Raw genomic sequence first — 72,089 nt, forward strand, 5'->3', positions numbered from 1 at the left:
TTGAGGACATTCGTAATCTTTTTTTTTTTCTTCTTCTTCTGTATGCTAGGGAAATCTCTCTCTATATATCTTTCAGACGATAACACAGTAATTTCAAGAATAACTATAAAACCAAAATAAAACAGCAAAGTGTGGCTAATGTGTAAACCTGTACCTTTCTCACCCTTGTGACAGAAAAATCTTTCACAGAAGAAACTTATTTTCAAATGTTGTTTAAATAGATGCCACAGAGTGGCAGAGTCTTTTGTTTTTGTGGGGGAAACATTTCTTATTCCTTTCTGTCTTTTTTTTTTTTTTTCAGCCTGGGTGTATGTTAAATTTTGCTTTTCTCACTTCCGGATTCTCTTTCGAGTTTGAATTGTATTTTTATCATCCTTTCATACCTTTCAGGTTCTAGAAACCACGCTGCCTCACTGGATTTCAAGCTGAGTAGTTGTAGTTCACGTATGCGTACTTCTTGTCTTCTGAAGTTTTGTTTCAAGTCAAAGAATAAGTAACTCAAAGGAGGGTTTGCTTTTTAAAGAAAATTGATCTTAGCCTGTTTTTAACTACAGGTTCTCGTTTTCGTTTAAATCTTTATTCATGACTCACTGAAATGCTTCTTTTACTACTAACTACTTTCTGCATAACCAGGCTTTCTGTCATCAATCATATTGTCTGTTCAGTCAGGAGGGGAAATGTAAAGAATAGTAATGCAGTAGCACTGATGTGCATTTTCAGAGCTTTAATAGGATAAGTGTCAGCACCAATGCACTTAAACATCATCTATTGCAGCAATACCAAAAAGTGGAGGAAGAGGACAGCCATGTTATTTGGCATTTATGTACGTATCTTATGCATGACCAACTTAGTAATTGCTCCCAAGTGAAAGCAGAAGTATATAAAGGAGAGGATTATGCAAAGTGAAGATTACTACTCTAAAAATATCACTTATTAATCTAAAATTATGAATGGAAGACTACCTTTCTGTGAGGAAGGACAGAAAGACTGATGCAGACATGAGAATTTGCTGTGTACGTTTCTAGCTGATTAACATCATTTTGAAGAGATGGAGCAGGGAAAGATTAAGTCCTTGGAGCAGCTCAATTACAACTCGTCTCTGAGATTCTCATCTCGGTTTTGGTGTTTGCTTTTATTTTTAAATATTGTTATGTCAGTAGTAGACTGGTTTCAAGCATACCCTGCCTGTACCTGCTATGTAACCTGTCATGTGTTGTGATTAGTGACTACTATTGGAGAAATTGAGACTAAATTACATCTCTCCACCAGTTTCACTGTTATGTGATTAATATCAGTTATGACTTCTGCATAGCTTGGATAACTCAGATCATTCCCCACAGATTTATCAGCATTGTACTGCCCAGTGTGACTCACTTACTGTAAATATTTCCAAAAGAATATAAAAAGGTCTAACGAGGTCATGAAAAGTAAATTGTAAAGCACTGAAAATTAGATCAGTTAGGCACTTTACAATAATTTGTGTAATGGGAAGTGCAGAAAGCTTGGGTGTTTGACCTGGGAGTGCCAGAGGCATGACCTATCAGTTTGGTTGTTAGAGCCAAGTATGGATGGAGATCAGGTGGGCAAAATATTTCCCTTATATTGCCAGAGGTACGTGTATTTTCCTCATACCGGGTTCCAGACATTAGGCAGAGTAAGGAAGATATCTGGACTCTCTGAGTAGTGATAAAGATAGATTGGTGAGTTCAGGTGCTAATTCTCCTATTTATCTTAAACACCTATTTTTGAAAGGGATGGCCTGCCTGCTGGAAGTACCCATCTCTTCAAGATGGCTGGCTTAAACTGTACAGATATCTTTTGGGTGGCCACAGCAGCAGTGAGTGACATTGTGACGAATGGGAAGTTTAAACAGTGGAAAGACAAGGAGAGATAACACCAACCACAGTGTGATTCATTACAGCCAAATGGAAAAAAGATTTTGTAACATTCTCTAATCTTTTTTGAAAACACTCTGTTAAATGTTATGCACTGCTACTCTTTTTCAGTGTGTGCTTTTCAAATAGGAGATTACCTGACATAATTGGTTTATGATAGCTCCAATGTTATGGTATGAGGGATATTCTCAATTCCAGGTGCTTTTTAGTGGTGTGTTGGCCTGAGGAAGCGCACAGGTGTCTGTGAAGGGTAGTGAGAGGCAATCTGTTAAGAGGGACTAAAACGTAGGAAGCACAGAAACTATCCAGGCAAATTTGAGAATGTCACTTGGTGGCTAGGTTACTGCCAAGGAGAAAACACATATGAAAGACTGTAAGAAACTTTCTGAGAAGCTGACAAGTGGGCAGACACATCTGAGCACCGTGAAGAAAGAAGGGAAGACAGTGCTGATGAGTAGTCCCACTTGAATCCCACTTGAGTCTTTCATGGCACTAAAACCAACAAAAAATGTCATGATACCACCAAGTATCACAGTTCAGTTAAGCAGATTTGGAATTAATTAGGTCAAAAAGGCTTCTAATGGTGGCACATTTTGAGTCACCTAACACAAATGATTACGGTATCAGACATACAAAGAGGTTATTGGAAAATGTGTCTGAATTACTTGAGTTAATAATTGCATTGTTATGAAAGCTTCATAACGTGGTGCTCTTCATGCTGTCACAGCTATTGCCTATGCACATACAACATTCTGCACAATAAAACTAATGTGCCGCTTAGAGTGACAAAGCTGAAGACTTTTTTCTTGTGACTTTACAGGAAAACCTACTTGGTAAAACAGAAGTCAAGTCAAAAGAAAGAAGCGGTTATGTGGTGGGGTTTCCAGTTGTTACAGTGACTGTGCTCAACCTAGCTACCTATCTTTTTAATGAAAGAACAGGTGTCATCAGGTGCTTGAGAGAAAGATGGCTGCATGCTGGACTAGATAAATCCAGAAATGTTACAGGCTACCTGCTGGAGAATTGCTGCAGGGCAGCAGATATTTCTTCACTACTGAAATTATTGTGGTGGTGGAGAGTTTGTTGGTAGCTTCTTCCTCATCAGCGAATCAAATTGTGCTTGTACCACTTCTGCATTACTTCCAGCTGAAGTAATTTCATGTTGTCAGAAATTAAATGTTTTAAAACATATCTGTGAGCTTCTAATTTCCAGCAATATTACCAAACTGCCTATATTTTCCTTAGACAAACTCAGCATCTGGTTGATTCAGCCAATCTTCAGCCAAAGTTGGTTGGCTGGGTTTTTTTTCTTTAGTTGTCTGAACTTGCTTCAAAGGAGACACAAAATCAGATTCTGACATACCATCATGATATTGGCAGTTTTAGAGCCAGAGGCAAGGTATGTTCCTGTTAGAGACCTAGTTCAGCCTTCTGTTTTTGATCGAGTTTAACCCTTGCAACAATGCGTTTCATTTATTGTGCCAGGTGAGCACACATCTGGGAAGCTCACAGTATGGTCAGTATCTTCCACAGCACAGACCCCACAGCACAGAAGGCCTCGAGATGGTCACTCTGCTGGTGTCACCAGCCATGTCTGACAGAACTGTGAGGACATCCTGCATTTCTCAGTCTCAGTGGGTCAATATTAACCAACAGCCTCAATAGTCTCGACATGTTTCGCACTCACCACTACTTGTTGTTCCAATACAGAGTCATCTGGGGCTGATTTAAGTCCTGTTTTGATTGGCACATGAAGAGATTACAATGTGAAACACTATCAGTCCAAAGTAAGAGGTTCACCTACAGATGGCCCCCAAACTCTTGTAAAAAAAACCACTTTGCATGTACTTTTGGAGGTGATTGTTGATGTGGGCTGCTCATATAATCTACACCAGTTCAGGATATTCAAGAATGCTGCCTGGGATGAGCAGCAGTTCCACACATCCTGAACAGCATCACTTCTTTCCCTGTAACAAGTAATCAACAGTCACTGCCATGAGTAAGTCTGTAGTCTGCTGGCCACTATACGTGAAAGCATGAAAAGAAACTAAAGCCAAAGACTGATAGGGTTGTGAAACTCCCATGCATCAATTCCTGGTGAGAATTTGCTGGTAGGCATTGGATTCCTCTGTAGCTCTCAGAAAGTTCTGAAATTGTTCTTTCTCCACAACGAAAATCAGGATTTTCTTCTTGCCAATAAAAACTGTAGCACTGTCTTGGGACTCAATGAGATAAGCTCTGTTAATACTTTGTGCCATTTACTCACTGCTGACACCAGCACGCTTACCAGGTACACCTGCTGATTGCTTCTTTCCTGATGTAGAAGGCATGAGATCCAGTCCACCCAGCTTGCATCTGTGTTTTAGATGTAGTGAAACACTCTTGCAAAATGTCTACCTTCCCAGAACAATTGGTGGGGAGAGGTATGTGTGTTGGAACACCATGGGTAAACACAACAGGTACTAGCAAAGTAACTTATTGGCATATTTTGCCTTACTTCTTTCAAGACATAGGTCTCCTTTCTGAGACGTACCAGCTTCACATGTGGAGGATCTCTACTGGGTCCTGGAATTTTGATAGACAGAAAGAAGAGCTCTAAGAATTAGAGAGGAAAAATTAAGAGCATTAGAATAGGACATGGATCGTTACTGGTCCCTTCTTCCCATTGCTGGAACAGAACGATCATGCAGCTAGAACTGCTCAGGCTTTGGTTCATACTGAGGCAGTGCTGAGTTATGCAAGGTAGAACAGTGTGATACTAGTACTGAATCAGTAATATCCTTGCTTGATAATATTAGTTTTCCTAAATATCATTTACAATCATACTACTACTGTAATGCTGATACACAACATGGGAGAGTTTGGCAAAAGAAGAGGAGAAATTGCCTACAGCTCTGATGGATGGGAACAAGTGGTATTAATCCTGTAAAAAGTCTGCACCATTAATTCCACTGAGTGTCCTGAAGATAGGTTTTATGTGCATTTCCATGATGCCCACTGGTTTATCGAAGGACATGTAGTAACATACTCCATTTAAGAGTAACGAATCACAGAGTGACAGGACATTCTCATGGTATTGTGGTGTGGCACAATTACACCTCCGTGCAGAGGTTAATGAGTTCTTTCCTCTGAAAGCTTATACAGGTTTCAAGAGGCATACCACAGAGCAACTAACACAGTTGTTTAATGATTGCAAAACTGCGTCCTTGTGTCATTGTTGGGTCTGTTTGAGATATTTCACCAGTGCTTGTTCTAAATCTGTGTAGAAAGGGTTTCTCGGGTTACCAGGTGGATTAATGGTATATTTTGACTGCTTGAAGTCTTACCATATTTTTTTAATATGCATTCACATAATTATTTTTCTGATCGGCTCGCATCCATCTCATTTAACTCTCTGAAAGTGTATTTTGTTGGTTCTGCTAGCTGCTTATAAACTCATATTCCACCGCCCTCCTTCACAGGAACAAGTGCCCAGCCATCTTCCACTGGTCAGCTGGCAGCACCTCGTGAAATGTTCCTACTGCGAGGACATTACTCACCAGAAAACAAAGGCTAGGGTTTATGCTTAGCAGCAAGCAATAGTGGATGTCCTTTTCTGGTTTTGCAGGAGGAGGAGGAGGAGCAGCTGATGATCCAACATTGCTGGATTGCAGTTTTGTGTAGATTTTATAGGTGGGAAACCCTGAGGACTCTCTTCTAACTTATAAGCTCAGCAGAAAACAGCAAGCTCTAGCTTACCTAGATATGTGCTAGAAGAGTGTTTCTAAAGTCCAAGGATTGTGGCTTTACAGCCTGGCAACTGGCAGAACCTGCACCTATTAGATGACTTTTTTTTGGTCAGACAACATCCAAGGCCCTTACCCTTCCCTGGCTCCTCACATTACTCCTGTACCGTGATGCCCCAGGCAGAGGCATCCCGGGCACATCGCTGTGCCCCACTGGGGTGGAAGTGCCTCCATGACACTTCAGCTGTAGCCTTCTCTGATGGCAGCAGCTCAGGGAAATGTTGGCATGAGGAGACAGCCGGGTGGCTGACAGCCTGTTACCTGCTGGTGGGAAAGCCAGGATGCTTTGATCAGACTCCCACTCAGTGTGGGTGTGCAGGAACAGAGGTGAGCTGAGAGCTTTTTCCCAGGAGCTCTTCTATGAGGAGCTAGCCACTGCAGAAATAGGTGTAAAGGATGTATTGCTTTCTTATTAGACTATTATTCTATCTGATCAGACAGCATCTGATTAAACAGATTTTATTCTGTCTGATAATGACAGAAGAGCATTTCTTTTTAACTTAATTCCTTTTCAAGCTCTGTGAGCAGTAGTAAAAGAATAATTCTAGAAGAAAACTAACAGAATTGGATATCGTTATACTTAATTATAGAGATATTCTGATTTGGAGTGACTTCAGAGAGCAATTCAACTTCTGCAAGTGCCATCTGTGGGTTTGGTCTGCTAAGACTCTCCTAAAAATGCCTTTCATTTTTCCCTAGCAGTTCACCTTCACCATTGCTTTGTGTTCCTGCTTATTTCAGCCACCTCTGTTTATCAGCCAGCAATGGTTGTTTTTCTTTGACCCATCAAATTTTGTTAGCTTACTCCACACATCTTTTTGAGCTGCCTCTTTTGTTTCTTTGTCTTTTTATCTATTTCTCTCTCATACTCTCTTAACTTCTTTGTAATTTTAAATAATAAATAAGCAAATCATTATGAGTTACACATGTCCTTCTTCTCCTATTCTCCCTTGCATTTTTTTGTCTTGACTTATAATGGCTTGAGTTTTGCAATTGAGCTATTTCTTTTTTTTAAAGCCCAAGATTTTGTTGTTGTTGTCTCAGTTCTGCAGACTTCTTAGAGTTCCTTTGTTTCCTCTGCATAGTTCTGATCTTGCTCTAATGCTTCACATGCAGATACTGCTGTTGTGCGATTATTTCATAAACGATTCTGATATTTATACAGTGCGTGCTGTCAGAGGAAGCCGCCATTAACACTGCTTAGATATTTCAACAAAAAGCCCCTGCTTTGGCACAAAGATTGTCTCATGAATCAGAGGGCTGTGTCTATTCCAGGTATACAATACAGGTCTTAGAACGAGGCTATTAAGGTGAGGTGGTTGCGTGGTGGGAACCTTAAACTGCAGATGTCCCTGCTGCGGGCAGACACCAGGCTTGGTGAGGTTTTTTTACCTAAATAAGCTTTAAAGCTGTTTAAAGCTTCTGGAAAGTTATTGTAATCGCAGAATAACTTTGGTTTAAGTCAGTGGTTCTCAAACCTTATACTTTCTAGCCTCCTGATGCTAGAAATTGGCTGGTAACAAGTCAAATAAGTTAAGCATTAGGGTCATCAGTAACAGACTAGCTCGAGTCTAGAAATCTGGAAAAATTACACTGAACTTTCTCGTGCTCAGTGAGTTTTCCCACCCACAAACATAAAACCAGTATTTCACTAAACAGATGAAAAGAAAACAGGCAATGAGGAGATGAACCGTGCACCATATGATACCAAACTGCTCCTTCCTTAAAGGGGAGTAAGAGCTACTTACAAAGAGCTCTTCATTCAGCTATTGCTGAGGAGCCACACACTAAAGGCATGATAAGTTGTAAGCTGTGACCATCTGTTGTCACGCAAAAAGTGTGGCATAAATTGTACAGCGATATTTTGTTCATCAGCTTATGTGTTGCCTAAAAATTTAGAAAGTTGTAATTAATCCAGTAGTAACTTTTGCTAATGTTACTCTTCTCAGGGAGCTAGAGGGTAAAATTTCAAGGGAAAAGGGAAGTTTGAGATAAAAAAGACTGGCAGCTTTCAAGAACTGTTTGTCTGAAAATGTATTTCTCCTTTGAAGTGTTCTAGGGGTTAAGAGGAAAGATTATTAGTAATTAGGAAAAGTGCCTTTTTACAGATAGAAATGTTTTTAGGGTAACTGTAGAGGGTAGCAGGAGAGCTAAAGCAGGAGAGTGCCTGGTGACTTCTGTTGCACAGGCTGTTTACTGGACAGGCTCCACCAGCCTGTGCACTGACATTTCGTGCTTTTACAGCAGAGCCAGAGGACAGTGCGAGAGACACCAGGAGCAGCAGATGACTCATCTTGGTGTTCCTCATTGTGGAAAAGCCTCTTCCTGAATTTGTTTCTTCATTTGCTGCCTCCACGATACACAGGCAGTCACCTGGTTGGGTTAAGCTTTGGGAAAGAAGGCTGGAATGACAGTGCCAGGGAGAAAATAAAGCATGGAGCTTGTGAAGATTCCCCTTTATTTCCAGCTGCTTTTGCAATTTTGGGGAGAGGAAGGTTTCTTTCCAGTGGGTAGCCTTTTTACATGAATGTGCTGGTTTTCATATTGCAAAATTTTAGAGGGGGTTTCCACAGAGAGAGGATATGAAGATGAAAGAAGAATTGGTATAGGAAGAGGTTTTATTAAAAAAGGTGGCTGAAGGATTATTTATCATATCTTTGAGTAAATGTTAGTGCCGTACTGGCAGAAGATGTGTCACTGGATTTACTTAGTGTACGATACTTCTGCCAAGCAGAGTATGAAATGAAAGCAGCATGTATTTTTATGCTATTGTTTAATATCATATAAAGGCTCTACCTTATCCTAGTGGGGTTTTATTTTCTTGTTAGATAGATTAATGCAATTTATTACCATGGAGTATTAGAACTTACATCGTGCTCTATGCAACGATAGCGTGTCTTGGGTAACGCAGATCATCCTTGCCAAGTATTCAAGAGAAATTATGAATGGAAGAATCAGCATGCGAGGCAAATGCCTTCTAGTCTGTCTACTGCAGCCTTCTTTCCTCTGAAACATTCATCATCTCCCTCCTTGCTTGCCAGGACCCAAAAGCAGGTAGCTACTTTCTTGTTAGCACAAAGGCAGAGTACTGAGAACCAGCACCACGACTTCCCTTGGCAGAGAGAAAATTACTTCATCTGGAGGCCAACTTTCCCCCTCTTCTGCTGTGTGCAAGTCTGGTGCTTCACAAGCGACATTCACCGGCTTGTAATCTTCTACATGTACCGCAGTGCTCCTGTGTGGTTTTCCATAAATGTTCATATACATCCACTTGAAGCAGAAGAGCCTCTGCAGGTGGGGATGCCATCTCAGTCCCAAGCAGGTCAGAAACTGGGACGTGAGGGGTACGCTTGATGGTCTAAAGTGGGGAGAGACAGCTAAGAAGCACAAGGAAGAAGAACAAGGCTACCAAGGAGCTGATTTCACTGTGTGCACAATGAATGTATTTGCTGAGGACTTCACATCCTTTTGGAGAGAAGTTCCTGAGACTGGTTGGGAGCACACTGGGTAGATCAAAACATGAACTCTTTCAAGAGTCCAGGTAGCAGCTGTGGAGTCTAAAGATTCAGAAATGGGATTGCTCAGTGCACCTGATTTTGAGTGGTCAGACTTTTTCTCTTTCTTCCCTTGAACTCCTGAAAGTTTGTATTCTCTATCTGCTCAACACAAGAAATCTTCTTACAACTGAGGGATAGGTGAAGCAGTTCACTGGCAGCTCCTTGCCTTGTCTGTTGTTCTGTTCATATAATGACAGGGAGTAGATGACCATAAGCAATTACACTCATCAATGGCGGCATTTAGAAATTACATTTTTTGCTATTAACTTGCCATTGCATTGTATGGTTTCGGTGATGCAGCTCTTTCATCCTGTACAGTGTCAGCATCTTCCTTCTGAGCTATGGCTCCTTTGATTTTCAGTCTGGTCACAAAATTGTCAGCTGATGAACAAAATATCTCTGTACAATTTATGTCATACCCTTTGTGTGAAAACAGATGGTCATGACTTACCATGGATTTAGTATGTGGCTCATCACCAACAGCTGAAAACAGTGTAGTAAAGAAGACGTGAAGAAATTGTGGGTTTTGCTGGCCATTTGTATCTTTGCCGGGTTTTTTTAAAATTCTTTTTTTCCTGTTTCTCTGAGTTTAGTTTTGTCTGATATTTGTTCTCTGTATAATAATCATTGCTATAAACACTGCCCTCCTGTAGCTCTTCTGCAATGTTTTCATCCATGCACTTGCAGATAAAGTAATTTTCAACACAAAACTCCTTTCATAAGTTTACCCAAATGTGGTTCTGCTCTGTATGCCAGATAGCTGCTCCGTGGCGCATGGAGGCACTCAGAACCCCAAACCAGAGTGTATATGATAAAAGGCAGGAACTGTAGTGTGTTTTTAAGTTTAGGATTGCACCAGAAAAAATGAAGAGATAGTTGTGAAAATGGCTGTTCAGAACAAGGGCACCCTGATGCATGTGAATCTTAGGCTTGGGGACTGACCCCTTTATAGCAAAGAGCCAGCCTGAAACTCAGGGCATCTGGATAGCCAGGACAAGGGATTCAGACTCAAACTGAAAATACAGGACAAAGTACAGCTTTAGCCCTGAATTCTGGGCAGAGTACATGAAGTGAACAATTTCATTATTCATGGGGACAATGTTGGTGTGTCCGTACCCCACGCACACTCTGTAAGTGTGCCATCCCCACACCATTCTCCCCGTGACCTCTTACAGATCACTTTCTTTAGTTCATATTTCTGTAACTGCAAAGGAAATGATCTTTAACTGTTGCCGACAGGAGAATGGGGATTGTAAATTGTAATGAACTTCCTGCTATGTATGGGTTGGGCAGCTTAAGCCATCTGAGGCAAATAGCGTTACTTAATCATCCTTTCTTTTTCCCCACCAAAATCTGTTAGTGCTCAGGATGCCAGTGCTTGAGTGGAGAAAAAAAAAAAAAAAAAGAGGGGGAGTGTGCCTTTGTTTCCTCCTAATGTATCTGTTCCTTCTGTTTGCTTACAGTGAGGGGTATGTCCACCTGACAGCATCATCAATATAGCCTTTACAAGCAGGCAGAAGGAACAGATGCATCAGAAGGAAATGGAGACTTTTTCCATTTATGCGTTGCTGTTCTGGATACTAGCAGATATGAATGAAAAAAAGACATGCCCGTTGTGCAGTTTGCCTATGAGTGGGCTCACATCACCCTCAGCACTGTTTAAAAGGATATCCCTGGGTTAGGTAGAAACAGGCTACTTATAAGTAACACTGTAGCTGTGACAGCAGTGAGCACACTAGTTTTTGATGGTAAGAATCCTCTTGCTCCACCTATAGCTTTCTGTTCTCAAACTAACTTAGGAAGTCAGGTGTACAAATGGGATTTTGGTTTTGTTTTGTTTGCCTGCTCTTTTTACACAGAACTTCATGCAGAGAACAACAACAGAAGATACGTTTAGCAGTTTGATATTCTTTCCTTCAGAATGTCTGGGGATTTTCCCAGTGTTCATTTGATGGCATTAAAAATGAATGGGATGACTAAATGGTTTACAATTTTACATATTCAGTTAACCTGAAAACAATTACTAATGTGTATAATTATCTCCAGAATTACTTGGATCATGCAAATGGCATTCAAACCGATCATTTTAAACTGTTTTCCAGGGGATGTGTCATTACATAATTCATAGTAAGAATAGTACCCTACAATCTGAGCTCAATATTATTGCCCTCTCAGAATTTACTTTTCAGATTATCCTCCCGGAGTGTGATATATTTCTATTTTAACCAGTTTTTAGAGTGCTTCCAGATCTCAGTGGGGGACTGGGTATTGAATACAGCTTATCTTTATCACTTTAATGTGAGTCTTAGGTGTAACAACACTGGGATCAATGCTGAATCCATTATCCTCTGAATTAAGAGGACTATACTGAAACCAGTGAGCAGTTTGACCTCATATGACTGAGCCCTAGCCAGTGAGAGAAGGTACAGAGAAAATGGTCAAGCATTAAAAAAAAGAAAAAGGAGCTTAGATTAAAATGCAGGAAAGCTATAAATCAGTGGTGAAGGCCAAGCGGCAGAGAGGAGTGTGGTTCATGGATTGGGTTAAAGAAAGTCACTGTTGGGTGGAAGCAGGAATGGGGATAAGGTACAGTCTGGATGGTACTGCAAGCACTAGAATGAAGTTCTACCTGAAGCCTTGGTGGGAAAACTGTTGCAGTTCTTAATAACTGTGAGAAAAAGCTGAAGCACAAGCACTTTCCGTACTTTCCCTCATTGCAATGGTTAATAATAAAGGTTGTTTGGCTGTGGCTGCAAGGAAGAAGCACCACGGACACAAATTTTGGCTACACCCAATTTTCTGCAATGGAGGGGCAGGGGTCTCACTGACAAGCAGTGTGTGGTGGGCTAACCCCGGCCAGCAGCTGAGCACCCACACAACTGCTCTCTCAGTCCCTCCACACCCAGCATGACGGGGCAGAGAATAGGAAGAACAGAAGCAAAATTTGTGAGTTGAGACACAGACAGTTTAATAGGTGAAGGAAAGAGAAAAAAGCAAACAACAAGCAGGAAATAATTCATCTCCCACAAGGACATCAAGGCCCAGCCAGTCCATGAACAATCACCACCAAAGAAGTCAATCCCCTCCTTTCTTCTTCTTCTACCACAGTTTGCATTGCTGAGCACAACGTCACACGGTACAGAATATCCCTTGGGCTCAGATGAGTTGTCCCTCCTGTGTCCCCTCTGAATGTCTTGCCCACCCTCAGCCTACTCACTGCAGGGCAGAGTGGGAGTGAGAGAAAGCCTTGATGCTGTGCAAGCATAAACCGGTAGTCAAAACACTGTGTGTTATTAGCACTGTTTTTAGCCACAAATCCCGAACACAGCACCGTACAGGCTGCTTTGAAGAAAGTTGACTCCCTCCCAGCCGGACCCAGTGCAGCCAGCGTGCAATCCCGTGGTACCCAAGCAAGGCAAGCAGAGCACGTCCAATGACAGCCAACAGTCAGCAGTTACCAGACAACTGCGAAGGGCAACACAGCTTCAGCATCGTGCCGGGAAGTCAAGTCAGTGGGCCAGGGTTATTTGAGCAAGGTACACAGCAAGGCACAGGTAAAAAATGTCGGGCAAAAGCCAAGGGCAAGGCCACTGAGGCGTGATTTGTTACCATAGCTGAAGACATGCATGTAATTTCCCTTTTCCTCTCCCAAACTTGCATGCCATTATGCTGGACTGCTAGATTATCAGCAGACTCACAAGCAACACCAGATGACTCTGATTTTTGCCTTGTAAGTCATCTTGGAAACAGCGGTCGGTGGGAATAGGCAGAGATACAGGACCCTTCCTTGAGTAACAGGTTTCTTATTTAGCCACAGAGTCCAGTAACCAGAAGGGAAAAACAATATGCTTGTTGCCCCACCTACAGCCTTGCCAGTTTTCCTAAAGACTTTTGTAGATCTGACTTACCCCAGCTCTTTCTGGCAGCAGAGGTGCAAATGTCTTCTCTGCAGGCCCTGGCTCTTGCCTTGTTACCCTCAAAACTCTCCTGAAGTACCAGAGCTTTATTTAAGCTTTTTCACCTTGAGGCACCCTGGTGGACCCCCTTACCAGCTAAGTATGCTGCATCCAGCCTGGAGAAGGATTTGACAAGCTGCTGGTTTGTGAGCTATTCACCCACTTTAGAGTTTGTCCCTTTGCATTTCATCTCTGCTGTATTGTATTGTACCTCCAGCTGCCATCATTGAAAATCATGGGCTGAGCAGACTGTATTGTATGAACAGGAGTGGAGTTGGTAACACTAGAGGAAGCAGTAAGGGCAGGATTTTCAGAAGACTTCAGGACTTGCTGCTGGTCCCCTAGACAACTTCCACTTTTTAAAAGAGGCAGAAAGGATCCTGGAACCACCAGGAGTTTTCAACAAAGTTTTTTAATGGAAATGTAAAGGCAAAAACATTTATTCAGAATTGACAAAGCAGGCATAAGCTCTTTCGTTCAAAGAAATGTCATCAATCTGAAGCATCACTAGCATTACTTTATAGGTGTAACTTTTTAACCCTCTCAAATCAACTTTTAACCTGTTTGAATCCAGGGATCATAGCACTTCTGTTGCAAAGATTGCCAGACTATAAATGATGGCAACTTATGGGGCTGTGAAGGAGGAAGCATACCCTTGTGTGATTCATGGGAGTCTGGGGTGGGAGAAATCTGGCCTCAAGCTATTGAGATGCAGCAAGTGACAACAAGACCTTCAGCAGAAGGGTTAGAGACCTTCTGCACTGAGAAGAACAGGCAGAATGCAATCTTGAAAAAGAGCTTTTACATAATGAAAATAAAATATAGATTCCCAGAATGGATGTGCTTCCCAAATAATATAATCTGTCTAATGGAGAAAATACATATACTCCAGCACAAGTTTGTATACACATACATGAGCATGTGGTTAACTGATTGAGCACAGTTCGGTTAGTTTGTTCTAGTTTTGCTTTGTTACATGTGCAAATGGAAAAAATATGGCACCTGATAATAAATCAACACGCAACTGAAAATGACCAGACATCAAAGGTTTTTTGAATGCTGATAAAATATTTCCCTCTCCTAGAGAGCAACTGATCCTTCAGTAAAGGACCAGATGCCTGTATTTGAATTCCAGAACCAGTTATGGGACTACAGTAACTTGAATTTCTTTGGCTATAATGGACCTAAAGGATAACAGCCACAGATCCAGTCCTGAAGGGAGAGTGACATAAAGCACAAGGTTTGAAACCTGTGGCCTGTTCCACTTTCACTCACTCTAAATGTATAATTACCACAGTTCAGTGAGCTGCTTGTGTTTTTGCAGTGAAGCAAGTAAAGGTGAAGTTGTGAGAATGATAGTGTTTTCATATAATTTAATTTAATATACACTTTGTATAAGTGAAGAAAAAAAGGATTGTGCTGAAATATGCTACTACAATATTTCATTCATACTCTGTTTCATGCCCTGAATACCTTTTATTTGCATAGAGTTCATGTCCCTGCTATCTAACATCACTAGCACAAAAATCCTCTAAAGGAATTTCTTTCTTCCCTCTCTTCCCTTCAGTATCACAATTGCCAGAAGAACTTGTTAGACCTTCAGAACGGACAACTTATTGGCCACAGTGTGTTGTTGTTACTGAGACACTTTAAGGAAAAATATAGAGAGGAATGGATACTTGTGTTGTAATTGTTAGAGAGGGACAGCTGAGGAAAATCTTAATGAAGCTTCAGGGCATGACTCTTAGGTCAAAGACTAGAGTAAGACTCATGTGTCTGCCTTCAAGAGAGAAGATAAAAAACAGTAGCTTCTGAAAGATCGATCTTACTAGCCAGATAATGGTACAGACTAGTACAGCCATGCCGAAAACTCAGCTGTCTCCCTAGCTCAGCAAAGTCCCGACGCAGTTTTATTTCTGCCAAAAGCCGGGATTGACACACTGCAGCTGGATTTCCTGGTAGTTCACAGTTCAGTGGGCTATTCCTGCTATGAAACACAACATATCCAAGCAGCACATTGTTGTTAAAGCTAAAAAAATTTCATTGTATGGGAGTAGTTTATGGTCCTTATCCAAGTGGCAGTTTTGGATGTAATATACTCTGAATACATGATGAGGCATAAAGCACACTAATGTTACCAAGATGAAGAAGAAACTCTTTGCCTGAGCCCTGAATTCCACATGGGAGTTGATGTCAGGCCAGTATTTCACAGCCAGTCTATACATCACGGACAACTGGATTACAGTAAGCACAGCACAAACTGCCACCAAAATCCCAACCAAGCAGTAGTTTATGATCACCATGGGCACCTCTTGTATCTCTTTGTGGAACTGAAAGCATTCCGAGGAGAGGTACATCCTAGAGGTGCCATAGTAGGAGAGAAAAATGGGAGTGACCACCAACGCTCCCACCAGCCAGACAGCAGCCACCCCGGTTGTAGTGTAGCACTTCCTAAACTCGAGTCGGAAGAGGCGTATTATGATGATAGCCACGTAAAACATGAACGTGGTGTACATGTGGAGGTAGATGATGGCGCTTGCTAGCTTGCAGGCAAACATCCCGAATTTCCATTCCTGTAAAATGTAATAGCTGAGGCGGAAGGGGATGCTGAGTAGCATAAAGGTGTGCAGCACCAGGAGGCTGATGATGATAACGGTCATCACAGATTGTGGTCTCCTTTGAAATAACTGGTGGGACATCATGATGACCCCAAGGGTGCCACCAGCCAGGTCAATGATGTACAGGGCTATAAGAATGGTGCGGAGCCTCTCTGAGGTGTCCAGCAGCGTCTCGTTGGAGGAATGGTTCTGCTGGGTTACACTGCTGTTAGGCATCCTCCTAAGATCCTCTTTCAAAGGTTACTGAAAGTGAAAAATGGGAATTTTAAAAACAGACATGTTTTCTTTGTTGCTTCCTTTATTGTTAACTACAGAAAGTCAGAGATTCATGTAGGGACATTTTACTGAACTCTGTTTGAAATTATGTTATCCCATGTAGTATACAACCTTATAAGTGTTGTCATACTGTATATGACAGCAATAACCCATGGCTCTCAGTGTTAAAACCACATTTTATAGAATTATGAGTGAGTTTTTAATTTACTAAACTGCATTCTAGGTGGGGTTTGTTGGGTTTTTTTTGATTATTTGCCTCTAGATTAAGCCATTTGAAATAGAGAAGGCACTGTCTGTAAATTATACAAGTTTAATCTGCACTACTGTTATAAAGCTAAAATTGAGGGTGGGAAAAATACTGAAATGTGATGAGGTTGTACCTATAATTTGTGCGTACTTTATGAAGACAGCTGAGCCATCTTTTAGAATGTTGCTGGATGGGCGCAGGACTCCCATAATGCAGCAACAGTTTCAGTTTCTAGATACGTACAACACACTGAAAACAACGATCTGCAGATGAAAATTCAATTTCTTCTTGCTTTAGCTCTAAGTCATTTTGCTACAGAATTTCACCTGAGCTACTCTACTATGAAAAGTGAAGAAAAGCTAAAAATTAATTTGGGAACGATCTTCTGAAAGATAAAATCCTATTGGCACTTGTTGAACATAGCCACATATAGCTGCATTCTTATTTAGACTTAAGGCAAAATGCGGACTGTTTGGTTGTTTGGGCTTGCATACAGATTTTGGTACAAGTATATGGGGATAGCATGCAGGGTACATGCATACTTTGCTAATGAAATCTGTCCTTACCTTACAAAGAGTTTCAAAAGAACAAAGAGCTGAAAAATGGCCTTTTAAAAAAGCAGTGTCTTCTCCTTCTGATTCCTTTGAAGTTTGAAATCAGTAAACCTGTTTTGATCGGCAATTCTTAATTCTGTTGCACTCATCTGTAAAATGATAGACTGCAACTGCAAAACATTTTCAGAGAAACTTCTTATTCATCAGACAAAGCATCTTTAGAAGGTCATTGGAGTGTTGTGTCCAAGACTGATATAAACCTTTCTGTTCACTCCCTTTTAAAATGCATGATCTTAGAAGCATTTAAATGGTTAAAATTGTATACCCACCTAATATTCCTGAGTCAGGCATGAGAAATTTGCTTTCCCAGAAACTTTGCTATAAGAAAAGTTTCACAAGCTTTAAGAAGATGACTTTCTGCTCTTGACACAAATTCCTTTTCCAATGTATATTGTTAGCATTTCAGCTTGGCTTTAAGAAGGTACAATCTTTTTGTTGTTATAAACAGCATAGTTATAGCCTAGATGCCAACATTTTATATTACTCAGAAATAGATTATGTTTTTTTTCACTATTTATAGAAGTAAAATACTTAAATTTTACCTTATAATCTCTTATTTTTGTGACTTTCCCCTTCTTTGCCATTTCACACATCCATAGAACATAGCATATATAACCAGTATGAAAAAAAGAGCCTTTGGTATTACTGTGTGACCAAAAACGGTTGAGGGTTTTCTCAGCCCCCACACAGGAAGGCACAAGCCTTTTTCTTGCTTTACTGCGATAGCGATCACATACGTTCGACATCTACTACCATCTTGTTCATGCAGTGAGAACTGCTGAAAAGCTGCTGAGCTGTCAGACCATCGCTGTGCTCGGACATGTAGGACAGACAGACCCACGCGTCAGGACTACTTCTGCCCACAATTTGGTTGGTTTTAAAGCTCGGATGGGCAGTGGTTCCCTGAGCTGTATGACTGCTGCAAGTTATTGGGCTTTGCTACTAAGCAAGTAAGAAATGCCACTGAACAAGTGACGAAATATGCAGCTGAGCAGAGGATTTTTCATTATAAATGCACTTTTGCCCTGAACTTGTTTTATGTTTAATAATTAAGCTAAGTGTGCAAGAATAACAAACCATTTAGCAGAGTTAAGAAAAGATTTCACTCTAACATGCTATTAGATCTTCAAGAATTCAGAGGACTTTACTCACTGTTTAAATATTATAAGTAAAATAAGCTTCAGACATCTTTGAAAAGTGACTTAAGTGTTCCTGCTGTTAAAAAAAGACATGCAGAGGCCAGCGACACTTGAAGATTATGTCTGAACTGCAGGCATGAATGCTGACCCCAAACCATATCATTAGTGTAAGGTAGCTCACTAAGGAAAGGAAAGCACCGAGTCAGGGTTCTTCTAGAGACATAAAAAAGCAGTTTCTTGACTAGACATTAAACAGAAAAATGTTAGCCCAGTTCTAGACCACAGTAACAGTCATCAGTACTCAAACACAAAAGGACAACACACAAGGTTTTGTGAGCAATAACATAAAAACAATATTCCAGCAGGGCTGAACTAGGATTGCTCCCGCCATCATGCAGTCATCCTCTGCTGTGGATGTGAGGATGGTTCCCTTCAAGAGGCTTCTCTCCTATTATTAAGTACAGTCATTAGGAAGAAAAAGATGTGAAGGAGTAGAAGTATTAGAAGTAAATAAATACAAAGACTCTAAAAACCAAGGGCACTAAAAGTCAGGGAGAGAAACAGAAAGAGCTGTGAGGCTGAGCAAGAACGTGGAGACAGCAGTCTGTGAGACATTCTCAGGATAAACTCTGAAAGCTTTGAGGGATCAGTTACTGTTTCATCTAGACCAGGATTCAGAACAGAAGGGATGCCCATTTTGGAGACTGCATATACTCATGGGCTTGGGGTAAGGGAAATATACAATTGCTCCAGCAGACAGAGCACTGAAGGACAACAGCTACGTGAATAATGGTACTCACCAGGTGTGATTCCAGCATCACTTAATCCCACATAAGGACAGGCTGCTGCCTGACAATGGTAGCAACAGAGTTTGGATGGCAAAATGATCAGCTCATTCTGCAGAAATGCACAGGAAGGTAGGGAACAGCCTGGGTGTCGGACACCGATGGTTTCAATGGGTTAGAGTGATCATGAAACTACATCCACAGCCTCTGGGTAAAGCAGGGAAATGCCTGCAGCCTTGTGCTCTGTCCACAGGACCTGAAGCGATCCACAAAGCTTGAACCACCAAGAAATAATGCAGAAGAGACATGGAGAAACTGCATTCCTTAAATGGCTGCTATGTGACAGTCGGCACTCCAGATAAAGCCAAATCAGGCTATGAGATCAATCGCTCTGCATACTCTATTACCTTGCTGAGACCGCTCTGAGCTATTTGGATGTAAAGAGATGCCAAAAACCCTGCAAAGGTGTTGCATAGATAATTCTTTTGTCACCCTGGGGAGGGCACCATTGGCAGACGCTGAAACAGCTGGGGGTCAGAAAAGGAACTTCTTGATTGATGTTTCATACCTCTGAGTTGCTTTGTCCTTGAAATGTTCCTTGAAAGTTGTATGTTGAAGCTGTTCCATGTGTTAACATTTCATTTTCATGTTCTATTAAAAAAAACCCAAAACACCTCACCTCAGCTCTGTGATCTAGGTCTTAAGTTTTAGGTTAGTTTCTCATTTGGGTACAAAAGGAAATTGAGTCATATCAGCCTGTTCAAATGAACTTTCAGATCTTGCTTTTGCTTCTTACTTTGTCAGCACATAGTTTGCCTTGACCAGGCAGTAAGAATAAAGGTTGAAAGAGAAATGCATATATATTCATCAGAGATCCAGGTCAAGACTAGCATCACAAATAGACTTTAAGGAAGGAAAGAACCGGGCATGTCTGGTTCAACATTGGGAGAAACAGAAGACAAAGAAGAAAGGTGAAGATTTAAATTATCAAGAAGAGAAAATGAAAGAGGAGGAGAAGCAACAGCTGAGAGAAGAAGAACAAGGCCTGTTGGGTGTTCAGACATGGGATGAATCTCCTTGGAAGTGCCACTGACTGTGCCTATGCATGGGTGTAGCAGATTTCCTTTAAGCAGGGGCTAGATCCACAGCAGAACTCTAAGTTCTTGGTTTCATTTAATTTCGGCATGATTTCCTCCGCTTTCTGTGTTACTTTGTAAGAAAATTTTATGTTTGCCAGTCGGTATAATAGCAACCAAGGTTTCACATATGAACTTGAGAGCTCCATTCTCTCTAGGAACAACCATAAAACTGTGCTACTTTGTGTTATTGAACAAGTTTTCAGTTTTAGCTACTTCCAACCTAGGGTCATAATTGCTGATAATTTTAATTATTTATTAATATTAAACCGTCTATTGCTAGTTACTTATAAGAACTGAGCTACATATAGGTCAGAGTCATAAACAACAGTAAGATAGGGAATACCTGTGTTATATTTTAGCATACTGCTTTTTCTGTGATTGCAGATGCAATCACAGTTCTTGCTCTGTCACTCCCGCTCTGTTAGACAGGAGTCACAGGTGCTGGAAAGTGAGCAAATCATAGTCCATGGTTAGTGAACTTGCAGGATAATCCCTTTAATTTGCAAATCCCACTGACCCATGCAGCATGAGGAATTTAATAACTTCAACTAGTAAATGGTCAACAAGGTTAGCAGGAGATTTGAGATTCTTGGACTTATTCTTCTACTTATTCTGTTGCAGGTTTGCTTGAGAGGTTTCTCAGGCTTTGTTTGTCAGGATGGAAGAGGCTATTTGCCTTCTCTGTTTATTAGAAACAATAACGTAGTTGCCTCAGTCATACCTATTTAATATGCCTCAAAAGTAGACATTATGGTTTATATAAGTAGAAGTAATATATCATGGGTTTCTGTGGAGGAATTTGGCAAAGTATATCAGAGGCAGGCTATGACTTGCCTTTTGAAACAAAACTGTTATTTCTTTGGTTTGGTGCAAGGAGATGAGACTTATTATTACAAGTTCAGAAGCTTGTCATTACTCTCCTGTGCTGGTACATACCAGTTTAGAGGTAAGTTAGACAATTTATGAAATAGTTATATCCTACTATTTGGTCTAGTTGCCCTCCAAAACTGGTAGAGGTTGTTGCTGCTGTACATGATTCCAGAAAATTGATAATGCTGGCTTTAAAGTGCCATTGTACTTGGGGCAGCTGCAAAGCGCCACATGTGAGTCAAGGATCTGGCACTGACAGCATAACCTTTTCCTGGTCTCAAAGACTTTCCTTTCTTCTTGAACATGCTGCCACCCATTCTCCTTGTCAAACTTAATTCCCTTTGTTTTCAGCCCCACAGCTTTTCTCAGAACTCTGTGTTTCTAGGGCTAGCCCCACACAATGCAACTTTACCCCATTTTTCATGTTCTTCTGCTTGATAGTCACAACCACAGAGCCCAAATTTTTCTTTGCTGATACTAATATGCAGAATTAACAAGCCTCTGAGGGAATTAGATCCCTGCAACAAATGTTTGCTTGACACAGAGCTGGGCAAGGCTTAATGTTTATTAAACTAAAAAGCAATTAGAAAGAAAACACATAAACCAATTAACTTATGTAGGAAAGCAGAGATCCTCACTGCACTGATAGCAGTTTTCAGTGAATTACAGGAAGCATGGAGGATGCCCAAAGCACAGAGATGGTGCTTTCAAGATGGGGTGGAGAGGTTGGTTTTGGGTTGTTTTTCCAAATTCCCATTGATCTTAAACTCCCAGAGATCTTGCAACTGTGTATTTGTGACCATCTCCTACAAAAATGAGCCTTACCTTTACTGAGGAAAGTTTCCCATTTTTCTGGAAGAAAGGTGCTGCTCATGTTCTGGATGGAGTTGCAGAGAGAGCACTAGAAGACAGGGACTAGGACTTTGAAAATAAAAAATGCTTGCATTTGTCAGGAAATTAGTTTATAATTTGATGATTCTAGAGGCATCACCCAGTTTCGTCAAACCACACATCCCAAAAAGTCCATTTACTAGAAAAACAATGACCAAAAACGATTTTGAATCAGCTTTCTAGAACCCAACCGATGAGCAAATCAGAAAAAATGGCTTAGCATTTATTTTTACTGGGAGGGTGTGGGAGGAGTGGGAATCAATATTAATAGTACGAAATCTGAGATATAAAAGAAGTTTAATATCAGTATGAAGCAGAAGACCTAGAGCATCTCCAATATATAGTGGTAATATTTCATGCGATTCTCAGTGGTGGAAACTGGACTGGTTGTCAAAGTAGAAGATTTTTTAGTTCCTATCACTAAATAGAGATTCAAATACAAAACCTATGTTGCAGGCTACCAGCCTTTTACAATTTAATTTCCTGTGGGATTTCCAAAGATGCCTAGAGATGCAAGAGTGAATTTGAAATTTGAATATTTCAGCTAGTGGATGCTACCGCAGAAGTTGCTTTCTTCAAGTCCCTGGAAGAAATGACAGGGCCAAGGTTTGGAAAAACTGCAGTGGGGCAAATCCACAAGCAGAGGAAACTCCAAAGCTGAGGCCATTTGTGCAGTGGACTAAGTCCTGTATTTACAAAAACTGACTCTCTCACCCTCAGAGTGCCTTGTCCATAGCATCGCCACCATTTGCAGAAAATACAACAGAGAAAAAAGCAGTTCTTCAACACTCAATGATAGAAGTGTCTTAGGAGGCAAAGCGTTGTGCAGACAAGAATAATCTGAAGATATTTAAAAAGAGATACTCATCATGTCCTTAAAGTATACCTCCTCTCTGCCCTGCCTTGGAAAAGGTTGTGTTGACTTCTTCAGAGATGCCAGTAGCAACGGGGAATGAACCTATGTGCTGGCCAGTCCATCACCTGTGGTAAGACCAGCAGTTCCAGCAGACCCCTACATTTCTCAGGACAGAGTTGTCATTTTATATTCTAACCACAAATATCACTGGCATCATCAGATCTGGAAACTCAATGTTTTAATGAAAGATTGCCAAAGTTACTGAAAAAACTTACTCTACTGGGGTGTCTCTCTAGGTCTCGGGTTTCTTTTGGGTCTACAGCACCCTGTTCTTCCTCTTTTCAGGAGGAGGTTGCAGACTTCTTAAATGACAACAGTGATTACCCCAGCTGCTCTGACATAAATCTAGACCAGCACTTCTGCTCCTTCTAGTGCTATAATGATAGGTAGCGACCGCAGCTTTCTTACAGAAGGCTATTTCTTTACAGGAAACAAAAAATGGCCTTTAAGAGGAAAGACATTTAAATCAGTAAAGCAGACTCTATGCTTATTTAGATCTTACCCAGCTTTGCTATTTGCTGAAATGTGAGGAACCATTACTTGAGAGCACGTCCCAAAGCAACTTGGAAAGGCTTTTTGCTCACTATGTCGGATAATATCTTTAAAGTTCTATATATTATACATATTACTAAATAATTCAGCCACATTCAGCACTTGGAAGATGAAATAACAATGTAATTTCTGCTGCCTTTTTGCTAATTGGTAAATCTCTGTGCTTCCATTATACATGCTGTTTGCAGGAATGAAATAAAATGAATGCCATGCCGTATGTCTGTTTGTACCCCATACCCTCAACACATGGCAAAGAGAATATGTACAACCAATCAAAATGCTTTCATACTAAAATGATCATGATCCTAAGTACCAACAAACTGTCTACATCAATTCATTCAACAGCTTTCACTGTTTCTTTGTTTTCTCAGTTCAAGGATTTGAGCAATTACTGTAATTGTAAGAACATTTCTACCCTAAAGCATAGATGGGCCATGAAGCTAATTAACATACTTAAAGCTAACTCTATGAAAATGACATATGTGATAGGTTCCAAATGAACTGTTTAGCAGAGTCCTGTTGGACTTATCTTTCCATTGTAACAAAAATAGATTGTAGAGCAAGAGATTGGGATGGAGGGGAACATTTAAAATGAAGTGATTATCTTAATTGCTTTTCTTTCAACCACCAGCAGTTCTCAGAAGTGAAGGATGGGAGAAGCCTTTGTTAATGAAGAAGACACAGGGAGGAAATTGTTTTTGTATGTTCAACCTGAGGTTACTTTATAAAATCTTTACTCAACTACCAATCATTTTTGACTGACTGAAACTCAAATGAGTACAAAATGTCACAAGCTTGAAACTTGAGTATTTTAATGCATCAGTTGCCAACTGAAGAGAGGCATGGAGAGGGGGAGTCAAGAGCAATGAGAAAATCCTTCTATTCCTAATATTGTCCCACTGTAGGCAATCAGTCTTGGCTTCAAAGAGGTGGGAGAGGGCTACCTTTAAAAGCAGAAGGGGATCTTTAGGTTTCAGCAATTACCTCCCTTTGGGGGTAAAGGCAGCTTGTCTTCTAGTGCTTTTACTCCACTTCCCATGGGAGCCTGCAGGGGTTACTGCGTGGCCAGTGCTCCTGAGCTCCAAGAAGATTCTTCTGTTTCTGCTTATGGCTTGAAAGTCTCTGAGCAAACATGGTGGAGCAGAGATTAAGAACCTGCTGATCTTCATCCAAAAATTCAGTAGGGGAACATCCCCGGATCCAGGAATAGCCTTAAATCCATGCAGTCCAGCACAAATATAACACTTGCTAGTGATGCACTCCTTTCCCGAAGAGCAGAGGGAAAGACCGAGGCCTGTGGATGAAGAGGACAGACTGCCAGAAGCACCATAGCTCTTGAGCCCAATGGGAGGAATAAAACCCTCCGTGATGTTTAGAGATTGAGGAGAATGTTCAGCCCCAGGGACAAGGACTAGAAAAGGGGGGTAGAAAAGTCCTTAGAATCAGATAAGACAGCTGAGAAACACTCAACAGTTTAAAAAAGGAAAAGGTGAATCAAAATAAAGTTGAATAGCAGGGCTAGGAAAATTAAGTTTGCTAAAGAAAGGAGAACTTTGCCTCTTTCATCCCCACATACAGCAGGAGCCAGGATTTGACAGTGCCCACATTGGACTGCTGCAATTCTGAAAAGGCATCTGTGGTAGTATGCATATGGAGGTTCATCCACAGGGTAAATATTCATTCTGGAAAGAATTAAAACGAGAAGCTGATGTTTCTTTAATCACAGCTGGTGGGCTACTAACGTCCTTGCAAACCTGCCTGACTAATTTCCTATTGTGCAGTGACAGTGTTGTCAGCCGGCTGTTCGTACAGACCTCAGAGGGTACAAACCTTTCTGTAGGGAGATGCAGTCTGGACTGTGAAGTAATTGAAAGGGCCTGAAGTCCTTGCTCAGCTCCCATTTTAAATACCTAGAATAGGACTAGCTCAAGCCAACTCAGGTTTTATAAATCATAATGCTTTTAGATATGTTCCCTGTATACCTTTGAGATAAATAGAAGCCAAAAAAACAGCACAGGCATTTCTCTGCCTTATCTACTATTTCTTTCTCACTTGGAGGTCCATCCCCTGTTCATATAAAAGCCTTCTGGGTGGTACTGGCCTTAGCATCCTACAGCTGCCTTCCAAGGATGACGGAGCAGGCGGCTGTTTCCCCAGGGCTATCACTGACCCATGCTGCAGATTTACGGCCCATAGTGTTTTGCTTGTAGGATAACTGCAGCCACACACACCTGCATGAGGAGATTTTCCATGATCCAAATACCACACTTATTTACCTACTCCCACCACAGGTAACATCCCTTCAGCAGCTATTTACTCACTATGAGAAATAAGCTCAGGAGGAAAATATTCTTTTCAAGAGGTCATACTTTTCCTCTAAGCAAATCCTGACCTCTTTGGAGGTTTATTTTATTCAAATCTGAGAGAGAGAAAAAGTTGCCTTAAATATGATTAATAATTTGATCTAAATTGCAGACGAAATTCAGGAAGGGAGTTTACCTACACGTTTCAAAGGTACAGAGATTGATGTGTTTCAGTTGTACATTTTCAATGTACAAAATAGCAGAAATAATTGTAGCAGAAATAATTGTAGTAGAAATAAGCATCTTTAAAACATTATGTTTATCTGTAAAGCTGAAGGCCTAATTAATCTAAAAATTCAAAGTTACATTTCTTTGCATCAGAAGATGTAAACTCTCAAAAATAAATCCAGGGATTATGTCCTCAGTTGAAAGGAGGACAGTGAAAGAGGCAATTAATGCTCTTACTTCTTATTCTTTTTCACTAAGCATGGTATTAGGCATGACTGTCAAACTGGTGTTAGCAGCATCAACCAGTTGTTACCTATGAGAAGCTAAAAATTAATTGATTTTAAAGGTTGCTTGTTAGATCCTCCTGATACTTGAAAACCCTCCTGATTAAAAAGTGAATAAATAGCAGGTTTTTCCTGTTTGAGCCTTGGGGATTTTTTTGCTTTGCATGTTCAAATTTAACAGTTTGAATAAAAATAAGGTTGTATCAAAATCCAATTTTATTTTCCAAACTAAAGCTCTTTGGTGCAATCCAAACTACCAGTTTAAGGAATTTTACAGTCTTTTAACTCCTTCTTTAAAAACGTGGCTTAAATTCTGAAGTGTGGTGGGTTCATCCTGGCTGGCAGCTAAGCCCCCACCCACTCACTTGCTCAGTTCCCCCAGAAGAAAGGGGGAGAGAATCAGAAGGGCAACAGAAGAAAACTCATGGGTCAAGACAAAGACAGTTTAATAAGTGAAGAGGAGGGGTGGAGGAGGGGAAAAAAAAATTAAGTGATGCAAAAGCAATCATCACTCACCACCAGCAGACCGATGCCCAATCAGTTTCTGAGCAATGGCTACTTTGGAAAAACTCTGCCCCTCCGAGTTTTACTGCTGACCATGATGTTATATGGTATGGAATATCCTTTCAGTGAGCTCAGGTCCGCTGTTCCAGCTGCACTCCCTCCCCATCTCTTGCCCACCCCCAGCCCACCAGCTAGAGGGGCAGACTGGAAAAGCAGAGAAGGCCTCAGTGCTGTGCAAGCACAGCTGAGCAAGAGCTAAACCACTGATGTGTTATCAGCACTGTTTTGGTCACTAATCTAAAACACAGCATGGTACAGGCTGCTATGGAGAAAATTAACTCCGTCCCCGCCAGACCCAATGCAGAAAGGAAAAATGCAATATTGAAGCAAACAGTTGAAACATTCTGAAAATGTAACAAAATACGAATATTTTCAAAAAGAAAGCTTTTGTCTGGAAAAATTAAAAATTAAAATTTTAGAAGTATGTTCAGAAAGCTTTTCTGGAATGTGGATTAATCCAGAAAACAATCTTTCTACGGTGCAATTTTCATCTGAATGAACCATACTTACTTACGTAATAAGGACTTAATATTTTTGCAAAAGCATCTGACTCTAGTGGCAAAAATCTCTCTTACTGCTTGTAGAGGAAGGCAGGGGCAGAGTGGGGTGAGTTTCAAAGGCTTTGGTCACTGGAAGATGGGGCATATCAGGTGAGCGAGGACCTCAGGTGTAAGGGTCAAACACAGCTTTGAAGGACCACTGAAGAGGGGTTGGCAGGAGTAAGTGGCAATCAGTTAGGAGCACAGCTCCTCAGTGCTGGGTCTGATATTCTTCAACATCCTCACCACGAGCTGCATAACAAGACAGAGTGTTGCATATAACACCGAATGGGAGGGAGCAGAAATATGCCAGAGGTCAGGGTTGCTATTCAGAGGGACCTCAACAGACTGGGGGAATGGGCCAGCAGGAATCTTACGAGGATATTAATAATAATTTGAGGGTGGTGCAGCTGCGGGCCAGGAGCCCAGAGAAGGCATATGGATTCTCTGTCCTTAAAGATTTTCAAAACACAGCTAGACACAGTCCTGGGCAGCCTCATCTAACTTTGAATTTAGCCATGCTTTGAGCCAAGGATAAGACTAGATGACCTCAAGACATCTCCTATGATCTATTTTTCTCCTATGATTCTGTGGTTTTAACTCATCTTAATACTGCAGAGGTCGATCTCCCTTCCACATCTTTACTTCATGTTCACAGCTTTGCGAAGGTTCAAGTTACTAAATCTGGTTACTAAATATAGTAACTAACTTGCAGCAATTATTAATGTGGAACATTTAGTAACACAAATCTAAATTAACATTTGCTCCTACACACATTCTGACCTCCAGGACAAGATTTTGTCTTTGCTATTATTTTATCAGCTCAGAGTTTTTCTGTTACAGCAAAAATACCCCTTGACATTAAAATACGTGAAACCACTTGCCCTGGTTTCAGGTGGGGTAGAGTTAACTGTCTTCCTAGTAGCTGGTACAGTGCTATGTTTTGGGTTCAGTATGCGAAGAATGTTGATAACACACTGATGTTTTCAGTTGTTGCTCAGTAGTGTTTAGACTATAGTCAAGGATTTTTCAGCTTCTCATGCCCAGCCAGTGAGAAAGCTGGAGGGCCACAAGAAGCTGGGAGGGGACACAGCCGGGGCATCTGACCCAAACTGGCCAAAGGGGTATTCCATACCGTGTGATGTCATGGCCAGTATATAAACTAGGGGGAATGGGGGTGGGGGGATCGCTGCTCAGGGACTAACGGGGCATCGATCAGCAGGTGGTGAGCAATTGCACTGTGCATCATTTGTATATTCCAATCCTTTTATTATTACTGTTGTCACTTCATTAGTATTATCATTATTAGTTTCTTCTTTTTCTATTCTATTAAACCGTTCTTATCTCAACCCACGAGTTTTACTTCTTTTCCCAACTCTCTCCCCCATCCCACTGGAGGGTGGGGGTGAGTGAGCAAGCGGCTGCATGGTGCTTAGTTGCTGGCTGGGGTTAAACCACGACACCACTTTGGTCCAACATAATCATTATTTTTTTCATTTTAACTTCACCAGTAACTGCAGTGGTTTCACACTCCTACACACTTTTGTAAAAAGTGTTGTTATGGTGATGTATTTCACATGCTGTATTTTTCCATATGCCTCTGTTACCACTTTTTTCTGTGTCCCTTGCATAGTTATCAGTATGCCCCTGAGTGACCAGTCTGGGGCATTTAACCAAGGAACAGCTGAGATTTTTTCTTGCAGATTCATTTTTGTCTCACAGATTGGCTTTACTTATTTGCCCGTGAACTAACTGCTAGCTGTCTCATTCCACTTGTCAGGTCTTTCATCTGTTCTTGTGATTTTGCTGTTTCCTGTACGTCATATTCATTGAGGTGAAAAGTTTGCTGGTGTGGTTTGCCAGCCTTGTTTATCCTCCACACCCCACTGCTGCATTACAAAGAGCTAAATCTCTCCTAAAGCACCCGAGAAGGCTTAGCCTTTCAAATTGCTTAATTGACTGAACATTAATACTGCTCCGTGGAAGAGGTATCAGCTTGGGTTTGCAGTCTGCTGTTAGTGGTGGACAGAATGAGAAATCCACTTTCACGTGTGATTATTTTTTGTTATTTTATTTGTGACTGAGTTTCCAGGTCGATTATTGTTGAGACAAAGTAAAATGCATGAAAGTGTGCAATATCCACTCAGCAGCCCTCAAAGGAGCATACTCTGAATATCAGAGCAGCGTTACAGTAAATTGCCTTTTTATTTATTACAAGATTGCATACAGAGGGGATAACAGCAGAGCTAACGAGACTGTACATATATATGGGTTACATCAGTAATGAGAAACAGCTATGCTAATTAACTCTGCTCCCTAATGAAATTACATTCATGCAGTGAAAGATATTTATAATAAAGTCAATACTAAACCAAAGTATATCAGTTTCTAATTCCTTCACTATGGCAGGGTGGCATAAACAACATCATGAACATCACAGAACAGTAATCATTGACAGAGAGGAACGGGGACTTGGTGTCGGTAGGCTGAGGTTGTTCCAGTTTCCACCAAAGAGAACCATAGCTTCCTTCCTTCACCCCTTCCTCTCCCCCAGACATGCAGATTGGTAAATTAGTGAACTGTTATTTCTCACTTTTTAAGTTAGTTTTGGAAAAATATCTTGATACATTAATTTGCACATGTAAATTCCTTAAAAGCAACGTAAGCTCAAAATGTAAGCTTAAGTAGAAGAAATAAAGCAGCATTTTTTCCCACTGAGTTCACAATTACTTTTGTGATTGAGACAGTTGTGACAAGGGCTGCTGATGCTTCCATTTTGCCCTGTAACTTTCAGTCAACTTGCTTGCTGGTCCGTCCTGGGGACAGTGACATCCTCTCCATTGTTGCCAGCTGGATGTTGACTTGGCCATGCCTTCTCATCTCAGATGGCAACCCATGTTGTTCTACCTGGCCAGCCCGGTCCGTCCATGCTCTTTCATCCTGTTGGTGAAAACAGAGGTCAGCTTTGGAGCCTGGGGTAGCTAGCAGTTGTCCACTGGCCATAGACTCTGGTGGCAAAAGGCAATGTGTCTATATGGTCTGTGTGAGTGGAGGCTTCCAATGTAGTGGGTGAATTTCATCTGACAGAGACCCAGATGCAGGCTCTGTTGCAGCATCAGCTCTAGTGGCAGTACCAGTGGGGTCCTCTGGAGCTTCATGGGCTGTGGGGACAGGTGATGCTGCAGGGGTGGTCAGCACAGAGGCCAGGACCTCCTCAGTCATTAGGCCATGGATGATATCCAATGGAAGAGAGGTTGAGGTGAGCCCACATACGGGTGGGTTAAAAGATGGCATTTTGGTCCGTGGATGAACACTGGGGGAGAGGTAGATAGCCGAGGCAAACGCAGTCAGCACAGAAAATGGATGGTTTGTTGCCTGTTGCTTGGAATGCTGACCACGGAGATAAGACAGCTGAGCAATACTGGGGAAGGACGAGCAGCAGGCTGTTGCACAGCACAGCTGTGTGCATGATTGGTGCGTGACTGCTGGATGATGACAATATGACGCATGTACAAAGTCCATGAACCAATAGACAGGGTGGCTATGGCTCATGCAGCACGCCTGGCCAGCGAGCGCATGCGTCATAGGCTCCCTGTGTTACAATCAAGGTGTGTTTTGGCACCCGCTGGCCACGTGTGCCAAAACCCATTCCTCTGCAAATGTATAAAAACCAGGATTTTTCTGAAGAGCATCAGGCTGGTGTATGGCAAGGCCACTGTTGCCTCTGTGGGGACACCCATGTAAAGCTGGCACCTACCAATTGCTGGGCTGAGCTTGTGGTGCAAGATGGCACAAGAATGTATGGATGGTCCATCTTCCTCACAGTCCTCGGGTCAGTATGTTAACTTGCTTTACAAAATACCCTTAGTATAACGCACATCTGTAATTAATAAATGCTTGCTTTTTCCCCTTACAGTCAGTGTGTGTGTGTTTGCCTTCTTGGGAATCCTCCAAACCACCCTAAAACACACAGTTTATTCCCAAGTGGTGAGCTGAATTCTTACAACTGCACAAAGCATATTCCCATAGACCAGTCCCACGAATTATTGTCTGCCATCTATTCCATGAGCATCTCCTTAATATTGTTGTTCAGATGCTCTGCTAGTTCTTGGCTTTGAGAATGTCCTGGTTTTCCATGAACCAAGCTGAGCTGAGGTCACAAATACTTTAGTTCTTGCATGACTGGAGTAATGAATTGTGTTCCATCATGACCCTGCAATACAACAGGGGCTCCAAAAGTGAGAAAGATGTCAAGAAGCTGTAGAGTCATCTCAGCTGCTTTTTTTGACATAAGTGGACAGAGAACAAAACATTTGGTGATGCTGTCCTGCTACACCATTATCCACTTCAAGCTGCCTAGACACAAGGACTGCATATTGTTAAAGTCAATTTGCCTCCATGCTAAGCGCTCCTTGTTGAGAACAGACCAACAAACCATTCCAAGTAGTGCCTTCTTTTTTCTTGGCACGCTACACAGAAGCATTTGAAGTGCTCAACAGCATCTCTGGTGATGTTTGCATACTTAGATGACAAATGTTTCGCCACAAGGTCATGACCACCATGACAACTAGCCATATGTGCTTTTTTGATGATATACGTATCCTCGATGCTCAAATAATATGTCTTCTTTTGTCTGTCTCCTCTTAATCAGCTTCTCAGTGTCTCCACATTGTAGAATTTCGTATCTGAAATGAGAGAAATAGCAAGCAGTTTATTAACAATAATGCTGTGTATCTAAATGGGGAAAGCAGTGATGTATACACCTAGAGTTAAAAAAACAGAAAGAGCAGAAAAAGTAGGTTCTCCGTACCTAGTTTGTAAGCATATAGTATTCATGTTTTGACTTTGACTTGGGATTCTGTTTTGTCTTTTTTATTTCAGCAACAGGTGTACAATGTTCTGCTTTTGGGATCATGTACTTGGAGCATTTCTTATACTTTTTGTATAGTTCTTCTTTAAATTTAACTTCAAAGTCCTGAGGGATCTTCAGGAATGATTGCTTAGCAAGGAGAGAAATCTGATTCAACTCCCTCCTTTTATGTACAACTGCTCTTGCACCAATTTCTGACATATGGTACAGTCATATTGTAAAACCAGTCATATTGTAAAATTACTGAATTCTTCATCCATTTCTCAATATGACTTCCAGATATTTTGCAAAATGACAGAAAATAGTAGGCAGGTATTATGCAAAATATCTAATCACTAGCTTTTTGAGCTTATTAGCTTAAAAGCCAACAGAAAGAGCTGTTTTATTTAATTTTATTCCCCAAACTGTACAAAACCACACAGTATATTGTAGAGCAAACTACATATCATATTTTCTAAAATAAAGGCTCTTGTGAGGTCAACTTTACTTTGTAAAATTTGCAGCTGTTTTAAATTTTTTGTTCCATTGGATTGATATTTGAAACACCTGACCTTCCCCACTAGAACAATAGTGACAATAGTTCACGTTTTGTGAAATACTAGAAACCATTAGGCATTTCAGGTCATGACCAAGTAAAGAATGAAGTCCAGTGGTGTAATAAAATGGCCATTATTTTCTGAAATGCCTAAACCCAGTCATTTTATGTGGCTGAAGCTGTCATTTTATGAAAGAACTGCAAATTTCCAATTTTTTTTTTCTTTTTCAAAATAGCTGCTTTCACAGTATCATCATAATATATACAGACTGTCTGCTGTTTGGGTTGAAACTTCTGAAGGCCAGTTTACTGGAGAGATGTTTTTATTCTTGCAAGCTGAATTTAACACACAAACTGCTGTTCATTACGTGAAACTTTGTGGTGCTATTTCTAGTGTATGGACACCTTTCATGTCTTGAGCAGATCCTGATTCAGCTGTTCCTTCTGTAGCAGAGGACAGGAACTGTGGTCTGTCTCCATGTATGTGGAGTTCCCACCCATTCATGTTTCTCTGCATGCAGCCCCCCAAACTGGTGAGGCTCTCCTTCTCTCCAAGGGTTTGATTCAAGGTTGTCTGCCACAGGAATTTCCATCAATGCAGATACAGTCTGTGCTGCCCTTTCTTATTTTCTTGCTTTCTCCCGTGCTTTTGTAGCACCTGACTAGTGGAGTCTCTGCAAGGTCTCACATACGCTGATGAAAAGCATTGGGAAGACAAAGTCCTATCTGCAATTCTTACACATCTCTGTTAGAGATCATAGTGCCACCACTATGGTATGCCTCCTGCCTCAGCCATAGGCAGGATGTTGTGTTTCTCTGTGCTGTAGACCTCTAAAACAGATGAGAGGCTGTGAGCTCTTTTCTGTGAGTGTCCTTCCCTCAGCATGCAGCCCCTGCCGAGCACGAGTCAGGGTCTTGCTTCCCAGGTTCAGATGAAGCATTTGGAGATGCTATTAAATTTGTGTCCTAACATCTGTCTTGCCTGTTTTGTTGGCATTGGGCATGTGGCCCTTCCTGACCATGACCCTGCTGGATGGGGTTGCCTGTGGATTTGATAACTGAACCTCCAGTTGGCTGTGTCTTACCCTTCCCAGCTATGGGACTCGCACCATTTCCATCAGCAAGACCTCAGAGTCAGGTGAGCCCCATGGGTGGCACACAATTCATTGAGGGCACAGCTACCAGAGCTAAAGAGCAAAACCAGCCAGGCACTCCCAAACTGGAGGCATTACAGGGAGAAAGGGAAGTGTTACTGGTTGAAAGGGAAAGCAGCCGGCCAGCCTGTCTGCTGCCTCACCGGAGGAAAGAGGACTATATATTACTTACAGTTATACTTCAGGGAATGTATACTGTATATTATCTTTATTGGTATTTCTTCTATCAACAGAAATCTGGTTTATGAAGCAGCTGTTTGCAAGTGGGGAAAATTACCTCACTGAGTACCAGAAAGTTTAGTTTGATTTTCTGAAGTTTCTGTCTGGGAGGTCAAGCTGGTGTTTTATTAATGACTCCTTGACTTTTGAAACCAGCCCTTGTTTCCAATTAAGTCCTAGCCAGAGGGTTTACTTATAGGGAAAGTGCACACAAAGCCCTATTTCTCTGAGAGCAGCAGAAATGAGTGACTTTATGGGTTGGAAATGTCCAGTCCTGCAACTCTATTGAGGTTTCTGTTCAGGAACTGCTGCCTCTGCCGCCTTTGGGGGTTGCCATGCCCAGGTCTCCCCTCCCCTGGAGACAGCATCAAGTGCCTGAAACCCCTTTCCTGGCCTGCAGCTGTGGGAGGTCCCTCCTTCCCCTACCAGCGCCTCTAGTCTAAGGCACCCTAGTCCTTGGGAGCACACAGAAATGGAAATGTCAGGTGATGTGGATCTGTGGAAAAGTGCCTGGAAAGAGAAGATCTGAATCCTAAGAGGAATTAGACAAGTAGGATTACAGTCTGATAAATGCCCCGAATCAGCGTTGCTGCAAAAAGCAATCTTGCTGTATTTATCCTTGCATTGGCACAGTTTTCCATGACTCCTTGGTAAGCTAAAGAGGGAACTGATGCAGCTGAAAGCCATTCAGCAGAAGAATCCCAACCCTATGGAAAGAGCGATGTGATAGTGGGAACAAGGAGTGGCAGAGGGCAAGTTTGCTCCCATCAGTGAGAGTGCCACTTTTTGGCAACTTTAAGGGTTCAATATGCAACATGAGATGAAGGCTGTAGACACGGTCTATGTTATCTTGCCTCTTTGCAGCAGAAACCTGCCAATATTCTGCTCCCCTATCCTCATCCCCTGTCACATTCTCCAGGTCCTATCACCTCTATGTCCTATAGAAATACGGCTTTTTTTGTGTTCTCATGTGGTTGTTTTCCAATCCAGAACTATGCCCCATGATCCAGTCAGCAAAATCTGGGTCTCCTTTAAGCCTGTGGTGCCTCTGACCAAGCAGATGATAGTAACTGGAAATTCCCCCTTCGTCTGTAGATCATCTCCTCCATGTCAGCAGTTCCCCATCACTGCCTCTGCCATCCCTGGTCACAGGACCCCCTTGGCTACATTTGGGATACTGCTCAGGCCTTGTCTACACTTTCATTTTCAGGAGTTGTTCAGACCCTTCTCCTTCCATGGCATTGCCTGGCAGCACCTCCACCCCTCCCCAGCCCTCCTGGGGGAAGCAAGCAGGGAGGCTGCCCGGGAGGTGGGGGGAGAGCAAGAAGCTGGTGAGGGGCAAAGCAGGGGGAGGCGGGAGGGAGCAGCGAGGGGTCCTCCCTGCAAGCTCTGTCAGCACTTGATGGAAACATCGTCAACTCCATCATCACCTGGCAGGACAATTCCTGCTGGTGTTAACCGAGACTTCATTCTCTCAGGGCAGAGGCAGGCTTTCTCAGCCAGATACTAATGCTCGCAAAGCACGACGAGTGGCAGATGTAAAGTTTGCGTAGACAGTCCCATAAAAAACATGACTTGGTGCTGCATAATATGACCAACTTAAAGCATGGAATTACAACCCCTGAATTCTGATCATTATCATCCTGAGTTAGCATTAACATTATTAGCATCAATTTTTATTTGGAAAAACCCCCACTGTCTAGTATTTTTTGTGATAATGTGGTGTAGGCTACTGTGAATGTGTGCACTTTTACAAGAATTAAACAACTTGTGATTATAACACATACAGGAACAAGATTGGTTAAACTGTATGGCCAGGAGGTACTGTCTGTAAACATATATTTTATTTTTTTAAATTCTTGCCAAAGTCAGATACAAAATGCTTTTCATTTATATGCATATTTGCAGGAGGGACTTGCTTAACATTTTCAGCACATAGTCATTTTATTTGTTAACTTTATCATGACAGAAGGGTTACAATATAGTGTTAAAAAGGTATGCAGTGCCTACAGAACACATGCAAGGCATTTTATTCTACCAACGATATTGCTATAGGAGGAAACAAAAATGTTGTGCCATTTTCCATCTTCTCTCCTGCCACAAGGAAAAACTGATTTATTTGTGTAGTTTTAAAACAAATCTGGTTCAGAGCATTTGATTGCTTTCTTAATAACACATAATTAAATATTAGTGAACTACACATTCAAGTTGACTCCTTCCTTGTTATGGACGTCTCCATAGTTCTCTGACTACAGTTGAACCTGGCTGGTAGTCATCTTCCTCTTTACTGTGACCCTTTTGGGGCAAATGCCTTCTCAGATAATTTTTTTCCTGAGGTCCACACATACTGCAAGTTCTCACATTTCTACCTTAACAGATGTTGTGATCCAGGCTATTTGCCAAGGGTGGGCTATGTTAGCACCCCCACATCTCACTTGTTATGAACTTCAGTGATTTCCAACTTTTGGTGTTATATAGCATTACTCAGACTCTGATCTGAAAATACTCTCTCATGATCAGACCTCCCGAGAGATATAGAGGAGCTGGAAGCAGGAAGGAAGACAGGGAAGAAAGACTATAGAAGAGATGGGATCCTATAAAGTAACCATCTTGGTGGGACCAAAACCAACGAGCATGGCAGTAAGCTTGTACAGGTGCAGCAAGGTCAACCAGTTGTTATTTGATTGCTGTCTGATGTGAAAGAGATGTTGAAGGTGAAGTAGAAAGGAATGGAAAGATTCAGAAGTATGAAAAGGTGGACTTCAACAGCATCATGAGGAGAGACTGTCACTGGAAATCAGTCAGCTGATAACCTCTAATTTGTCAAATGATTAGAACATTATCCTACTGACTCTAGATGAAAAAATGTGACCTTACGCAGATGGCAAGAAGAAGAAAGTTGTATTAACCATTGCTGTCGGGTTATAGCACTCAGAGATTTATACTCTTTTTTGGGGAGAGGTGTAAAGCAGCTGAGCTACGAAAGCCTAAATGTCTTTCACAGACTTATTTTGCTGAATTTTTCCTCTGAACTAGTGGAATTCAATTCTGTCTTCAGAGACAGCAACTCACAATGCTTCACTGAGATGTAATAAGCTCTTTAGCTACACCAGGTTTATTAGCTTTTTCCACCCCTCCAATCCAAGCAGTAACATTTTAATTTCTTCTACCAGTACAGGGTACTAAATCTATAGAATTGATTTCAAGCTAAAGATATTGTGAGTAATTAATTATAAACTTCAGAATTGCACAAAATCAACATAAGATTAAAAAAAAAAATCATTGTTACATTGGTGACCTAAAATATTTGACTTTTTAAGAGAAGACAACTGCTGTCTGAATGATCTAAATAAAATGATCCTCACTTAATTTATTTTTTTTTTAAATTGAACAATTCTGTTAATAAAAATACAGGCTTTTGTTTGAACTTGTAATTTCTGTAACAATGTGTATTTTTTTGTTGCTAGAGACATTTTTGTAGTGTGGGAAAGAAACCAAAACTCTTTTCTGCTGCAGTGATACTATCTCCAAAAGGTGATTCTGAGAAGATATTTTAAGAATTTACTGTTTATTGCTGGTTTGTTTTTAAAGAGTTTGTTTAATTGTTTGATTCACTTAGAAAGTTGTGCTTGCCTTTACAGTGAAGGGGCAGACCTACTGAGGAGGAACAATAACTTCCCTGATATTTTATGAGAAGTCATGGGGAATATATAAGAAGTGTATGTGGAAAATTTCATAGATCTTTATGTTTCAAAAATCTGTGCCTTATTCCATAAAAAACCTGCTTTTTTATTTGTGTTCCTACATACTTTGCAAGTTCTCTTGAGCCTCCTCCTAGTGCCTTTGACTTCACAAACCTTGATGTAAGACAGAAGACCTCATGCCCTTTCCTCCCTCTCCTCCAGGTGCATCCGCAACTCACAAGGTAGGACCGTGAAGAAATCCCAGAGGTAACCTTCCAGTTTACCAGCTGAGACCCTGGAGGTGGTTCCCCTCATTATTTTGGGGAGCGGATGTAAAGAGCCCTGCACCAATGTGTTGCCCTGTTTCCAGGGCCCACCCTGACTTGCTGAGGAGGGTGTTTGCCATGCCTGTCCAGCACTACGCTCTGCCAGGTCCAGGTCCGTGCATGCTGCAGGAGATTGCCGCTAGCAGCAAGGCAACCTGCTGCGGAGCATACCCACTTTTTGCTTGAAGAGGCGGCTTCCACTCAGCACAAACGACAGCAGGTCCAGACAGCTGAGGGCAGTCAGACTCAAAAAAACTTCATTGTAGCTTTCTAACTGCTCAAAATCACTCACGTGCTGTATGTAGTAGGCCCTAAAGAGATGATAGGGAAGGAAGCAAATTATGATGACGCAGATGAAAATCAAGTTTTTCACCTGGGCCCAGAACTCTTGGTGTGACCAGAGGGAGGTGGAAAGTTTTCTCGCCACTTTTACCAGGATGAAAATCTGCAGGCCCAAGAGGACACAAGTAATGCAGGTGACACCTACAATTATGGTGTAGTTCAGGGCTTTCACGCTCTCCTGCTGTAGTTCTTTGTGGAACTTAAAGCATACTGTATCATTGTATGAGCCTGAGCGTCCATACTCCAGGCACAAGGCTGGCACCAGAAAGACCATGACAAGGACCCACACAGCAGCGCTTGCTGCAATGGCGTGCAGCTTCCTGTAAAACTCCACCTTGTCCTTCCATTGAAAGAAGATGAGCCACCGGATCACCAGCGTGATCACGTAGAATAGGAAGGTCAGGTACATGTGGATGTGCACCATCGCACTCACCATTTTGCAAAACGGCATCTTGAATACCCACTTCTTGTTGACGTAGTAGTGCAGGCGGAAGGGCACAGTGAAGAGGAGGAGGCTGTGCACAACGACCAGGTTAACAATGGCTGTAGTGGTCACGGACAGAGTGTTCATCTTGACCAGCACAGACAACATTGTGAGGGACCCAATCCCACCTCCAGCAAAGGCAACCGAGTAGGAAGTAATCAGTATGGCACTCATGGTGTTGGTGTGAATGAAGGCAGAGGAGGAGTCACTGCTGTTCCTATTCTCTTCAGTCATGTTCCCCAAATCTTCCTTGTACATGTTCTACAAATGAAAGAACACATAAAGCCTAAGATAAGGTAGGAATGAGAGGGCCCACCTGAAAAGCCAGCAAGGCTTTCCACCTGTATCTTGCTCGAGGGATAATCCTGGAATCTCACAGCTGGCACAAGCTGTAACCAGTAGTTTTTTCCAAACATCCTACAGCCTAGAGAAAAATGGCTGAGAAGGTTGGGCACAGGAGCTGCTCTAGTCCTTAAGACGTTGCTAGCCATAACCTTAAAAAGAAGCATGAGTTAGTAATATGTGGGAAGAAGAGATCTTTAGAGAAATGACATGATTGTGGTGGTTTTGAGCCCTGTGTTATTATTAGTTCTCCCCTCTTCTGAGCATTTGCATGCTTTTGCAGTGATGATCAGAGATATTGTTCAAATTCTGCTACTCATTCATCAGTTTGTTTATTTGCAACACAAATCTGCCCTTCCCAGAGCCAGATAACAACCATATGTTGCTCTATCAAAGCTACGAATTTTGTTTGTTACTGAGAGCCGAGTTTTGCACACATTACAGTCAACTCCTTCTCCATGTATGGTTTATCTGAGTAAGGGATTAAACACCATGGATACCCAGGCTCCATGGAGATCCTGCTCAGACCCTGCCAGACAGAGTAGCGTGGGCAGTGCTGTCCTGGTGCTCGGGGCCATTTCACATCTAATATGTGGCAACCGGGTGTTACAAAATGGGCTGTTAGAAAGCATTCTGAAAGGACATCCTGGGTTAGTGCAAATAAGCCTGCCTGGCCCAAGCTGAGGCTGGATGCACATTAATGGCAAGTTTAGTAAGTATGCTATACATTTTTAATGTATTACTGTTTCAAAGAGAGATTAAATTTGATCCTTATAATTCTAAATATAACTTCTGGTAGGATTTTTAAGTACTACAAGATCGTGTGGAAGGGGAAGAGTTCAGATAGGGTGTTATCCTCAAGCATGTTTGCATCTATGAACGTATCAAGCAGATGTCCACAAGTGGAGAAAATTGAAGAGTGTTGGGCTCTGTACTATCCCAGTTATACTTGCTACTGCTACCTGAACTATAATTTAAAACTGACTCTGATATGTCATTCATTTCACCGATGAAACCCACTACACAAGAGGGGGTTTTCTCCTGAGTGAGTTTTTGCAATTTTTCTTTTAATACTGCAATGTTGTTAACGTCACAAAATAGTTTCTCTCTCTCTCTCTCTTTGTATGAGTGGTGTTTCAGCTTATTTTCATTTTTAGGTAGCACACACTGCCAGAAGTTGGGAGGGGAAAAAATTCTTTAGCAGTTCTCTCTTTTGTGGAAAGGAGCAAATAACTATAACAGTTTTATAAACCAGTTTTGCTCACAGTGGGGAATGAATACCTGTGACTCATCTCAGATATTTTACCAATATTTCTGAGCATTCACCCCTACAGTAATCAAGACCTCCCTCTACATTGAAAAGTCAGTTATTCTCTAGCTATCCTAATGCATCTAAGACTCCGGACATTCTATTGTAATCAGCATAAATATAACTGCCGTATCTCAAATGGATGTGTTGGTTTTTGGCACTTACTGAACTTTTCTGTTTGAAACTGCCTTTCAGAGTTATGTGGACAACTAATTCCAGTGCATTATGAAAAGTAAAATGGGTTGCAATGAAAGAGCTTTTTCTCAAAGGTGCTGCTGATTGGCACACTACAGCTCTTGCATCAGAAACCATGCAAGTTCCTTCCAGTTCAGTTCTCATTTCTGAGACGTTGCATTTCAGCCTCACAATCGTGCAAGCCAGAAGGTATTAGCAATAGCTGTTCATCAGTTTCTCCAAGTTGTTAAGCTTTAATTTGAAAAGATGTCTCTAAAAAGTGGCACTATTGCACTGTTTTAATTTAAAATGCATATTTAAAGTTTAAAAAGTGCCACAGCCCTACAGGCAACATGCTGGAAATGCAGGTTGGTGTCAGCAGCCCCAGCAGCAAGGCTGCGCTTGGAGAGGAAGGACGCCTCGCGGTCACCCTTCAGAGCCCAGCAGTGAAACCTGAACTGAAGGCAGTAAGGAACAGATAAGCAGAAGTCAGATAACCGACATTTTCCTCAGACATTCTTATTAAGGGGACAGCAAGAGACCTATTTCTGTCTGCAAATAAGCAACCGAGACACTGAAATGCAGGTTTCTCCAGAACTTTGTGGTCATCGCTAAATCCCTTCATTAAAATTCTGCAAGAAATCTAATTTTCATTAATCTTCAAAAAAAAAAGCTACTGGCAGCTGTGATATGAGATTATCAGCTCCCCAGTAGTAGAGGCATCCCACTGAAATATCATTGCGTCATGAATACAGAGTATAGCATGACACAGGGTATGTTTCGCAGAGGAAATGCTGCTTTCCAGTGAAGTGAGTTTTCCTATTGTACTGACATTCACGTAGCAATAACCTACTGACCTGAAATACAACTAACAAGTCCTTTGGCCAGAATTTAACAGGAGGCACATGGAATGAGAATGAATGCAGGTCTTACAAGAGACTAATTAATTATATGGCATAAGGCTACATACTGAACCTCAATGGAAACAAGCTATAGAAGTCTCCAACAGCTGGAAAATACTTCACGGCAGAGGAGGAACAGAAGAGACCACTGAGAGTGGTATCAAGCTATCTAAGAAATGGTCTTCCCCCATGCTGCCTAGGCCTTTGCCAATGTCAGCTGGTGTAAGCTCTTGCCAGCTGTAACATCATTGCTTCAGTACTGAATCCAGCTTGCTTAAAACTAGCTTCTTTATCTATCTTATCGTTACATTGCATTTTACAGAGTGGCTGTGCCCTGGTCACGGAGTTACAGTTCAGTCTCATCCCTTCTTGCCTCCTCCCCACGCACCCCCTGGCCCCAATCAGTGTCTGAAGCACCAAGGAACTCCTTCAGGATGGTAATTTGCAGCTTTGCCTCACGCAGATGGCTTCCCTTCATGCACACTAATGTTAGCTCTTGGCATCTGTAAGAATGGGAGGAGCATGGAAAGAACCTACCTTATTGTGTAATCCAAAGGCAGAGATTTTCTCCTCAAGGAGGTGTTCTTGTTTCCATGCCTTCCTACCCCTTCTAGCTACTGCCAGTTCAGTGATACTGCTCATGTTTTGGAGCAAGGTTTGGTCTTCCTCTGTGTTAAGCCTCTCACCACCTGGCTAAACTTCTGCCAGACATGTGCTTTGAACAGCCATGAGGCAACGTTGGGCAACCACTTCATTTGAATGCTGTAGCAGTTAAAGAGACATGTTATGGTGCCAAGGGCTTGGGGACAGTTGCCAAAATAGCTGTGTTTTAGTTTGACAAAGGAGGTAGATTGCCAAGAGGCCAGATGCTGGGTCCTTTCAGAAATGTGACCAGCAAAAAGATTCTTGTGCATTCAAGATTCATCAGTTATCAGTGTGGCTAAGGCCATCACATTCATTTCCTGAGACTTTTTGTGCAGCACAGTCTGCGGGACTTCCCTGGACTGCTCTCTTCAGGCCAGAGCATGTAATTTACAAAACCGATTCTGTCTCTGTCAAAATTTTCCCAGTAAAAGAATATTAATTCCAGCCTCCAGGAACTTGTTTCTCTTTTATCTTACTGTTAATTATCCTACTGGGTTTTTCTTTTAAAAAAAAAAGGGTGAACTGTATTTCTAGACAGAATGTGTACACCCTACGCTTCCAGGCATAGTATGTGCTTCTGGTTTTGGCTTCAGATTTAAAAACCCTTCGTCAAATTTTGGCTTGCCCTATAGATACCTGGAGATAAGTAGAGATAAGAGACAGAAGATACTTATTCTGTCTTGTGGCTCCTCACTGAACTGCCTCCATCAGTGTTGTGCTCCTATGTGGTTTTTAGATGAACAACTTTGCATTTGGCAGTGGTAAAATGCATGTTGCTAGTTCGCACCTGACTTAGCAATCCAGATCAGCCTGTCACTGGCTTGTTCCCTTCATTCCTTACTATTTTCCCAACCAGGTTCATCAGTCACCATTATGTTACATCAAGGTTATATCAACTTAATAAAAAAACCTCATTTGTCAAAAACGGTGATGGTCTTACAATCTCTGCCAAACAGTGAACTCTACTCTCTGTATAACAAGTGTTTGCAAAATTTATCACCCCGTATATGTCTGCTGAAGGACTGGCAGGCTTCACACAGATTTTCATGTGTTCCAACAGTTGAGTTCTGCAGAAGAAGCATTTGCAGCCTGCATGCACCCAACTGAGAAATTTCATTTGAATTTGGAGGGGAAAAAGGTTCAATTCAAATGAAAGATTTCTATTTTTGACAGATTTAATAAAACGGAAAAAAGAGTGCTTGTCAGAACTGACATTTCTGCATTGAACTAGACTAGGTTGGAGGCAGCGCAAAATACAAATATTTTTTAACAAAAGTCTGTTTAAAATGTGTCTTTGTTTCACAAACATCCTCATTTAGTTTCAGAGATGCTTTCTGTTCAGGGCATTGTAATTGCTTTTCAATTTGCTCTAATACCATGCTGTGTTATGGTAATGTAGGCTATGCCACTAGAATAATTGCAGAATTCTCTTCATTTCAAAAATAACCATACAAACCTGAAGTTTGAGGTATAAATATCTGCTTAAAGGAAAACATTACAAATTAAAAATATGAAATATCAAGTGTGTGTTTACATTTAGATATTGACTTTTTCCAAACAACTTTTAGTGATTCCTCTAACTCATTCAGTAGCTTGTTGAGTCATGTCTTGCAGGCTGTGTTACCATTATACTGACACTTTTTAGTTTAAATCCAGTCTATTGAAGAACAAATTGGATGGGAAACCATGCTGAATTAGTCCTGTTTTGTTTGAGATTTTCATTGTTTTTACACAAAAGAGGTAACCATGGAACCTTCCTAAAAATAATTATTTACTGTCCTAGCTGTATCTTATCAAAGAGAACAAACTTACCCTTCTGGTCTTTACAGAGATTGGATGATATCAAACCCACACAGAAAGATGGATGAAAACAGAATTAATCTTCTCCCAATTTTAGGAGGCAGTGTAGAATTACAGGAGAGCAAGCAATATGAACAAGGATGAAGCAATGTTTTCCTGTACTAGGAAATTACAGATAACAATGGCAAAAACAGTTGTGCAGAAAAGCTTTAAAGTGTGTTCAAAATAAAACAACTAGACAATTGGGTATTTTTTTTTTTTTTTTTCCCCTAAAGTTGCAAACATTGTTTTAAAAGCATTGCAAACCAAGGTTTATGTTCATTCTGTGTATACTTACAGATTAGAGTTTCTCTCCAGTCTTCAAGTGTTGTTTACTTGGCTCTTCATTTTATGTAAGCTCTAAGAACAACCCCCAAAATACCTGATATTTTAAAGGGTCGTTGCCTTACTTCCTTCTTTGAGCCTATGATGAAGCAACAACCATGAGCCTCAGCTATGTGAGGGCAGGGCTGCCCATAAGCACACAACCTCGGGAAGACTTTTAGTTGCATCTCAGGATCCCCTAATTTGCAGCTATTTCTTAGCCATAGGAGGTCTTCAAAGCCTCCCATTTCTGAACAGTTACATTCTTCTGCTGCCTAAAACGATGAAGTCTATACACAGATGTAAGCCCCACAGATCGCAAAGACACGCATTTGAGAAGGCTGTTCCCCAGAGTGGAGGGGATCATTTCAAAGTGTGTTTTGATAAAACAGAGTAGGACAGAAGCAAAATATGATCTATATTGTAACTAAGTGTGGGTTTGGATATGGTTAAAGTATAGACATCAAAGTGTAAGGGATGAAATGAAGGTCACCCTAAAGACCAGCACTATGTCTCAGCCCTCCTTTCTGCCAAGGCTGTAGCTCAGCATCTGGATCTTGGGACTTGGTGCCATTGCTACACCTGTACGGTGCTAGCAAAGTGAAACTAGGAGATTTTTATTAAACAAAACATAAGCCATGTCAGTATCAAAGGCTCGTCAGTGGCAATGGTTACTGTGTGGTAAAAGGTGTCTTGCTGCAGGACTGAGTCTCTGCGAGGAGCCTGTGCAAGGTCAATTTTGCCCTCCTGCAGGTTTAACTCATTTCTGTCGGAACACGCAGTTGTATTTGAGTATAATAGTTTTGAAAGCAATGGTATTAACATTCAACATTCACATATAATCTTACATAAGAACTTTTTAACTGACTACATCCTGTTGCTTCACATTTGGTTAAAAAAAGCGCAAGGGACACACTGTTCTGTGGTACTTCACAACAGGCTGATATGTGATGGGGGTGATCTTTCTGCAACAGTGTCTAACAGCTAAAGAGCCATTCAGATAATATTAAAAAGTGATCATAAGAATAATGCTTAGCTCTTAACTAGTACCTTTCTGCAGCTGATCTCAAAGCTCTGTTAAAAGACATACATATTATTCTCCCCAGCTAAAAAGCTGAAACCACTGTGCCAAAGCCAGATATAAAGTTAAGCTATCCTTAAATCAAGTCCTGTTCCTTCTCAGTTTAGTCATGTTGTCTTGGCTTCCTGTAGGTCTTGTTCTAGAATAAATACAACCCAATTAATAGTGGGAAGAAAGCCAAGATACCTTAAAGACCTGCAGGTATCATCTGAATGGGGGGGGTTTAAAGTTATATAATATTGTTGATATATATATATATAAAATAAGTTAATACATATGTTAATGTGTATAATATTGTTGGTATCTATTGCTGATGCATATAATAATTATGTAACATGTAAGTTATATAATGTTGTTGATAAATAACGATGTTTTCCCAAGCAGTCACCACAAATGGGGCTTTCCAGGTTGACTTATTTCCATATGTGTGCATACTGAAAATCTTCAGTCCTTGCACTGACACAGGATTAAAGCAAATACCAGAGCATGGTCTGGGACAGACATCCTCATTATATTTGTTTGTCCCTAAGCTGTAGTTAGTGTCAAGGTCTAGATAGGTGTAGAAAGCTTAATACATGTGATTGCAATTCATTTCCCCTGCTAAATTGATGCAATTTTGCCCAAGATTTAGCAACAACATGTATAATCTCTGGAGTATGTTTCTCTCACTGCGATTCAAAGAATAGATTCCAGACTGGTATGTTTAGATTTTCACCAGTACTGTACTGAGCTGGTGACAGAATATTATTATTTTAGAACTTCACACACCAGCTGAATTTAAACACAGGTGCTAGAAATGCATGTATTTTGTAAGTTTTGAGTAATTGCTAATGGTCTTGGCAATACCCTGACATCTAGAAGTATAATAGTGGGTGGGCACAGTACCATTGTATCACCTGGATCAGACCGTCACCTAGTTCGAATTTGCATTATAGCAGCAGTTTCATAGGCCAAGGTTGTTTAATAATAGTTGAGATTCTGGCCCAGATTTCAAGGACTGCTTGTCCTGAGATCTGAGAAGCATCAAGGCTCCTTTACTCTGGATTGCATGAAAAGTCCTTGAGAAAAGAGAACCATGTCCTTTATGCTCAGGGATAATACATGCTGTTAGTGTTTTTTTCAGCAGTTCCGAACTTGGAGATGTACACAGAATAACCGTGGCAACCCAGGTGTCTTGGTTTTCTACATTTATTGTGCCAGGACTCAAGGATTTGGAGTGCTAATTCAGAAGTGGACCATACAGGGCAGTAGAAGGTATGCAGGTGTGGTGGTTGGGTCTTCTGGAAAACTACTACTCTTTACTAGATGGCAGAAAGCAAAAAACAAGATCCACCTGAACACTTTAAATTCACTGTGGGTAACCTGACTCTTTTAGTTCTTTGAGGGTAAAGCTGGAGTGACACTCCTGAAAACACTAAGCTCATGTTGATAGCAGAGAACCAGGCCCCCAGAGGGGTCCCTAAACCTGCCATTGCGAAGGGTGAATTTTGAAATATTCCCCAAAGTACAAGGGACAGTTACCTGAATAAATCAGCTTTGCTGGGCAGTTGATCAGACTTCTGCCAGCCAGAAAACTCTATTAGAAGTAGCAAAGTATTCCTTAATTATATAATTTTCTTTTACACTGGAAGAGCTAGACCCTGGTCCCCCTTGCATTCATGAAAGAACCAGGACTTGAATTATTGAAAAACTACTTCAATGCTGGTTTCTAGCCTTCTTTGTTCCTTGTATATATTCAGACCCATCACATAAACTTCATTTGTATTAATAAATATAAGCCTGTTCATACCGGCCAGGGCATTGTCCCATAGACATCTATTAGTCTTGCAGTAAGCTATGAGCCTCTCCTCACCAGTGTATAATTTTAGCACCGTCCAGTTCCAGTTTCACCAATGACACCTCTGATTGAGTGTGGTGGGACAGCAGATGAAGGCCATGCTTTTTCAACTTTCCCTTTGACTTGTGCCTGAACATAAAGCAGCCAATCGCAACTATGGCATGAAGACAGGTTCCTCTGAAACCACCTTCCAAAATCCTGCAGCAGAGATATCAGGGGGCTGCTCAGGTTAAACAAGGTTTGGTTTCTTGACAACTGATCTGATACAATCTATCCTTTTCTGAACTGGTGAAAATCCCATATTGCCATGTATGTTTGACTGTGAAAGAGAGGTTTTAAGTAGATGTACCTGTGGGTTGAGCAACACCAAGTGTTGGTCACCTGTTCCTCAAGTCTTTTCTTGGGATGGGTCAGAACAGTGTCCTCAAGCAAGGGCAGCATCTGCTTCCTAGGTAAAAGGATGAGATACGGGGAGAGCATCGTCCGCTACATCTTGTGCTCCTTATGCAAAGCCCAGATCTGCTCAGAGTCCATCCCAGTGCCAGCTGTGGGCTTGGTGCTAGTATGCAAGACTGCCTGGATCAGTTATTAAGCGGTAATTGTGACAGGTTAATTGCAATTTATCATTATGTAAAAGATCAGCTGCTAATATGAATAGCTGCAAGGCAGTATGTAGTTAGAGTAACTTTTAGCTGCTACCAACGAAACTGTATTTTTTTACCCACATTTCTAATGCCTTACTATTTCAAGCACCTGAATTGAAAGATATTAATTACCTACAAAAGGAAAAATGTTCAGCATCAATAACAGCCAAAACCATTTTGTAGATAATAGATTTCTTGAAATGTCTCTATCTGGGTTCTGAAGCAGTTGCGATTTGTGGCTGTCACCCAGGCGGTGCAAGGCATCTTATGAGTGAGAAATACTGTCTGTGACACATCTGCAAGAACATTTTTGAAAAGTATAGGGAGGAAAATGTGATTTGCAATTCTGCGTTTCACACATCTTTGCACAGCAAAGGTATAAATTCAAGCTCCTCTGAAAAGTGGAAATACATCTGGTGCCCTCCTCCTAGTTCCTTTTTCTAATTTAGGGGGGGAAAAATACCCACTTTGCAACTTACTATCCATACGCATTATTACTCAAAAAAAATTTGCTTAAAAGTACCTGAGGCAGAGCAGTGTGGAGAAAGTCTGTTTCCCCTTCAGTTTATCTCACTATCTTTCCATCCTTTGGAAGCACCAAAATTGCACCTCTTTCCATGTTCAGGTATAGCATATCAATAAAACCACCCCAAAGTTCTATTCAGCTCTTACCGTAATGCTGATCTTTCAAAAGAGAAGTACTGCAAAAAACACAAAACCTAAATCCACATCAAAATCTGCTGTATTTCTTTAACAGTGTGTGTGGGAGGGATCCCAAATCTCAAAAACAACTGTTCAAACACTAATAATTTGCCCAACTTTCCCCATACCTGCTTCTGTTTTCTACTCGGGCTCAGCTTTGGCCTCAGTTTTTGTCACTGAGAATGGGAGAAGCAATCAGAACCACTTACAAAAGATATCTCTGCAGACTCCAGTCTAAATGGACCTTTCTGAGAAGATGTCTTACTTCTTTTTAACAATTCGACATTTCCAGCAGTCTATCACCAACTTTAATAATATCTTGTTCTGCAGGATTTTACTAGTTCACATCTATTACATGCCACTAGGCTTTTCAGGACGTATGCCTTTCATCAGGGATCCAGCACAGCAATTCACTCATTATCAGAGCTTGTTCTCACCAGGATAAAAAAATGGAGGGGGGAGCTGACTGACAAGAAGATGCATTACTCCTGCCATAAGGATGACATTAGGCTGCAGAGAATGAAATAATATATGTGGTACCATGCTGATCCTATATGCATATATGCCTTTCCAAGAAGAAAAAGCCCCTCCCTCCACCTGAAAAGACAGTGCTCATCCTAAAATTTGTTTGAACTCCATACTAGCCTCTCACTAATTGCCTGCTGAGGCAGGCAGCATGTTGTAAGGGAAGAATGTTTTTTTTTTAAAGATTACAGCACAAGTCTCTTGCTACTCACCCTCAAAGTGCTTACTGCAATTGCTAATACTGTTTTATTCTCCGATTGTTTATTTAATTTGATTTCTGACTGCAGAGGTATTACAAACTCTATCATCAGATGGTTGGAAAAAATCATTTTACTAATGAACACTTTCATGCTGAATATATACATGCAGATATTTATGAAATTTAGTAAGCTAAAATGTGTTGTCTGTGTTGGCAGAGGAACAAGCCTCCCTGCATTAGTCTAAAAGTGTCTGTCTAGGAGCAGTGAAGAAAGCAAAGCTTAGTACCAGTACTGCTAGATTGATAATGAAGATGCTTTTCTACCTCAGCATAAGCACAGTGAAATACATGACTTCGCTACTACAATTGGGTTAGACAGGAATTCAGGGTTCCTCCTAACTCTTTCAGAAATGAGGAATTTACTGTAAGTGAATTGTTCCCCACTCCATTCATAAAGTACACTGATTTGCAAGAGCCTTTCCTGATCAGCACAGCTGAAGGCTTCATAATGGAATGAGGCACTGTATGCATGCAAGTGCTCTGTTACATCAAATTGGGCTGAAATGGTTCATTTTGCTGTTAAATCTGGAGGTTTCTGTTCTGAGCTAATGATAAGCATTTGTGTTGAATTAAGGTCTGCAGTGCATTTGCCAAAGTGTGAAGCTAATTGTGTTAGGAATAAGTTCATTACTGATGCATTTTTGAAGACTTTTGCCTATTTGAAGTTCAGCTGAAATGTTAAGCATGCAGCTAGAGAGTCCAGCCAGGAGCAGCTGTAGAAACACCTATGGTAAGGGCTGCTGTTCTGGGCTGTGGGAAGAGTACCCACACCTGCCCTTTGTTCCCCACCCTGTCCCCCTAACTTGCTTTCTCTTAGCCTCTCTCCCCATTTTGTTGACACAGGACTCCCCAGAAAATCTTGGGCCATGCTGCTTGTGGCCATAATACTGTTTTGCCAGTCCAAATCTGCTTATTTGGTTTTGGAGTGCCCTGTGCTAAGGTGTTGCGCAGGACACCACGCCACTGGGCCTCTATTCTTGGTTGGCCTTTAGACCTCTCTATAAAAAAATAGAATTGAAAACAATAAACTATCAATTAGCTTCCCTTCCTAAATTCCTTCTTTTCATTTCATCCAGGTTATTTGATGTTCTATACATCTTTCCAGACACTGGAAAGCATAAGCACCAAATATTTTACATCATTATTCACTATAGCCCTTATGAGCTCTTCTTAGCTGAAGACAGACCAACAGAACATTCCCATATGATATTCTGAGCCCTACACGATAGATGTACAGAAAAAAACCCCCAAAACAGTAAAATCCACCTGGAGTCAGTGGAGCATAGTGGAGAGAAGCCCAAAAGAACACCAACACAGTTTGGTACAACAGTATGTGGCGTAGGAGATACCCTTTGCAGATATGAGCTCTGATCCCAAAGCAAAATAGCCACAGCAGGGCAGTGACATGAGCTTTATCTTCTCGATGGGATTTGTTAGACTGGCCATAGTAATATGTCTTTTTAGCCCCATTGCTTCTGGTTCTCAAGTTAGCACATTCAGCACTAATGAAGAGATGTCCCCCAAAATAGCTTTCCTGTTGGTATCAGTGATGTTGAGAATTTGGGGAGATTAAGAAAATAAAGCACACAGTTAATGCGTTCACTTGTGCTACTGAAGTGGAAACGAGAAGCATCAACTCACTGAAGAGAGACTCCCATTGCTAGCTTTCTTTTCTCTCTGCGCCACCAAATCAGGATCATCACTGAAAGTCATTCAAGGGTTTCTACAGCCCTCACGGTGAGAGATCTCACCATTCACTGCTAAGTACCATTAGCACAATGAAAAGTGTAGATAAAGCAATGCCTATTGAGTATCCACTCCAGATTTTCCTTATGCCTCTTTCTTTGGCTAAAACGCTTTTCCCCTTAATTTCACTTAAGAAGAAAGATTCTGTTCTGTTCAGTGAGCTGACAATAAAATAATGACTTCTGTATCAAAAGCTATCTCCACTTAATTTTGAGATGCAGTTTCCCCTAGAAAAGTTACTGGGCATCTGAGCTCATTCCACTCCCACACCTAAGATTATCCTCACATGAACCTAATTTCAGCTGTGCACTAGAGACCTCTTCTAGGTTAGGAAGAAGTCAATTAATCTGGTGAGAGGCTCCAGCATTATATTTTGTTATGCTCTTTTTGAAGTATTTTTTCCCTGAACCTTTTTGTTTCAGATTCAGAAGCAGTATTGCACATGTTGTTTTAGGGGTAAAAGGGTAGAATTCATGCAGTCTTTCTGTATGGCATTGGCAAAAGAAGATATGCATGTTACCATGTGAGTCTGAGGTATGCATGCAATTCAGAATGCAATGCTATGCAGAAATATCTAAGCTAGCTTTAAATAGGTAGTTGGTGATAAATCTCTGTTGGTGTGACACTGCCTCTAGTCAAATTTATCCTAGTTTTCCAGGCTTAGAGGCTATAGTATTTTCAGCGCTTCAGTTAGCTCCTCCAGAGCTAGATTCAGTACCTCTGCATGACACTGCAGAAAGCCATGTCCACATCCCAGTTTATGTCTACTGTGGCTGCTGAACCATAAAAACATCCAGGTCGGCAGGGACCTCTGGAGATTTTATCGTCAAACCTCCTGTTGAAAGCAGGGCCTTAGACTGGGTTGTCCAGGGTCCCATCAAACCAAGCCTTGAATATTTCTAGCGAGGGAGATTCTGCCACTCTGAATTTTTCAGTGTCTGTCTTGGACCAGGAAGACCAAGCCTGGACAGAACACCCCAGGTGTGGCCTAACGGGAGCTAAGTGGAGTGGAATAATCACATCCTTGACCTGCTGGCTGTACTCTTGTTGATGCAGACCATGACATGGTTTCCTTTCATTGCTATAAGGGCACACGTTAAGGTTGCACCCCAGGCAGTCAGACCTCCCAGGTACCCCCCCACACACACTGCTGCATGGGATTACTCTGTCCCAGGTGCAGGATTTAACAATTATCTTTGTTAAACCTCATGCAGTTCTTGTTGGCCCAGTCTTCCAGTCTGGCGCAGTCTCTCTGGTGGCTCTTCCTTTTAGCATCTCTCTCCTCCCAGTTTGTTGTCATCTTCAAACTTGCTGAGGGTGCATTCAAGCCCATCCTCCCAAATCTTTATAAAGCTGTTGAATAGTATCAGGCCCGGTATGGACCCCCAAGGAACTCCACCTGTGACTAGCTGCTGGTTCAACTTTGAGCCCTTAGCCACCACCCTTTCATCTCAGCATTTTACCCAGCTTTCCACTCATCTTGTGGCCCCTCTGATCAGTTCATATCTTGCCAGCTTGTTAACAGGTTATTAAGATGACCACGTCAAATGCCTTGCTAAAATGCGTGTAGATGATGCCCATGGCTATCTCCTCATCCACTGAGCAAAATGTTTCATCATGGAAAGCATCACAGAATGGCAAATAAAGTCATTGCAATGGTCTTTGTAGGACGGCAAGTACTTTTCTCCTAAATAACCCACCTTTATATCAACCTCTTCATCGTTTGACAGCTATCGGTCTCAAAATTTCCTTCAAACAATGCCAACTATACCGCTAACACCTTCTTATATGCTCAAAATAACCCCTATTGTGAAGCCAAATACCTGGACAATACTTTTCTTCCAAAACCTGCTTCAGCTGTTTATCCTTCCCTGTATGAGGTCAGTGAATGAAAAGAGGCAAGCTCTAAGAAATGTACAGCTCAAGCTGGGAGGCCTCATACCATCTCCTGCAGCAGAAACAACACACCTGCCATCATTTGCTTGTGCCAGGATGCAGCAGGAAGGCAAGCATTCCCACCACCAAGCTGAGGGCTGCCTGGTGCCTCAGCTTCTGAGATACAAGCCTGGGAGAGATCAAACTAGGCAGGCCCATATAAAGCCACCCCTGCTTATCCACACCAATATATTTGTGACCTTGTGATGTAAATAAAGATTTAAAACCTCCCATCAGCTGTGGCTGCCTGGAAGGCAGACCCAATGATGGTCTGATCTCTGCTTGTGATACCTGTGTCACACTGAGGATGAACAGCAGCTGCACATAATTCCGGGACATGAAGTTTAGGGAGGTTCAGCTGATATGGATGGCTGCAGCGTGCATGTATAGCAGTCCATGCTACAGCAGAGGTAAAACGGTCTTCTACCTCAACCCCCAACTTCCTATACAAGATCAGGACCCTGTTTCTTCTCGTCAAGGTCCTCTACAGACCTAGCCTTGTTTTTCAAAGCAGCTACTCCTAGATTCAGAATGAAGATCATGAGGAGCAGCTTCATTTCCCAGAGACTCTTTAAGATAAGAACAAAGTGATTGATGTGGTCCCTTTCTGGGATGGCTCTGGAGCTAAGAACTATGAACTAAGAACCACCACAAAGCTGCAGATTTGGTGCAATCTCTCTACCAAAGCTATTGCTTCTGTTACCTCTTACGGAAATTCATAACAGCACATTTATTTTTAAAAAACACAACAACTTATCAAAATAAAATATTGTGCTTCAGAAGTTTCTGCACTTGAGTAAGGAGAAGATGTGGTAAGAAACAATCTGGGGCAGCTCGTTCATATAGTCACTTTATTCCATCTAGCTCTGAAATGTATTCAGATACTTTGTGAAGATCGGCTGGATGTCATGACAATGTCACCATTATATGAGTCTATATATAACGGTAACGGGACTCCAACTATTTTATCCAGTTATTCGTTTTGCTAGCTTTTTCACTTATAAAATGGCAAGCAGAATCTCCTCAGACTCCAGTTGCTTCTGGCAATGTACTTGAACAGCTCGTTCCTTTACATACCAAAATGAAGCACAACCCCATAGCACATAGTCATGCAACAAAGCAAGGCAAAATAGCCTACTGCCCTCAGCATTGCTTTTGAATAATGTGTGATTTTTGCAGCAGTTCTCTTGGAAAGAGGAGTCTGTGTTTGGTTCACCAGCTGACAAGCAGCAGATACCCTTTTTTGGGAGGCCAAACATAAACAGCATGCTCAAAGGAGCGATGACTTTCCATGGATGCTAAGAACACTGGGGAGATTTAAGCTCTCATGTAGTGAGATGCTCCTGGACAGCAGCAAGTGTATGGACAGGTATTGTGGAGTATCTGGTGCCCTTCGAACCTGCAGCCTAGTTTTCCCTGCTGCAAGTTGTTTATGTGCTTCAACTGATAATGCTGTCACAAAGATGAGAACTGCAATGGTACAGTTCAAAATGGAAGGTGAAAAACCAATTCTGCCACTTTGTCTTCTCAGCAGGAGGGGCGTGGAGCTGTGGGTTCACGACAGGGGGGAGAAAAAAGCTGCCGCTGCTGCTACAGAGATAAAAACAATGCACCTGATACATGATCACCCAGCAAAGTTACGGAGTCCAAACAGAACACCACTGCGTAGTTACCTGAATAATATACACATACTCCAGTCTGCATTTGGTGACAAGGGTCATTTTTGCTGGTGTACCTTCTGATCACTTTTCTCTGTCCTGCAGCCACAGCTCGATCTTGTCTGATTTATCTGTATTACTCAGTGCATGCTTTTCTTTTCCCTGATAACTGAGAAAGACACTCAGCTGCATTTCCTGGCTAACAAAGGAAAGCGCTGCAACATCAATAAAATGAAAAAAACTGTCACCCAGGATTCCTTTGTTGCCTTCCTAATGGCCTCCTGTACTCGCTGAGCAACAGGAGAACAGGGATGTAAAAATCAGTATCGGAGCAGACAACCAGTGGCTAAGCCAGCCATCCAAAGCCCCTCAAGAAGTGGACAGTAAACCACTCACCAGCTCTCCTTGCAGAGCTCTGCAAGTGTCTGAGAGCATCAAGGAAGGTGTACAAAAGGACTGAAGTGAAGGCAGAGCTGGTGACCCTGTGAGTATCAGGGGTACTTGTGATCCTCAGCACTGGAGGTGATTTTGAAAAATTGGCTCTTCATGAAAGAGTATCAAAGCCTATGAGAAAGCTAGTAGAAGCACTATGGAAATTCCCTTCTTATTCCTTGTTTAAAGATCAATTGTCAAAACCAGTAACACCACTCCTGTCTTTCTGGTTTACATTTTCTTTTTATATATTAATTTTCGGAAAGGATTATGAAAATATGGGTGCTATTGTAAAAGGAGCCCAGGTGCCCTTCCTTCGACGCTGACTCCCCAAATACACTTTTAAATACTTTCTACTTTGCTTCCACAGATTTCACAAAATCTGACATTCGCAACTGCTGCAGTGGGCTAAAATTCCGAAGCACTTTTAACTTCCATCCTACAACGCTTCCTCCCAGCTTTGCTTTCAGCTCACCTCCAGCCAGGAACCATTAAGCTCCATCCAGATCTGCAGGTGAGGGATAAAATACTCCCTTCTACATGTCTGCCTCCAGTGCTCCTGCTGAGTACCTTTGCAGCACTTACCCATGGACTCTCCGGCAGCACAGCAGGAGACTCGCTTCGCTCTGTACAACTCCCTGACTTTGCAAAGAAGTTCTGCGGAGGAACTGCAACTGCAACCCAGCTCTGTCTGCTTCCTGAAATGTCGCCCGTTGCCCACAGACCACAAACAGCTCACAAGTGTGACTGGACCGATTGCTATCATCTCGTCTATAAAGTTTATTGATGATGATGTGTTTGGGGGTTTTATATGTTCTTGTTCTGTTCAATACATGTATTGCAAAATATATCTGCTTGTAAGCGGTTACAGGTGCAAGGAAGAAAGAAGACTAATTGGACTGAAAGTGAAAAAGCGGACGCAGGAGTATGAGTTTATAGTCACATATGTGGATATACAGATACAGGTGTTTCTTTCCTGTGGTACGAAAGACACTCGGCCTCTCAGCAGCATTTGCTCAGTTGCTCAGATAACACCTGAGAGGTGAATATATTGATCTGAGAGCCCTTGCAGGAACTTTCCTTATGATGCAGTGGTAAAATACATGTAGTAAACCTGAAGCAGGGCAGCCTGCAAGGCTGAATGCATTCTGGTACTCCTGAAATGTTTCTGTCTCGTTATCAAGCAGTAGTCTTCCAAAGAGATAAGAGTACCTGCTCTGCGTGTGCTTTTTGTACACTACAGTCTTTTTATAAATGAAAAGCACTGACTCAGTCTTTTTATAAATGAAGAGAATAAGGCATGTGAAAAGAAGAAAGTCTTGGCAGAGATTTGCTATGAGATTATCATGATCCTCTTCATTATACACTGTTGGCTATATTCTTAATAGTAACCAGTTTATCTATCTGCTACCAGAAATCTGGCAGAGCAGCAGAGGTGCACACGCAAAGGTGCTATTCTTCCTTCACTCCCTTTAATTTCAAAATGGTGTTCTCAATCAGTGGTGCAGCAGAATAGCTGCAAAACCTGGCCATGCAAAGTAGTAGCAGGACAAACTCATTTCTCTTGAAGATACATTCCCAGGAGTTTTACTATGAATAATAAAAGTGTTCAGAATAAGGATATTCTCTTTCTTCCAAGTTAAGGGGACATGCTTGGGGACTTTTAAATCCAAAAGCTCATTAAATGTTCTGTTCTATCCCTATGTTAAGATTCTACAAGATAAAAAGCAATGGTTGGAGAAAATGTAATACTATCCCTAGCAATGTCTAACTGCTCTTTTTAAGGTTTAATAAGGAAACTATTGCTCCAATTACTGGTTGAGCTTAGAAAATACTCTTGCAAGATTTTAGTGATCTGCAGTTTAAAACTTACAACTAGTTCAATGTAAAAAAGACATAGCAATAGCTTTCATCAAATTAAAACATACAGCAATATTTTCCACTACAGACAACTGCAAAAATTAAAAACAGTGTTGAATTTGTCTCAGCTGTGTAATAGCTTACTAGTCCTATATTACCTATTGTGAAGGTAAGGCATAAAAGAATTCAAATGATTTCTTCAAAGTCACTTAGCAAGTCTACTACTGAATCAGAATTAGACTACTTTTCTCCTAATGTTGTGTCTTATGCTTTAACCTGTAGGCTGTATTTTGCCTTTCAGTAACAGTAAGGGAGTCTTCCAGAACTAAATTTTTCACTGTGAAAAAGTGACCTGTGAACCTGTGAAATCCAGTAACCTCACTGTTGCCTCAAGACAAAAGCAGCTGTAAGTTTTTAAGGAGCTGCTCATTCTCATCACTTACATGGAGCATTAAATATCCCTGAGACTTTGCTTCCTAGAGGAGTAAAGTTTGCACTTTCTTTGGAAATGTAGCTTTACCCATGGCTCTTGCAGACTGACCTACTTGCAGAGTCCTAGGGTAATATAGGATATGGACTTTTGGAGGTCATCTGTTTTAACCCATCACTCAAAGCAGGGCCAGCTTACGTCCGGTTGCTCAGTGTCTGGTCCACTGGAGTTTTAATATCTCCAAGAATGGAGATCCCATTGTCTATAGGTCCTTGCTGCAATGTCTGACCACTCTCATAGTGAAAATATTTTTTTCCTAACATCTAACTGGAATTTCCCATGCTGCAGCTTATATGCATTGCCTCTTGTCCTATAGCTACGTACCTCTGAGAAGCATCCATCTCCATCTTCTTCTGCTGCCTCTCATGAGGTAGTTGGAGAGACCAATAAGATCTGCCTATGCGTTTGGACATGCAACCCACGATGTGGTTGGCTTTCTTGGCTGCCAGGTCTCATGTTCAACTACTGTACCTTGGCCCTTTTCTGCAAACCTGTTTCTAGACAGGCAGTGTCCAGCCCATAGTGTTTCATGGGCTTATTTTCTCCCAGGTGCAGGGCTTTGCATTTGCCTTTGCTGACTCTCATGAGGTTCCTGTCAGCCTGTTTTTCCAGCTTGTCCAGGTCCCCCTGAATGGCCTTGATCCCTGCCCTTGAGTGTACCAGCCACCTGCCCTAATTTGGCATCATCCTCAAACCGGCTGAGGGTGCACTCCATCCCATCAGCAAGGTTGTTAATACAGACGTTGAACAGTATTGACCTCAATATCACATGAGAAATGCTGCTGGTAGCTGGTTGCCAGTTAAACTTCATACCATAGGTCCCAACCCCCAGAGCCCAGTTAGCCAGCCAAATTTCCACCCAACTTACTGTCATCCATCCAAACTATATCTCGTCAATTTGGCTATAAAGATACTACAGAAAATTGTGTCAAAGGCCTTGCTAAAGTCAAAGTATACAACATCCACTGCTCCTCCCTCATCCTCAGAGCCAGACATAACATCCTAGAAGCAATTAGTCTGGTCAGGAAGGATTTGCCCTCAGTCAGTCCTTCCTGACTGTTCCCAATCCCCTCATCTTTTATGAGCCTGGATACTATTTCCAGACAGATTTGCCCCATAACCAATTGCCACAGCCTTCCAAAGATGATGGAGAATGTCCTTGTAACAGTAACAGCAATTCTCAGCAGCCTTGGATGAACATCAGGTCCTGTGGATTGGGCCCTGTGGTACGTGGGCTGAGTAGTTGATGGTGTTGGTGGCCACTGGTGAAGGTGGACACAAGTCTGGCATCAGGCGCAGAACCTACCTGCCATGCCCACTGTTTGCATCACAAGGGCTGGTGGCAGCCCTGATGCAACATCTCCCGAGGCTGGATCCCTGCAGGCACAGACATGTCCATGCTTCTGCCAGGGTAAAACATCCCTCAGGTAGGCAGTAAAAAATATAGTAGTAAGCCAACAGTTGTTGCTCATCTGCTTGATTTTGGGAGTAATTTATCTGATAGCTTGACCATGCCCATCAAAATATCACACCAGAAACTGGAAAGCCTTCAACTCCCTCCTTAATCTTTACAAGAGAAAACTGTTGATTTGTACTACCGCTTCCAGAGAAAAGCAACAGAACTTTACAAAGTTTCCCACAAACTACAGAACCATGAAGAGAGAGAAAAAAGTTTAAACAAATACATAGTCAATACAGCATTTAACTTTCATGGCTTTTCTATTTGCTGTCCAGTTCTTTTCTCTTGTGTGCAAATAGAGTCTTACAACATAGCAAGGTGAGGATTAAGGATAAAGGGTAGCAGAGGAGCAAAATGGGACAGAGAAAGGGTGTGGAGGCAGGTGTGAAGACAAGGTCATTGCCACCAGAAGAACAGACCACACCTCCTGACCACCTGTCTGTCTGTCATTCTCTTTCCCGCTCCTTCCCAATTTTTTTCTTACTCTTTCAGATGAGAAATATTTGACTCTCAGCTCTTCAGTAGCAGTCTTTGAAGGGTCAAAAGCATGTAAACATGATAACACATTCTCCCAATTCCTAGATGTCTGGAGAAAGTTAATATAATCAGAACAATATTAGAGCTTGGCAGTTGCCACTTGAGTTACCATGGCTTTTCTCTAGCATTCAGAAACTACATATTAATGGACCAGGAGTTCAACCAAATAACAGTTCTGTGTTCTGCACAACGCCATAGGCTGCAAAACCCTTTCAACCTTCTACAATAAATATCTGATGCATCATGAAGAAGAAAACACTAGCAGCATCAAAGTGCTGATGGACACAAATGGCTTGAGCCAGCGAGTCTTCAGCCAAATGTTGTTTCCTACTCTGTGCAATACAACATCTCTGTGAGGACTACAGTTACATCTGATGAAAATGGGAGTTGTAAACACATATCCTTGGTGTCTTGCTGCAAGCAGATCAGAGGACACCTCTTCATTGCTTCTGAGTACCTCTTTGAGCAATGAAGCAGAGGATAGTGGATAAGCCTTTGAGACACAGAAACAGATATTGCCCATTGCGACTTTCATCATTCCAGGAATGTTATGCAAGTGAGTGAGCAATACAGTGCAATCTAGATTGAGGAAGGCTGCTAGGAGACTGAAGAGTTTAAGTATCAAGATATCACCCCAACTTACAAGATGTCTTCAGTAATTTGTACAAATTTTCTCTATGTGTATAGACTTGACCAGAAGTATTCAGTAAACATGGTAGATGCTTGTTGTTCGTATTGATTTTTTACTATTTTCTCCAATGTTTTTCCCTTGGAATCATAGTGATACAGTGATAACTACTAAGGTCTCTGGATCATGTGTAGATCATTTGAAATTGAAAAGATTATTGAACTTCTTCAGAAAAGCCAATGAACTGCCTTCTAAGAGGAAAAAAAGCGAACAATTCCTTCTAGAATAGGGCACAGTTAATTTTAGATGACATTTACTAGCCAGAAGAGGCATGGATCTGCTTTACAAATATTTCTTGTACCTTCCACAAGACAATGAGCAGCAGACAGTGGTCAAGAGCAGCTGCTGAAGCCTTGACTTATCCACCTTGGCAATGAATTCTCTGGAGGGTTTACCTTTCAGGCATGTTTTTTGCTGCAACGTCTGAAGAACACGGTTGGTTGTGCTGTGCAACGCTGTGCAGAGAATGAAACAGAAAGCATCCTTTGCTTCTGCTATTGTGGTGGCCATGTTTGGGAACAAGTTTGCCTATGGGCAGACAGAACTGGTTTTGAGGCAACGACAATCTGTATTGTGCCATTTGCATTTTCCAGTGCAGTTTATCAGTGAAACGTGGTCAAAGTGAGTGAGGAGAGGGAAGCAGCTTAGACACAAGAAAGGTAGATTAGATACTAGAAGCAGTGAAAACACTCAGAGCAAGAGAGATGTCCTGAAATTTTACAGCATGTCAGCTCCTTTGCTCCAAAAGTGTGTGACACTTCTGCAAAGCAAACTGGAAATGCAAGGAACTCCACAGCTCTCTCTGTTGGAGTCACCTTTTGTGTCCTCTCCTGGAACAAGCACAGAAGTCTTGGTATGCTGGGAAGGTTCCCAGCCTTAAGCAATGGGCCATGCCTCTGGGAACTGTCTGAAGTGAAAAGCTAATCCAAGTAAGGCATAAAAATATCCTTATTTTTATCCCAGTTCAGATGTTGTCATGTGGTTGTCATGGTTGCCAAATCTAGGTTAAAAAAAAAAAAAAAAATACAGGAAAATCCAGTCTTTCCAACCACATGGAAAAGAAGCCGAAATACTTTAGGCACTGTACTAAAAGCAAGATGCAGGCATCCACTATCTGAGCATTCATGGCAGACATTCTTCTCTGAGCAGACAGACTTGGAAATAACAGAGGATTTTTAAAAAATCCCATTGAATAAACAATGAAATTGCACTTTGAAACCTCATGCTGTATGCAGAGCAGTGATGAAATCAGATGTGGGGTTTTTTACCCATACCCACGCAAGAAATCTGTGGATAAATGAAATATAAATGACCATTCAGCTGCCCAAATAGGACAGACATCTGGACCACAGAACAGTCAAAACCTTTGTCTCGCTAAGTGACGCTCTCTGCATCTGGCAACCACAAGATTTCACCTTCCTCTGGTGGATGGGAGGGCTATCTGGTGAGCGATTGCAAGCGATAGCCCAGTACTTTCACAGCGTGAAGTACGTGGTCTGTAAAAAGCCAGTGATGTCTCAAAGAAAGAAGAGAGCCATAACATGTAAAGGAGCACAAGCAGAAAAAAGAAATTAGAAGTAAAGGCATTAAGTCAGGCATATGACACCACTGAGACTGCAAAAACAGGCACCCAAAAGTCAGGGAATGGGGAAATTTGAGCAGAACAAAGCCAACTGTCTCTGTCTAGGTTTTTCTTAGAGCCAGCTTCCTCCTTTTGGAGACAGCATTTCCAATTTGCTAAATGCTGGGAGGATGGAGAGGAGGGAGAGGGCTGGCACTACAGCTGCCAGCAAGCTGCTAGGGTTAACTGGATCTGCCTGGGATGCTCAGCCTGAAGTCTGTACCTCCCTTATCTGCTTCAGTCATGCTGTTTTGGTGATATTTCCATGAGATCTGATGAACCAGAAGACAGGGCTGATACTTTCTGTTGAGTCAGCTGAACAGTGAACCTAAATATATTTCATTTGAGCTATAGCTGCTAAAATGGAAATCATTATGGAAATGCTTGGGGGCTGGCGATCAACGTGAGAGCCCCTTAGCACCGGCTGCGTTTCGTACATTGCTGAGAGACATTCACTGCCTGACAGAGCTCACAGTCTGAGCTGGCAGTTAAGGTAAAGCTTCTTTAAAGAAATAGCTCTTGCTGTTTTCAATGGAGCCAAGCCAACATCCTCCTAGTTACCTAGGCCTCTTGTCTCACTTCCTACACCATCACTGCTTCAGACAGTGACCCTCTGTACTACCCTGCCTATGGGAAAAAGAGTCTTAAGGCTTCACTCCCTCTCCCTCTATAGTCAAGACATGGCTTCTTCCTGGAAAGCTGGATGTTGTTCCCATGTCTAGATCTTCTCAGAAGCGGATGCAAAGCCAAAAGTATCTAATCTTAGGCAGCTATTGCTTTTTTTCTCCCTATCCTTTTACATGCATGTATTCACACACACGTGCATACATAAATACAGCAATGTCTTGGTTTAGACAGACTTGTTTTATAGTCCATAGCTGAACATAGTTGAAATATAGGTTTTAGATGTCTGAACTAAAAATAAACACTCCCTGCTAACACATCACACACCTACACAACTACAACTGCATGTTAATTATCATAACAGCCAGCTTTCTAGTTCCTGTTTCGCAGTCATGGCAGTGGACTTCCAAAGAAGACTTCAGTGTGCTACACTAACGCGTCCCTCTAGGCTGATGTAGAGAACATCTCTAAAATGCAAGGAGTCACAAAAACAAACTACATGGTGAATCTAAACTAACAACAGCAAAATCATTCTTCTGTTTAAAATTTATGTGAGAAATTCATCTGGGGACTTGTGGAAATAACGCCAGCTCCAGCTGGTCACACATGGACTGCAGCAATAATTTGGTCCAGGTTATTGAATCCCGTACATTAGCATGTAGCGCCATATCTACCTTTAGCATCTGTAGTTCCTCAGAGACTGCCTCTGAAAAACAGCCTAGCTGGGCTGCTCACCGCAGACGTCAGTAATAGCATGGCAAATGAAGAGGTCATGAACCAGTAGCTTGCTATATGAACCAATCCAACCACAGCTACATCACAGTTTTTGTCCATCACACAATTTTTGTTGAAAGAGTTGAAAGTTTTGACATTGTAGTCTTCTCCTATAGCAGCATGTGGTTTAATCGATAACCTGATCCATTTATTTAGGCTAGGTTGTCTCCATGGCTAGTCTAAGTACAGTTGTCATTTGCTGATTAGCAAGAGCTCCGACATGTTTTGTTTCATGGGCCTGCTTGTAGCCTATGCCCTTGTGAGAACATATCTGGTTTCACAGCTACGTATCACTTCTAATCACGGCCTTCAGCTCTATCTGCGTAACCTTGCAGATAGCATCCTGGCTTTCCTGCTGTTCCCTGTGCGCTTAATCCTTCTGTCACTCAGGTGTACTTTTTGGTGGGCCTACTGTTATGCATCCTAGAAATCTCAGAACTCATGTGATGTCAAAAAGTCCTTAGTTTTCAGATTCCACTGAGACTGCCTGTTTGCCTTTTAGTATGTAGTCCATTTGTTCATTACAGCATTTGACTGATTGTCAGTGAAGTTCTGGCACACTGCATTTTCTGGTTGGTAAGAGTTAAGGAGCAAGCCAACACATTTTTAGCCTTTGCTATGTTAATACAGAATGTTGATAGCTTTTTCAAGGCCCTATCTGCATCTGTTTCCCCTTTTGAGGAAAGAAAGTCCAGGACATGTATTTGTTAGCTGGAGCTTGTAATTGAGTAGATTAGTGATTTGATTGGCATGATATAAGGCCCAATTTTAAAAGCACACAATTAACTTTAAGCACTAATATTCCCATTCAAGTCAGTCATTATTCCTTTGCTTAAGTGCTTTGTTGAACTGGGTCCTGAATATGAAGCAGCCCTGTGTTACAAAATTAATTGCCTCTCTGCCCCAGGAGCTCAGCTGCTTTGCTGACAGAACCAACACAGGGAAATTATATACACCGTTCGCAAGGAGAATTAATAGCTCCGCTGACGTGACTGGTACCTGAGAGAATGACCATCAGAAGAAAGAGATTTCAAAGCAAAACGGAAATATAACAAGCCAAAACCAACGAGCCTTACATCTTGCCCGGTGGGGTGCATCGTCGGATCAGGTCCGGTGAGCTGCCCAAGGCTGCGATCCCCTGAGAGCAAAATCCTCCATCCAAAAGAGCGGGGGCCAGGAGCCGTCGGATGGTGGGGGGGTTGAGCGGGCAATGTGAGGAGCAGCTTCACTGAACCTCTCGGCTCTTTGGGGCTGTGCTCATGCAACAGGAAGGTGGCAGGAAGCCCACGCAGCCAGCGAGCTCTGGCGTGGTTGCTTGCCCCTGCCTGCCCCGCTCAACCCACGCTGCACACTGCTCCCCCCTCTGCCACGCTGATGGGAGGGAAGTGGCCCTCCGGTTGAGGATGCTGTGGAAATTCAGCCTACCTGCACCAAACCTGTGGATGCAAAAGCCACATCAGAGACAGTGCCACTGCAGGAACGGTGGCAGGGTTCTTTCAGTTGGGAGGAAAACTGGGTCTTCTTGGAGAAATACTAAGGCAAGATGCTGAGTAGGGTCTGTTAACTAAGAAATTATTATTTTATGCCACTTCACTGTACCCAAGAGCCTTGGTGGTTGGATGTGGTAGATATATCTGTAACCATGTTTGGAAGCGAGTTCATCATCTGCAGTCAGGGAGCATGGACCTCTGACCTTAATTTTTACTTTCTACGCCAGGTTTTCCTTCATTTCCTTCTTATTTTGCTGTCTTTTCTTTTTGGCTTGGATGCAGGGTCCACCTTTGGGGGGGACATGTAAATAAGTCTACCTGGCAGGATGGTGTGAAGGTGTAGAAGAGAATTCTGGGGGTTTTTTGTGAGTTCTTCCCAGGTTTGTCTCTGCTTGTGTGGCCCACAGTGGTGAATTTTGGTGAAAGACTGTGCAGGGACAACGCAAGCATGCGTCAGGGCCCTCTGGCCCTCCACTCCTTCCCCTCCACAGTGCAAGTATTTACAGGGTAATGCAGAAGACAAACTTTTGTAAAAATCTAAGGTAATTTCTCTGCCTAGATGGCCAAATTGAGAAGACTCAAGGCACATAAAGCAGCTTAAATAACACTGCTTGTAGAGAGAAGAGAGGGTGGGGGATGTCATCCTCCCTAGGAGCAAAGTGTGAGAGTCTGGATTAGCTGGGATTATCCCACATTTTAGAGATGATATCTAAGAGTATAGTGTTGTGTGAATCCTCCTTCATCTTTCTTCTCATGTGCTCTATTCAGTAAAAATTTGGTTTATGTCAGAGGTTTCACACTGCTGGACTGAGATGCCTGCATTTCCTCTGGCACCCTGCCTACACCCCCCTTTTGCCTCTCACCCTGTAGTCTTGTTCGTTTGGAGTGAGCCAAGGGATTTTGGTGCTATGCCCAGCTGCACAGCCACCAGTCCTGCCCATACACCCTCACAGGGCTGCAGGGTGCATCCATGGCAGCAGCCAAGCAGTTGCAGCACTCAGAAGGGCAGCTGTCCCAAATCTGTCCCTCAATTTATATCTGTCATCCTTGCCGTGAATGCCAGAGGAAGAGCTCAATCCCTTTGCTGTATAAACAGGGCAGCAGAGCTATCAGTGGGAAACGCCTCCAAAAGCTCCTTTCCTGCAGACTATTTTGTCCTTGAAAGCCTGTGCAGAATTTCAGCACAGCTTTTTGTGCTTGGGATCAAGAAGAAAAAAGAAAATAGTGTCAGAGCCTCACCCGATACTTCCTTCTGCTGAGCAGGGGCTGAGTGAGCTGCCGCAGCCCCCTCCCTTGCAGCATCCCTCAGGGCACGGGTATGTGGTCCTGTGCCTGTGGGATCCTCCTAGCCAAAGCCTGGGTGGGGACTGCTGTTTCTGGCCGAGTCCCTTATATCCTGTACGACGGCCTTGAGCCTATTTGTACCCAAATGCCCTGCCTAAAAAGGGAAATAGGGATAAATTCAGCAGTTACAGTACTGAAATTAAAATTAGACTTACCATGGTTTAAAAAAAAGAGCCAAGGGGTTTTGTGTTTGCCTTTTGCATTTTTATGGCAGTTGCTGCTATGAAATAAATTGTATTGCTCTGTTAGAGCTTGGTATGAGGATTGGTTTTCTATCAGCCTGTCTCAAAATCTGAAAAAAAATCTGGTATTACAAACATATAAGAGACAACCCACTGTGAGGTCTGTCAGACATGAAGAATTTGGGAGAGCAAATTATATAGTCCACCTGAGCATCTCATTCCAGCTCTGCAGGAGATGGGACATGACACAGTGTTTAGTGCGAAACAACAGATTTTTCTGCGCAATGTTTTTGTGGGAAGATACCGTTTTCAGATGTGACCTTATCTACAGAGTGCAAAGACAGATCTCAGCAAGATGGTTTCCAAACTTCTTGATGACAATAAGCAGCCCCTCAGTGAAAACAGACATTTCAAGAGGTGAGTGCAGTCTGAGCAGATTCCATCATTATTGTGTCTTCTAGAACAAGCAGAAAGCAAACAATTTTTGGAGTATTTAGCGTAATAAGGTTACAAGGTGGACATTTTCTGGTGTCATGTAGGCCTGAGCAGAAGTACAGGCACTTCCCAGCCCACTCAAAACTCATCAGGAGAACACAATTTCTTTCTGAGATTTTTGTCAACTTCCTTTTTCTTGTTAGGCTAAAACAAATGCAAGATAAGGTTTTTCCCTATATATTTTGGTGCATCTACTTCTTGGCCAAGTCAGACAATGAAAAAGTGCAGAAAAAAGTGAATGCAATAAAATATTTGGGGAGCTCTTCAAAACCTTTAATTGGTTGAAAATGGGATTAACTTGGTGTTACATAAAAAATGATTGATTCAGTTATTTTGTAATCATCTCATGTAACAAGAAGAAACATACATGGGGGGAGGAAAGAAATGCAAAAGGTAAGGTAAAGTTTGAATTTAGGTTTTAATGCTCTTGCTCCTGCGTTGCCTGTTTTCATGTAACCAGAATGGTAGCCCAGGCTGTGATCCTTCACCTGACACTGTAATTCTGTAGTTTTCAGACATTGCCTGTGCCTCCAAGGGCTGAGATGAGACAGAAAGATGTTGCTTGCTTCACTTCTGCAATGGTCAAGAAAGAACTGGAGTGGCAGATGGAGGAGGTAGGATGGGAGCTGCTAATGGGTCTGTGGTCAAAGACCCACAACCATCTTGTAGTGCCTGCAGCTGACTCATGGTGAGACAGTGGGCAAGTTGCTTGTACTTCCTTGGTCTCACTGCAGTCAGCAGAATTTTTCTGGGTGATTCAAAATGGCTTTCACCCTCTGTTTCATGTGCTTTTGGGCAGAGAAAGGGAGGGACCACAGATACAATCACACACTAAAAGATTTGCCGACAGCATCAGAGTAAAGGAAAACTTGTGAGGTCAGGTGATATTCTACTTCAGCTAATTGCAAAGAAGGAAAAAAACAGGGTTTATTTAGGTACTTTCCAAATACTGTGAACTTCCTGACAATTAAAGACAACCAGAAAATATGGCCAAAATACATTTCAAGGTACTTGAGGACTTGCCTTGAAAATAGCCTTCATCTTTCCAGTGTTCTTAAGTGACACCTGTTGTTATCTTAGCATTTCAGGGATGTTTTGAAAATAAGTTATGCCCATGATGGGAAACATAACTAAAATATCTGTTCTTGCAAAGACACATCTTTAGAAATTTTTACATTTTTGTGCCAGTCTATTTCATAACTATGCCTCACAGGGAAACTTTCTGTCGTCTTGAACAGAAACGCACAGGTCTAACGAATCAAGAACCCTTGTATAAAGAGAATGGAGAATAAAACCCTACTCCCCAATGCATTGTTTCTTCTTAGTAACATACATTTGATTTTAATTTTCCGATTTCTGCATTCCATGAATATAAACTTCTTAAGCATCAACAGGTTCCGTGTTTAGAGGACATAAGTCATGTGAAGGCAAGTGGTCAAATAATAACATATCCTGCTATTAATGATTTGATAAAATCTATAGTACCCACAGTTCACACATTTGTCTTGATGCACAGAAATGTCCAGACACTCCTATATCCCAAGGTCTAGTTAACTTGAGCAAGAGCACCTTTTCTAGGGATGAATGCAGGTGAAAGACACGCTGGCTGGTGATAAAGCCAGAACTGTGGTATAAAGGGTCCTTAACCAGGGACAGCATTTGGTGCACCAGGTATTTTACATGCATAAGGAAAAATCCAGTTTCCCATCTAAAGGCTTTGCAATTTAGACACAAGCACAAGAACAGTTAAGACCAGAGTTGCTGCTATTGGTAAAAACAAGCAAGAGGACTTTTTTTTTTCTGTTCAGCTGTCTCTTCCACTGATTCCTGCATATAACTGCAGTAAGGAATGTGTTGTAGGCTGAACACATGAACACACACATGTGCGCACACTTCCTTCATCTTCTTGCTTGTAAAACAACTGCAAATAATTGGCGCAGGAAGAATTTGATTCATTATTTTCTGATAGGAATAAAACCAAATGGCATAGTTAACAGTAAGAATGCCTACAGATAGGTATTGAGACATGCAGAGCTTACAGCAAGACTTGTGTTTGGTCTCCCATCTCATTAACCCTGTGACTTCTCCCTGTGCCTCACTCTGCCCACCCTCACCTGTGGCTAACCCTTTTCATGTGACAGGTATGTTTGCAGAAACTGGCAAGAAGGTTGGAAGAAAAGGAAAAGGAACTTATAAAGGTATTGAAATGCCCTTGTGAAGAAAGAAATAGGCATGAGATGTGAAGAAAGAGTGTGAGAGTCGATCATAAGATTATTAAAAATAGACTGTAAGTTTGGACTTGCCCTGGAGCAATGAAGACCATGTCAGGGTAGTTCTGTGATGTGTAACTCTGCCCAGATTTGGGCCCACCGAAGATTTTGCTGGCTGTCACTGGCATGACAAAACTCCCCCATCATTGCTGTCTCTGAGCGCAGGGGTGGCCTGACAGAAGGCTTTCGGACACGTCAGAATGACTTTGAGTTTGTGGCTTACTGAGTCTTTGTGGTCTCTTCTGATGCTGCCCAAAGTGGATCACAAATTAATTTCTCCCAAGGCGCGTAGTTATCCACGAAGAGATGTATGTGGTCCACCTTTCTTTCACAAATATTAGCTGGCTACTGACCAATTTTCAACTGTACATTTTCCTAATCTCCTATTTTGTGGGCATAATAATGAACTCGTGCCAACAGGCTTTCTTCTCCTGTTTTACCACAGGAGCAAATACAAGCCTGTAGGTAGTTGATGCCTTGGTTTGTCTCTCCAGTGGGAGGTGCCTCAGGTTTCTAAACACACAGCTGGGATTTAAATTAGTCTTTTGGAAATAAAATCTTCCATTTTCCATGAACTATCATAAGACTTTGAAAAAGCACAGGGCTAAACAAAGTAGACTGTTTTGACTTACAAACTGCTTTTCCTGCCCCTCCCCCTTGACTGGCTGATAGTTTCTTTTTGTTCAGTATGAATAAAAGAGATATTATATTTTTCCCAGCAAAACAATTAAAAATGCAAGCACTTGTCATAACAAAGTCTCCAGCAAAATTTTGAAATGGTGTGTATGTCTGTGATTTCATGCTAAGCTACAGAAAAGCAATACTTTTACTTAGCAGAAGCCTCCATAAACCAAGCCAACTTGATTTATGAGTCAGCAGAGTCATGGGATCACAGAATAATTCAGGTGGGAAGGAAACGGGGGGCGTCTCTGGTCTGACCTCCTGCTCAAAGCATAGGAGGGCTTGTATCCCTCGGGGGATAGGATGTATCAGGGCTGTATCCAGCCGGGCCGGAGCCTGCACAGCCTCCTGGGCACCTGCACAGCCACCCTGGGGCCTCCCCTGAACTCGCTGCAGTTCGCCGACATCCATCAGGTACTGGGGGGACGCAGTATCCACACGTGGTCCGACGAGTGCCGAGGAGAGGAAGGTAACCTCTTCCCTCAACCTACGGGCCATGCTCCTGCCCACAGGGGTGGGATGCTGCAGGTCCCCATCGCTGCCAGGGCACGCTGGGGGCTCACGCTCAGCTCCTGTCCCACCACCCCCCGGCCCTTCCCGCAGTGCCCAAGTCCTGAGGATGCTTTTCTGCTCACGGCATTCTGCATCCCGCAAGCTACTGAGCCCCCACCCCTGCGTTTGTGGTGGCAGAAGAGCCAGGACGCTTGGCTGATGTACAGCATCGTGTCTGGGTCTGTGACTGTACGTGCAGTGTGTCCCCCATCGTCCCTTCAGCATTAGCTCACACAACCGTGGCTAAGCAAGGCTGCGGGTGACGGGTGACTGCAGCATCAGCCATCCCCAGTGAGCTGGCTGTCAGACCAGTCTGACACGTAATGTAGGCGCTGCCGAGCGTTAGCTTCTGCCAATACTGAAAACAAGCTCTCCCAGCGGTCACAAGCAGCTTGCTTGCGCAGATCCTCTGGGTCTGATAAAATAGTTATAACCACCCTCAAAGCATTTATCTCAGCATGGACACCAGCTTCAGCTTCCGTCTTCCATCCTGCTGCCTATTTTTACCAAACAGATAGGAATTTCATTTCTATAAGATTTGCCTTCACTGCTGATATCAGCCACAATTTCTGGGGCTAGAAAGACTGTCAAACACACAGTGTGATCACATAATCCTCACTTCTCATAAATATTTGATGGATAGGAAGTTCTGGTTTGTGGCATTTTACTAGTCTCTTTACATTGAAAGTTTAACCAATGCTACTGTTTTAATATTAATACTTTCCCCCTAACAAGTTATATTTGATTTTGTTGATTTTTAGGAAAAAAGTGAAATATTGGAAGAAAGAGGATTAGTTATACAACAGGACAAAATCTTAGAGGTATGACATCCTATTGCATATCACAGTACTTGCTCTTTCTTTGTTTAGACCAGCACGATTCTATAATAGGTTTTACAAAGGTAATTACAAGGGTGTCAAACAGCGAAGCGGTAGAGTATAACATAATACAGGTAAGAGTGTGGGAAGTATGTCTGCCAGTAGTCTCAGGAATACAGAAATAATGCAACGCCGAGAAGTTTGGGGTTAGAAGTTTTGCAGACCATAGTCCGCTAACCAGCAAGTACGCTTTAAAATGAGTAACCTGGTATTATTGGGAACGTAAGTCATCCAGAAAGTTACTGCAATATAAAACTAATACTGGGTGGGCAGGTTCCTGTAGATTTCTATCATCAGAGCCAGTTTGGGAGAGCAGAATATAATATCTGCAAGGGCAGCACTGGTGGTGATCTCATGCTAGTAAGCTCTGACTTGACTTTTATTGCACACCAGACTGATGGACTAATATTGTTTGCTTTTCTTTTGAACTTTTAAGGACATGCAGATAAAAATAAGCCACTTAGAAGAGCAGCTCAAACACCCTGAACTAATTGGGTTGTAAGTATTAGCAACGCCCTATATTCTGGGTTTCTTATTTTAGAGTATCCAGAATATTTCCACATCAGCCATAACTGAAGCATGTGTTATTGATCGTAAGTTAATACGGTTTATGCAGCATCAAACGAGCACCTCGTATTTATGTAGAACAGCTTCTTTTTCTGTCGCATAATCACCCAACCACAGAAATGCAAATGAAATTTAGATTTGGAAAATATCATCTCACTCTTCGCAGATTCCAGGAGTAGCTTATCTTTTCCTGAGAAGACCAAAGTTGTGGGGCATATCCTGGATATTAATTTCAATTCTCTTTCTAAATAATCTGCACCAGGTTCATATTACCACTTTGCAGAATAACAAGCAAAAGCAGCAGCTTGAACAGCAGCAGCAGCAAAGCCTGCAGCTACACCTTTCTCAGAGCAAGCGCTCTCTTTTCTCAGCCACAGTTCAAGTGCCATTAAAAACATGCCCCACCTCACCTCACTACTGGACTGCAGTTTCCTTTAAGTAGTGAGGTTATA

General features: G+C 41.9%; 2 protein-coding genes across 4 annotated transcripts; both read right to left on the reverse strand.

Annotated features, from left to right (window-relative positions):
- Window positions 1–15,163: 15,163 nt before the first annotated feature.
- Window positions 15,164–16,027, reverse strand: LOC126045623 (probable G-protein coupled receptor 141). Its single transcript, XM_049817005.1, has one exon. It carries the CDS (start codon window positions 16,025–16,027, stop codon window positions 15,164–15,166), a length of 864 nt encoding a protein of 287 aa, XP_049672962.1.
- Window positions 16,028–35,809: 19,782 nt separating this feature from the next.
- LOC126045438 (probable G-protein coupled receptor 141) lies at window positions 35,810–55,758 on the reverse strand. 3 transcript variants are annotated; one of them, XM_049816589.1, is made up of 2 exons: window positions 55,711–55,758; window positions 35,810–39,032 (listed from the first exon to the last, which is right to left on the reverse strand). In XM_049816589.1, the coding sequence occupies exon 2, from the start codon at window positions 39,027–39,029 to the stop codon at window positions 38,085–38,087; it is 945 nt and encodes a 314-aa protein (XP_049672546.1). In that variant the 5' UTR covers window positions 39,030–39,032; window positions 55,711–55,758; the 3' UTR covers window positions 35,810–38,084. The 3 variants fall into 3 exon arrangements, with proteins under 3 accessions (XP_049672546.1, XP_049672548.1, XP_049672547.1); XM_049816591.1 differs by lacking the exon at window positions 55,711–55,758 and adding an exon at window positions 47,574–47,630; XM_049816590.1 differs by lacking the exon at window positions 55,711–55,758 and adding an exon at window positions 44,281–44,331.
- Between the last annotated feature and the right edge of the window lie 16,331 nt (window positions 55,759–72,089).

This window comes from Accipiter gentilis, chromosome 14 (genome assembly GCF_929443795.1).
Source record: "Accipiter gentilis chromosome 14, bAccGen1.1, whole genome shotgun sequence".
Classification (NCBI taxonomy): Eukaryota; Metazoa; Chordata; class Aves; order Accipitriformes; family Accipitridae; genus Astur; species Astur gentilis.

What these genes read in the sequence shown, in the direction of transcription:
- LOC126045438 (XM_049816589.1), bottom strand. Translation starts at nt 39,029, where the DNA reads ATGTACAAGGAAGATTTGGGGAACATGACTGAAGAGAATAGGAACAGC.
- LOC126045623 (XM_049817005.1), bottom strand. Translation starts at nt 16,027, where the DNA reads ATGCCTAACAGCAGTGTAACCCAGCAGAACCATTCCTCCAACGAGACG.